Here is a 71,545-nt window from a genome sequence, read left to right as displayed (position 1 = left end):
CCTTTGTGATGTTGTCCCTCTGGTGTGTGGTGGATCCTGCTGGGTGCCTCAAACCCTTGGTGGACCCTATGTTGTGTGGTCACTCCTGCTGGGTTTCTCACTTTTTATGATGTGGGCCCTCTGTTGTGAGATCACTCCTGCCTGATTCCCATCCTGTTTGTGATGTGGGCCCTCTGGTGTTAGATGGATATTGCTTTGTTCCTCATTCCTTTGGTGATATGGGCCCTCTGGAGTGAGTACACTCTCACCTGGTTCCCATACCCTTGGTGATGTGGGCCTTCTGGTGTGAGGTGGATCCTGCTGGGAGATTCCTCCCCTTGGTGATGTGGGCCCTCTCTTGTGAGTTGGATCCTGCTGGGTTCCTCATCACCTTGATGATGTTCACCCTCTGGTGTGAGGTGGTTCCTGCCTGGTTCCCATCCTCTTGATGATGCAGGCTATATACAGTGAGGTCACAACGGATGGGTTCCTCACCTCTTTATGATGTGGGCCCTCTGGTGTGAGGTCACTCCTGCCTGATTCCCATCCCCTTTGTGATGCGGGCCCTCTGATGTGAGGTGGGTCCTACTGGGTGCCTCTTTAACATGGAGATGTGGGCCCTCTGGTGTGAGTTCCCTACTGCTTGGTTTCTCAACTTTTTATGATGTGGGCCCTCTGGTGTGAGGTCACTCCTTCCTGTTTCTCATCCCCATGGTGATGTGCGCCCTGTGGTGAGAGATGGATCCTGCTGGTTGCTTCATCCCTTTGCTGAAGTGGTCCCTCTGCTGTGAGGTGGTCCCTGCTGTGTTCCTCACTTTTTTATGATGTGGGCCTTCTGCTCTGAGGTAGCTCCTGCTTGGTTCCAATTGCCTTGGTGATGTTGGCCTTCTGGTGTGAGCTGGATCCTGCTGGGTACTGATCCCTTGGTGATGTGGTCTCTGTGGTGTGAGCTGGATCCTGCTGAGTGCCTCATCCCCCAGATGATGTGGGCCCTCTAGCGTGAGGTCAGTTCTGCCTGTTTCATATCCCCTTGGTGATGTGGGTCCTCTGGGGTGAGATCAATCTGTCTGGTTCCCATCTCTTTGGTGATGTAGGCCCTGTGGTGTGAGGTGTATCCTGAAGGGTTCCTCATTGTCTTGGTGATGTGTGCCCTCTGGTGTAAGGTCAGAACTGCTGTGTTCCTCACACTTAGAAGATGTGGGCCCTCTGATGTGAGGTAATTCCTACCTGGTTCCCATACCCTTGGTGATGTTGGCCCTCTGGTGTGAGGTGAATACTTCTGGTTGCCTCATCCCCTTGCTGAAGTGGGCCCTCTGCTGTGAGGTGGTCCCTGCTGTTCCTCGCCTTTTCAAGATGTGGGCCTTCTGCTGTGAGGTAGCTCCTGCTTGGTTCCAATTGCCATGGTGATGTTGGCCTTCTGCTGTGAAGTGGATCCTGCTGGGTGCGGATCCGTTTGTGATGTGGTTCCTCTTGTGTGAGGTGGATCCTGCTGAGTGCATCATCCCCTAGATGATGTGGGCCCTCTAGCGTGAGGTCAGTTCTGCCTGTTTCATATCCCCTTGGTGATGTGGGCATTCTGGTGTGAAGTCATTCCTTCTTGATGCACTTTCCCTTGGTGATGTGGGCCCTCTAGGGTAAGATCACTCTTCCTGGTTCCCATCCCCTTGTTGATGAGGGCACTCTGCTGCGAGGTCACTCTTCCTTGGTTTCTCACATTTTATGGTGTGGGCCCTCTGGTGTGAGGTGGTTTCTGCCTGATTACCATCCCCTTTGTGATGTGGGCCCTCTGGTATGAGGTGGATCTTGCTGGGATCCTCATCCCCTTGATGATATTCACCCTCTGGTGTGAGTTCATTCCTGCCTGGTTCCCATCCCCTAGGTTATGTGTGCCCTCTAGTGTGAGGTCACTCCTGCCTGGTTCCCATCCCCTTGGTGATGTGGGCCCTGTGGTGTGAGGTCACTGATGCCTGGTATCCATCTCCTTTGTGATGTTTTCCCTCTGGTGTGAGGTGGATCCTGCTGGGTGCTTCAAGCCCTTGGTGATGTGGGCCGTATATTGTGTGGTCACTCCTGCTGGGTTTCTCCCTTTTTATGACGTGGGCCCTCTGTTGTGAGATCACTCCTGCCTGATTCCCATTCTGTTTGTGATGTGGGCCCTCTGGTGTTTGTTAGATGAATATTGCTTGGTGCCTCATCCTCTTCATGATGTGGGCACTCTGGTGTGAAATCAGTCCTTCCATATGCACATTCCCTTGGTGATGTGTGCCCTCTGCTGTGAGGTCACTCTTCCTTGGTTTCTCACATTTTATGATGTGGGCCCTCTGATATGAGGTGGTTTCTGCCCGATTCCCATCCCGATTGTGATGTGGGCCCTGTGGTATGAAGCGGATATTGCTTGGTACCTCATCCTCTTGGTGATGTTGATCATCTGGTGTGAGGTCACTCTTGCTGGGTTTCTCAACTTTATATAATGTGGGCCCTCTGGTGTGAGTTCACTCCTGATTGCCATTCCTTTGGTGCTATGGGCCTTCTTCTGTGAGGTGTATCCTGCTAGGTGTCTCATCCCCTTGGCGATTTTGGCCCTCTGCTGTAGGTGTTTCCTGCCTGGTTCCCATCCCCTTGCTGATGTTGTCCCTCTGGTGTGAGGTCAGTTCATTCTGTTTCCCATCCCCTTGGTTATGTATGCCCTCTAGTGTGAGGTCACTCCTTCCTGGTTCCCATCTCCTTGGTGATGTGGGCCCTCTGGTGAGAGGTCACTGCTGCCTGGTGTCCATCACCTTTGTGATGCTGTCCCTCTGGTATGAAGTGGATCCTGCTAGGTGCGTCAAACACTTGGTGATGTGGGCCCTCTTGTGTGAGGTCACTCTTTCCTTGTTACCATCCCCTTGGTGATGTGGGCCATCTGGTGTGAGATGGTTCCTGCTGGGTTCCTCACGTTTTATGATGTGGTCCTTGTACTGTAAGGTAGCTCCTGCCTGGTTCCCAACCCCTTTGTGATGAGGGCCCTCTGGTGTGAGGTGGATCTTGGTGGTTTCCCATCCACTGGGTGACATTGCCCTCTGGTGAGTGGTCACATCTGATGGGTTCCTCACTTTTTTATGTTGTGGGCCCTCATGTGTTAGGTCATTCCTTCCTGGTTCCCATGCCCTTGGTGATGGGCGCCCTCTGGTGTGAGGTGGAATCTGCTGGGAGACTCATCCCTGTGGTGATGTGGGCCCTCTGGTGTGAGTTGGATCCTGCTGGGTTCTTCATCCCCTTCATCATGTTCGCCCTCTGGTGTGAGGTGGCTCCAGCCTGGTTCCCATCCTCTTGATGATGTGGGCTATCTAGTGTGAGGTCAAAACTGATGGGTTCCTCACCATTTTATGATGTGGGCCATCTGGTGGGAGGTGGTCCCTGCCAGGATTCCATCCCCTTAGAGATGTGGACCCTCTGGTGTGAGTTCACTCCTGCATGGTCCCCATCTTTGTGATATGTGCACCCTCTGGTGTGAGTTGGATCCTACTGGGGGCCTCTTTACCATGGTGATGTGGGCCCTCTGGTGTGAGTTCCCTCCTTCTTGGATTCTCAACTTTTTATGATGTGGGTGCTCTGGTGTGAGGTCACTGCTGCCTCGTTCCCATGCCCTTGGTGATGTGGGCCCTGTGGTGTGAGGTCGATCCTAAAGAGTTCCTCATCGCCTCGGTGATGTGTGCCCTCTGTTGTAAGGTCAGAACTGCTGGGTTCCTCGTATTTTTATGATGTGGGCCCTCTGCTGTGAGGTCATTCCTACCTTGTTCCCATCCCCTTGGTGATATTGGCCCTCTTCTGTGAGGTAGTCCCTGCTGTGTTCCTCGCCTTTTATGATGTGGGCCTTCTGCTGTCAGGTAGCACCTGTTGGATCCAATTGGCATGGTGATGTTGGCCCGCAGGTGTGAGGTGGATCCTGCTGGGTACCAATCCTCTTGCTGATCTGGTCCCTCTGGTGTGAGGTGGAACCTCATGGCTTCCTCACATTTTTATAATATGGGCCCACTGGTGTAAGGTGGATATAGCTTGGTGTCGCATCCCCTTTATGATGTGGCACTCTTCTGTGATGTCATTCTTACCTGGTTCCCATCCCCTTGGTGATTTAGGCCCTCTGGTGTGAAGTGGATCCTGCTTGGTGCTTCATCATCTTGGTGATATGGGCCCTCTGGTGTGAGGTGGTTCCTTCCTGTTTTCCATCCCCTTGGTGATGTGTGCACTCTGGCACAGTCACAGTCTAACCAAGTTTCATTCCACAAGCATTTATTTACAATTCTGAAAGCTTCCACATAATTACAAATGGGACAATGGTAGTAAACTACTATTTGGATAAAGAAAAGATACAAGTGAGAACAACATAGTTTACAAACTTACAATTACACACATTCAATTTGGTCCTAAGTCATAAAATATTCTTTTGCAATTTATGAAAAATATCCAACAGGCATGTAATGGCCAAAAAGTACAACTGATAGAAATATCTATAGACATGACAATGTACAAATTGTGATATAAATCTATCAGAAACTAGAAAATCTATGTTGGCCTTATAGTTCCAGCTTGCTAAAAGATACAGGCTTTGGGTGGGAACACAAAAAAATCCAGACCTGGCCATAACAGGGTTTCCAGAAAGTATGGGAAGTAGCAAAGAGTAGGCCTCTCGATGGGAGTGGGTGCAACATGAGATGAAACAATGCCTTAATGGGTATGTAGTATGCTGGCATGGAAAATATAGGAGAAAGGGATATTTGGAGAATCAGACAGCTATTTGACACTAACAAAATCGATGAGTATCCCATAGGGCCTCAGGTACCATGCAAGGGTTTGAGGGATTCCAGTATTTAATTAAATCACAATGTGACAATGGGAAGAATTAAGGAGAGCCTCAGGGGTAGATGAACTGGGGATGTTACACCAAGACATGTCTCAGTTAACCTGATGGTTTCAAAATGCAGGAAGTGGGTATACGGGACAAGACAATACCCTAACTCTAAGAATAAAGGTTTAGGTCAGGGTAGGGCCTGATGTTCCTAAGTGTTGAAATAGAGCTCTTTAGTTTCTTCCCCCTACATGTAAGATTCTTTTAGAGGTTAAGATGAAGCTGAGCCTGCAAGCAACAGTTAAATGCCTGGAACTAAGGAGAGAAAATAAGTTACATAGGATCAGAACCAGGAAAAGCCTAACTAAGGGTTTGCCTCAATAGAATTGAATGTTGGAACTGAATATTTTAATATGTAAACATTTTACTGATACCAAATTGTGCATTACCACACTTCCCCCAATCTCACACTACCCACCGTAACCTGCAGTAGCTATGGGTCCCTTGATTTCCATGGAAATATAGAGAAAAGAGACACTGATCTGGCTTGATGGTATTTAGTAAGTTGTTAGCCTCACATCACATATTAGTATCATGTAAGTAGGCCATCTGAAGTAGGAAGATTAGGGGAAAAACCCTGCAAAAAACTTAAAAGCTTAAGCCACATCTCTATACAACAACACCTTTCACAATTTCTTCTCAGATAAGCATCATCCCCATCAGTGAAACAACTCATATCTCATAATAGGAAAAACAGGCCTAAAAATTAAATGTGTGTCTTTGGAGGTCCCATCTATGGAATATCTTCATGGTACTAGAAAAGTCCCCAGGAAGATCAATCGTTGCACCCCTCCCTGAAAGCTTACCACTAAGGAAAATAACTGGATCCATAGATTTCCTCCCTCAAACCAGCTAACCTCACATATAAATCAACAGCAACTCAGCCCTTACTCACAGTATCACAGTCACAAGAGTGGTTAGGGAGAAAAGCACTAACCGCGGGAACTAAAACAGAGGCAATCCAGGCCACGTTGGGCTGATGGGAGATATCTGCTCCTTACGCTTGGGTGCATTATGCGACTCATCACAATGCCTTTTTCACAGACACTTTTTAAACTTTCTCCACAAAATCCAACAGGTCAAGTTCGTTCATGATGCTTCAAGATAAACAATCGTCACGAGAAAAACATGCAATATGTCTTACAATGTTGGAGTCCTTAAAAATATGAGAAGGAAATGACCATGTAGACAAAACCAGAGCATTAAAAAAATCTGTATTCTACAAATATACCAGTGAATTCTATTAAGAATGTAATATGACATAAAACACAATAAGAAATACATGTAAGACTGTTCTCTTTAGTGTACAGAATTCATGGCAGTTGCTGCACTACTGAGCTACTTATATCTATGACTGTCTTTTCTGGTCATACAAAATGCGGCCAAAGTGTGTCTACTTGTTTCCCACAGAAACCAACAAATCTACATGAATCTCTTTTCTCCTGGGCCCTTTCACCTTATCTGCTCCCAGTTCTCCAGCAACGTCCTCTTCCTTCTCTAATTATTCTCCTCTTCATTTTGCTTGGCCTTGCCCCCAAGCATACAAGACAGAGAATCCTAGAGGTCCAAGATTCTAGAGTGGCTGTTTGCAAGGGGGAGGAGATTACAGTAACTGCCACACTGTACATACTTTTGTGCAAAGAAAAAGGGGCAGTATTCAGAATATCTCTCACATATAAAAGAGCTGCATGGCAGGATGCCAGTGTGGCCCAAGGAACCGGATGTAGCAAATTATGGGCAAAAAAATTGCAACCAAAGGCTGGAAGAGGGAAGGTCTGCAACCAGCTCTGTCTCCTAGCTCTCTGCTATTTGCTTCCAATGGGCAGAGTCTATTCTGTGAAGCATCAGGCACTGAAAAGAAGGCTCCTGCTGCTGGAAGTTGACAGCAAGTAACATCCATGAGGGTAAGAATGCAAGATCAAGGCTTGTCAGAGAAACAATGCCGAAAACGGGGGAAAAAAAGAAAGAAAGCAGAAGAGAAACGTAAGTCAAACCTGGCTAAGCCTAGCCCAGCCCAAGGAAGGCAGGAGTCAAGGAGAAGAAACTAAAAGAGAAGAGCCTTGGACCACAACATTCTCCACAAGGTACACTCAACAAACTTCACCCTGCTCTTTAACCAAGTTACAAAAAGAGCTTCTGAATCCCTACTTTTGCTCCTTAAAAGCTGCTATAAGTTCATGAATTAGACAGACATGAATTCAGAACAACTGTTAAGAGTTCAAACTAGATGGCTCTTTCCTTCCTAAGGATATTAATAAGATATATAAATAGCTCTAAGTATATGATACATTAAATATAATACTCTGTAGAATATAAGTAACTGTTTGTTAATTATATTAATGAACGTAAGAAATGTTGCAATGTTTTCCCTAACGTAAGAGCCTGGGGGAAGAAAATCTGTCTTCTAGGATTTCCTCCCAAGGGCTCAGAAATTTAGGTGGTGTTTTAGCTCTCCTACACCCTCTCCACCCATCCCCACCTTCCTCTTGGGGATTGGACCTCCCCATTGGCTATCTCATACCTTTCAACTGCCTGCTTTCTGACATCATTCTTCTACCAAACCTACTACTACTTGGTAGGGTCTTGGAGTTTCCGTGGAGTTGTCTGTAAATAAATTTGGATAACCACAAGTGACCAGTGACCTTTGTACTGGACACTTGCACCGTTCAGCTGCAGCCAATCAGACATCCATTGGTGTTTTCTCTTCATCCCTTGCATGTGCATTTGATGTTTCCTCTTCTTCTCTGACCATGTCAGGTAAGAAAAGAGACAGTTTAGAGTTTTTCGTTAGATTTATTTTGCCCCTAAATTTAGTACTAGATTCAAAATAGCATGGAATAATGAGGGAAAGTATTGAAGTACAAGTCTGGAGACCTAATTTCACTTTTGACTTTGGCATTTACTATCTGTGTGACTTTGGACAAATCATTGACTGTCTCACAACGCCTGATTTTTTCCTTCTCTGTTATGTTAGGATACTATATTGGTTGATCACTCTGATCCCTTTCTGTTCTAATATTGAGTCTTAAAGGGTACCCATGTAGAAAATGAAATCAGAGCCTTTTCAAGAGTGTTTCAACAGAAACACAGAAAAGCCAGGTGACATAGAAAATGAGCAATATATACCAAGATGTTTCATCTCTAATGGTCTCCCTCCACTAATATTTCGACTAGTTGAAAAGAGAAAATAGGGAGAGAGGATGGAGAGTACTGGGCTATAGGGAGGCCCAGAGTCAAACATAAGGAAGTTTAGCATTGTTTTCATCAGCCCACACCGACAGGAACCAAGTGATAGGAAAACATATAAGAATGAAGAGGGAAAGCATAGAGGAGCTCTCAAGTAAAACGGAGTTTGCAATGGAATGTTGAGGGGAACCAAAGATTTTAAATTAAAGGAGAAACAGCATAGAGTGAATTCTGCTCAGAGCAGGGCAAAACAAAGTTGATTTTAGCAAATCCTTATTTTAATTCCACCCTGGGCACCCATGCCAGCACCCAGCTGGGTTTTGGGAGCAGAGTGGCTGCCCAAGACATGAGCTGCATCTTTCCAGCTCTCAGCATTACAGCAGGAACCAGGGGGCCCCCGAGCACCACACACAGCAATGGGGGAAGCGTGGGCCTGAACTCTGGGGCCCTCCTCACCAGAGCTACCCCCATGGTGACCACGGGACCCAGCAATAAGCATCGGTTTGAGGACATTACTGCTCCCATCTTAAGTCACATCCCTGGGGGCACACCCAGGCAGGGCCCCCCTACTTGAAGCAGAGGGTGCAGCCCATGCCCAGCCAAGGCTGCCTTTAGGGGCGTGTTGGTTCCGGCCTCTACTCCTAGCAGCCTCACCTCCACAGTGGGCACAGCAAGCTGCCACCTTGCTGTTACGGCAAGGTGCTTGGCTGGACATAAAACCACTGGGACATCAACCAAGTCATTCTCCTCCAGGCCGAGATTCATTACCTTGGGGTGTAAGAGGAGAAAGTTGGCCTGAGTCAATAAGTTTGGGTAGGGTCCTCCCAGGCTGGGGCTCGTCTGGAACCTGTTTCGATGTGAAATGGATGACTTAGCCCTAACCTCTGTAATGCTGGAGCAAACTGGGCATGCAGAGATACAGCATTCCGTTCCCACCCCCGGCCTGCAGTCTTCCCCCCAAAGGTGGATGGTTTGAGGCTGTTGCCCCATCCCAGCGCTCAGAGTCCTCAGGACAGTAAACAAGAGGCCCTGGCCTCGTCCCCTTCAGTCCTGAAACAAGGGGATGCCCCCTGTTGCCTGTAGCTGACTCCTCCCCTCTCCCTGTTTTCCTTCCAGAACCCTTGTGTTGTCTTCATAACTTGTAAGAAAGCTTTGTTCTTGTTCTTTTGCATAACACTCACATGTCTGTGATCTGCAGATCAAGTGTGGAAAAGCACTGGCTTGTGTGAGTGGTGACATGGAAAGCCAGACCTGTTTACAGTTTCCTGTGGACCCACTCATAGGGTGTGGAGAATAGCACAATGTGATGGCTACAAGGACTGACCCCTGAATATTAAAAGTGTGTTTTCAGTTTAAGTGATGCAGCCCAGGATAAAATGAGCCCAAGGTAGGGATAAATAGGGAGGATCATCCTTGTCTGTTGGAATTGCTACTTCTCACCCACCTCTGACTTGGAGGGGGCTAGGTCATCCCGAGTGTACAACAGGAGCCCACACTCTACACACTAGTCTTTTCTAATGCAGCAAATCTCTTTTCTATTTTCTACTTTTTTACTTTTAGAGTCCTAGGCAAATCACCTACATACATATCTCCCCTAAAGAGTATGGGCTTGGCATCAAAGTTTCTGGAATGGGTCAAACAAGGAAAGCTTTAATTCTAGGATGTGACATCTCCTGGAGTAATCTGTGACATTCTGCTTTAAAGAAAGCAGAAGGACTCCATGAATGCATCTCTTCCCTTTTCCAACAAATCAAGATGAAAGGGAGCTATCTGCAGAGGAAAGAAGTAAACATTAATTTTAATTATAAGAGATTAAAAGACTTCCAGTTTGTGGTCCAATATGTTTGGAGCTTAGAGATCATGAGTTCTGTCATCACATTAAGAGAAAAGCTGAACAAACTGAAAATCAACCATTCTTAAATCCGTCAGAGAACTGAGATCACATGGCAAGTTATCACCCCCACAAGAACTAGATAAGTGAATACAGAGAATCTCATTTTCACAAATCACAGGACTCTGCTAGAGCCTAGATCTGGGGAGCAAAACTAAAACTGCAATTGATGAATTTCTGGAGGCTCATTGTGGACATGCTTAAAAACTCCAGCAGAGGGGGCAGTTTTACAAGGCCCTCCATCCTTTCATGGATTATGCCACCAGGAGTCCCACCATGATCTCAGGGTGAAGATCAAAGAAGAGCAACAGCCCCCCCGCAGTCTGTTCTCCATAAGGAAGCCTTCCCTCAAGGGAGACTGTTTTACCAGAGCACCCACCCTAGTTTCTATCAGATCGTAACTAGCCTGGAGAAAGGAAGTCCCCATATCTAGTGCTCTTGAGCTTTCCATGTGGAGGAAAGGAAGTACCCAACACCAGCTCCCTCTAGCATTCTCTTACCTAATGGGAAATATAGTTTGAAAAACACCTGTAAAGGTTAAATCCCAGGGACACAGGCTGAGATCTAATCACAGAACTGTAGACAATTCCCCTTCCCCTACATTCCCCCTCCACTGCATTAATAGGGCTCCTGTATCAAAATGGGATTTCAACGGAAAGAACTTCAAGTCTCAGATCTTAATGAAGAAGTCTCAAGGAAACCCCAAAGAGAGCAGGGAACACAAAATAAACTGAAAAAAAGAAACCCCTGAAGAAAACAAAGGACCCCGGAAGAAATGATAGCTTCTGGCACCTATGACTAGCAACAAATGGTAAACAGTTTAATTCCTAAAACATAAAAACTCACATTAAAGGCCTATTTACCTCAGTTGTTTTTACCGAGTATGTTATGTCTAGCTTTCAACCAAAACTTAGAAGTCATACTCAAAGGCAAAAAAGGGCAAAAAATATTTGAAGAGCAAGCATCAGAACCACTAGGTGCAATGGGTAAAACCGTGGCTAAACAGATAATTTTGGCCCTCTTGGGATTTAACTGTTCATGGAAAAGACATATATTAAACAGATAATGACATAAACATTTAATAACATTTAAATAAGTGCTCCAAAAGAGAAATGAAAGGTTTCATTAAAAGACAAAACAGGATGATTCTAACCAAAGTGGCTCAGAGAAATGCTAAATCCTTAGGGAGAATAACGGTACAAAGGCCAGCTGAGAAGCATGTTAACTGGAGTGTGAAGGGAAGAAAGAGGTTAAGCCTCCAGCCTTGGAGGCTCTTTGAGGGTTTTGCATTGAGCAGCCATAAGAGGGTTAAGCAAGGGAGTGACATGATTAGATGTGCCTTTGGCAGCTGCATAAAGAATGAGTTGACAGGGTGAGAAACTGGAGGCAAGGAGGAATCCAAGCAGGAAATAATGGTCACTGGAACAAGGCGGATCCTCATTTTAACCATTATTTTTATTGGATGCATTGTATTACACTGTAAGGAATTTCATAACTTTTATTCATCTAAAACCCTCTACAGATGGACATTAAGGTTGTTTACAAATTTTCGTATTGAAAATTACAAACGTTATAATAAACATCCGCATGCAGTTACTTCCCTGTTGGAGCAGTGGTTAAGAATCCGTCTGCCAGTGCAAGGGACATGGTCTTGAGCCCTGGTCCGGGAAGATCCCACATGCCACGGAGCAACTAAGCCCATGCGCCACAACTACTGAGCCTGCACTCTAGAGCCCGCGAACCACAACTACTGAGCCCACGAGCCACAACTACTGAAGCCCGTGCGCCTAGAGCCCATGCTCTGCAACAAGAGAAGCCACCTCAATGAGAAGCCCACACACCGCAACTAGAGAAAGCCCGTGCATAGCAATGAAGACCCAACGCAGCCATAAATAAATAAATAAATAAATGAACTAAAAAAGAAAAACAAAAAAATCCTCATGCATATATCCTTGACTACCTTTTTCTTTTCTTAGACTAAGTTCCTAAAATCACTTCATCAATCTGCCAAATTGCCCTCTAGGAAGGATGTATCAGTTTTCACTCCCTTTATTATGTATTTCCTAAACTCTTACCAAACTTGGGCATTTAGTTTATTGTGAAGAAAAATTATATGATTTTTATTTTAATTTGCATTGCTTTGGTTATTTACTATTTTGAACAATTGTTTTTCTTCTTCATGAACTGCTCCCTATGTATTTTTGTCCGTTCTTCTATTGTTTTCATTATTCTTTTCTTATTGATTTATAATAATCTTTGCATAGTACTAATATAAGCACAGCAAAGCACCGTGCTAGATGCCCTACATATGTTATCTTGTTTTATCTTCTCAGCAACTCTATGAAGTAAGTACTATTATTGTGCCCATTTCCAGATGAGAAACCTACTGCAAAGATTAATTAGTAACTTGCCCAGGGTCACGTAAGTAGTAAGTGATGAAGCTACAATTTGGATTGTTGTCTGCCAGTTCCAAAGCCTGCTGACATGTTAACTAAGGCACTATGTCCTGTATATTGACCCCCTTGTTGTGTCAGGTGTTATAAATATGTTTTTCCAGTCTGTACTTTGCCAATTAATTTCATATATGTTCTTTCCTAATATACAAAATTTTAATTTTTTATGAATTAAAATTCATTTTCTTTATAGAAGAAACCATATATTGGATACCTACCACAGGAAGGCAATATAGTATACTAGTTAGGAGCACATTCTCTAGAGTTAGCTTGCCTATATTCATATCCTGGCTTAACCACATGTTGACCATGGACAGCAGACAACAGCCACAGGTTTTCTAAATCCTTTGACAGTTTCCCCACCTTCCTTTTTTTATAACAGTAATTTTTATAAAAAAAATGTTTATTTATTTAGGCTGCACCGGGTGTTAGTTGTGGCATGTGGGATCTTTGTTGTGGCATGCACACTTCTCACTGTGGCATGCAAAATCTTCACTGTCACATGCATGCGGATTCTAGTTCCCTGACCAAGGATCAAACACAGGCCCCCTGCATTGGGAGCGCAGAGTCTTACCCATTGGACCACCAGGGAAGTCCCTCAGCTTCCTTTTGTGAAGTACCTATCCTTTAGCATTGCTTTGAAATGCTGCTTTTTCACGTGCTTATCATCACAGTATGCTAAATTTTAATATATAAGAAATCTTCACTTTGCACAGTAGTGCCAGGCTGTAAACATGATCCTGCACTTTGAAACCATGCAAAGAGATCTTAATAATCAAGTGAGGGGAGGGGCTTCCCTGATGGCACAGTGGTTAAGAATCCACCTGTCAACGCAGGGGGCACAGGTTTGATCCCTGGTCAGGAAGATCCCACATGCCGTGGAGCAACAATGCCCCTGCGCTCCAACTGCTGAGCCTGCGTTCTAGAGTCTGTGAGCCACAACTACCGAGCCCACATGCTCTAACTACTGAAGCCCGCGCACCTAAAGCCTGTGCTTTGCAAGAAGAGAAGCCACATCAATGAGAAGCCCGCACACTGCAACAAAGCGTAGCCCCCACTCACCGCAACTAGAGAAAGCCCATGCACAGCAACGAAGACCCAACGCAGCCAAAAGTAAATAAACAAATAAATAAATAACTTTAAAAAATAATAATAATCAATGGGGGAAATTACCACTCTTCCATGACAAATGTTTTAACATTAAAAACTCTCCTACAATTATAAATGCACAATGAAATGAAAAACTAGTAAAACTAATATTTATTTAGTACATTGAAATCCAAAGCATTTAGAAGATTTAAGAATTAAATTTCTTTCTTTGTAAAATGCTTATCAAGAGTAGTTTGACTAGTGCTTGCCTCTCTCTTCTTGTCTTGTAACATGGAGCAAGCATCTACTCTAAGTCTTGGTGAATGGTCATACTCCTTTCTAAGTTTGGAACACCTTCCAACATTTTATTCTTTGAACTTTCAATCTCACGAAATCTGAGAATTCCTTTTATGTGAAGTTGTTGCTGACAGCCACTTTCCTCATTTATGTGGATAAGCTTGCCCTCACTAAGTCCTTCTGGCTGCATATCTATACTCTTTGAAGAAAGAAGTGTTAACTTCCTCATGATACAACTCCATGTATGCTCAATTTGAATTTCACTTCCAGCATTATCACTTCTCATTTATTTGCTGCACTTTCATTTTGTGGGCCAATTCTCAATTATCTTTTTTTTAAATGTCACATGGGTTTATCACTGGAAGACAAGGAAGCAACACAGCTACATTCTTTGCTGTCGATGAATGAACTGAATAAGAGATGTGCAGTGACTAATTACCAACAGACTTTAAAAAGTGACATGATTGTTCATTCATGGATGCATATCCAACATGATCCAAGTTGATTCTGACAGTTTGCGTTTATGGAGGAGAGAATTTTTGGAGGAACTTCACCATTTTTACTTATGTCACCTGTTCCTTTTGTAACTATTTCTAAATTTATTAGATAGAAAGTTGTGGAAAGGGATTTCCCTGATGGCGCAGTGGTTAAGATTCTGTGCTCCCAATGCAGAGGGCCTGGGTTTGATCCCTGGTCGGGGAACAAGATCCCACATGCATGTCGCAACTAAGAGTTTGCATGCTACAACTAAGCTGGTGAGCCGCAACAAAGGAGCCCTCAAGCCACAACTAAGACCTGGCACAACCAAATAAATAAAACAATAAAATATATTTTTTAAGTTGTGGAAAGAAGCATCCAGTACTGTAAACAAGACTCCTGCTGCTGGAAGTTGAGAGCAAGTAACATCCATGAGGGTAAGAATGCAAGATCAAGGCTTGTCCTAGAAACAATTCCCATAATAAAAAAAAGAAAGCAAAAGAGAAATGTAAGTCACAAGTCCAACCTGGCCCAACCTAGCCCAGCCCAAGGAAGGTAGGAGTCAAGAAGAAACTAAAAGAGAAGAGCCTTGGACCACAACATTCTCCACAAGGTACACCCAACAAACTTCACCCTACTCTTTAAGCAAGTTACAAAAAGAGCTTCTGAATTCCTACTTTTGCTCCTTAAAAGCTGCTATAAGTTAGTAGTTAGACAGATATGATTTCAGAACAACTGTAATAGTTCAAACTAGATGGCTCTTTCCTTCCTAAGGATACTAATTAAATAAGATATTTATAGCTCTAAGTATATGATACATAAAATATAATACTCTGTAGAATATAAGTAACTGTTTGTTAATTATATTAATGAACGTCTGTAAGAAATGTTGCAATGATTTCCCTAATGTAAGAGCCTGGGGGAGGTAAATCTGTCTTCTAGGATTTCCTCCCCAGAGCTAAGAAATTTAGGTGTTGTTTTAGCTCTCCTACACCCTCTCCACCCATCCCCACCGTCCTGTTGGGGATCGGACCTCCCCATTGGCTATCTCATATCTTTCAACTGCCTGCTTTCTGACATCATTCTCCTACCAAACCTACTACCACTTGGTAGAGTCTTGGGGTTTATGTGGAGTTGTCATAAATAAAGTCGGATCATCACAATGGACCAGGAACCAGTCACCAGTCACCAGTGTCCAGTGACATTTGTACTGTTCAGCTGCAGCCACTCAGACATCTTCTGGTGTTGTCTCCTCATCCCTTCTATCTTCAGGTGATGTTTCCTCTTCTTCTCTGGCCATGTAACGTAAGAAAAGAAACTTTTTAAAGTATTTCGTCAGATTAATTTTGGCCCTAAATTTAGTAGTAGATTCAAAATAGCATGGAATAATGTGGGAAAGTATTGAACTACAAGTCTGGAGACCTAACTTCACTTTTGACTTTGGCATTTACTACCTGTGTGACTTTGGACAAATCATTGACTGTCTCACAACGACTGATTTTTTTCTTGTCTGTTATGTTAGGATACTACATTGGTTGATCACTCTGATCCCTTTCTGTTCTAATATTGAGCCTTAAAGGGTACCCATGGAGAAAATGATATCAGAGACTTCTCAAGAGTGTTTCAACAGAAACACAGAAAAGCCAGGTAACATAGAAAACTAGCAATATATAGCAAGATGTTTCATCTCTAATGGTCTCCCTCCACTAATATTTCGAATAGATCAGAAAAGAAAATAGGGAGAGAGGATGGAGAGTACTGGGCTGTAGGGAGGCCCAGAGTCAAACGTAAGGAAGTTTAGGATTGTTTTCATCAGCCCAGACTGATAGGAACCAAGTGATAGGAAAAAATATAAGAATGAAGAGGGAAAGCATAGAGGAGCTCTCAAGTAAAACGGAGTTTGCAATGGAATGTTGATGGGAACCAAAGATTTTAAATTAAAGGAGAAACAGCATAGAGTGAATTCTGCTCAAAGCAGCGCAAAACAAAGTGGATTGTAGCAAATCCTTATTTTAACAGACTAAGGAGGAAAGTAAGCCCAGAACAGGGTAGCACCAGGAAAGACAGATTATCAGAAAAGTCATACTCAGTGTTTTTTTCTTTTATTGCCTCTCTGAATACAGTTGGCACTTGATACTTTTAAATATAAACATTTTAGAAATATATTTTAGTAATGATGCTTCCTATATACAAGAAACCAAAGTGGTTATCTAGGGGTCTGCTTTTCAATGTTTTATTCGTTCAAATTTTTAAACTATGTAGACATATTACCAATTAAAAATTTTAAATGATATCTTCTAAATTGAATCAGAAGGACTATTTCCTTTGTGCGATATGTAGGTTCTACGGCAAGGTTGCTTTTCATCTTCACAGTAATTTCCCTAACACAGAGAGCACATTGATCAACAGCCACTGTTCGTTTTTAGATCTTAGCTACCTAAGAAGGAATAGAAAAAGTAGAGCCCCACATCTCTAATCCCACATTGAGGGAATGTCCAGTGGTTAGGACTCAGTGATTTCACTGCCAGCACGACGTGGCGCGGCAAAGAAAAAAAATCTGCATTTATCTAAAACAATATTGTGGAGTCCTTTGGATTTTCCTACATTTGAAAATCTTTTTTAATTGGATTCAAGTGATGATGGTTTTTTTAGGTTTTGGGATGTCATCTTCTTGGATGCTGAAGATGATTATAATCTAAGTTCTAGGATACATACAAAAACCTTCTTGATACTTTTTAAGCTTCCTTTCTGCTTATGACATAATTCTATATTTCTATATAGAAATTTCTATATTTCTATTCTTTGAAATATATATTTCTACCAGGCTTAATACCTGTTACTTGTTGGGTAAAAATACGAATGAGCACAATAATAAAATTCTTTTATACTTATTATTTGGCTGTCTGCTTTGTACCAGTTTCAATTGAAATACTTGTCTATATGTAATTTGCCTACCTATACATTCACATTGATTGAATTTTGTTGCTTGTTATGCATTTTTACTAATATATCTTTAATTCTTTGAAAGGTCTTGATCAAACCAAAGGTCCCGACATGATGAAAGCCAAAGACACCAGAGCCATTCATCTTAAGATGAATCAGGTACAGGAAAAGCCAAGTGTCCTAAAGGTTCCCTCTGATCAACCCAGGAAGAACAAACATAAAGCCTCTGAGCCTATCAGTGGTGCTCCCAAGGCCAAAATCCAGCCAAAGAATCCTGAGTGCCTGTTAGGGGGAGAAGTGGTTCCATGCAATGCTGCAGTCAGTGACAGGGCTCCTCTGAACACGGCCAAGCATTCCAAAGGCAAACCTCAGAAAACTGCATCCAGAAAGATCAGCAAAACTAAGAGCCATGGGCAGGAAAAGACCACAAGGGCCAGGGGAAGAAAGAAGGCTGAAGAGAATAAGCAGTCAGGGAACAAAGTCAAGGCAGAAGAGAAGCCAAGAATTCCCCAGATGAAGCGGAAGGAACACCAAACTGAGCTTATCCAAGAGAACTTCAAAAAGCCTCGAACCTCCCTAGGCATGTGCATGCTGGAGTCTGTGAAGGTTTTTCATGCACTGGGGGAGAAGAATGACAAGAAAACTGGGCTCTCTTCCTGTCGGGTCTTGGGAAATTCAAGCAACCCTAAAGACCCCCAGTCACCCCCACCTAGCCAGCCATGGCAGCGTACCCCACGTGAGGGTAAGAGCCCTGAGAAACCTCAAGTCAAAACCCAGAAGCCAGACAGCAGTGCTGAAACAGAGTTTCCATCTCCATCCCAGGATCACTTGCCTCCTCGTGGGAAGGTCAAGTTGATACCTCTGCCTTTTTCTGCCTGGGACAAGCCTCAAGCTCGACCTGCTCCTCGGAGGCCACAGTCTCTGGTCTCACATCTGCCTACTGTGGCAGACCGTGCCCAGACTGCCTCTACTAACTCAGCTCAACCTGCTGCAGCCACTTCATCCCAGCCAGCTCCTGCCTCTTTGCCAGGTCCTGCCAAACCAGCTCAGCCAACTGTGACCAACCCAACCCGTCCGGGTTGGACCGACCATACCCAGCCTAGTGTCCCTCAGTCTGTTGCTCCTAGGCCTGCACCCTACAAAACTTCATCTGGCGCTTCGCTCCAGCGGGAGCCTGTTCCCCCTGCTGTGACTAAGCGCCACTCCCCACCCAAGCTCCAAACCGCATTTCTACTCCAAGACTTCAGCAAGCAACGAAGACCATGGAGGGAACCCAACGTTTCTGAGCCAGTCATGTCAAAGCCCATCGAACAAGAGCACAGACCAGAGCGGGAGGCCATGAAGAGGCGGGCTCAAGAAGAACGTGTGAATGCTGCCAAATACACCTCTTTGGGGAAACTGCAGTTTTTCACTGAGAGGCAAAAAGAAATGGAAATTGCTTACTACTACGGATATTTATAGTAAGAGCTGCTGGGATTGTTGGTGCCACCTTGGGTACCAGCTGTTCTTCATTATATAAATAAGATAGGTATAAATTTCTCTATTTATTTTGATATATTTAAAAAAATAAAACTGAATAAGTAAATATAAAAGAATTAATAGATGAGTAATAAAGCTTTTGAATTTTGAGATGCTGATAACTCTGGCGTGCTTTAATTTTTTTGGTTTAGTTTTGTTTTTGATGGGGTTGGAATCAAAGTCTGCATGAGAAAGGAAGGACTGAAAGTCGGATGGGAGAATGAAGGAAAGGGGAGGAAAGGGGTAAAAACTGAGGAAAGAGGAAGGAACGTGGCCCAGGGCCAGGAAGGTCGAAAGAGATTCATGGATTTAAGAAAGGATGCAGGAGTGAGGGTGAAAGGGCAGAAGTGAAAAGCAGGGTCAGAGGTCAGGGTTGAAAGAACAAAATGTGAGTAGAGCTGAAGATGACGGAAGGTGAGTCTAGGTTTACTAGAAGAAATAGAAAAAGTCTATTGGGGAGGTTGGCCTTAAGTCTCACAACCACCACAGAGGTATTTAAGAAAACAAGAGGTTCAGGACACATGTCTGAAAGGTTTGAGTTGCCTTATGCAGGTGTGATTATAGTGGGGGTATAGGGAAATCTCCCAGAGAGGTGGCTAGGGCTCAGAGTTATCCTAGGGGCAGCTGACGATAGGGGCAGGGCCAAGGGAAGTGCTGCATCAGGAGGGAAACGAATAGGGCCTGGAATGCAAGTCACCATGTACTCAACACCTAAGCACCAGGGCAGCTAATGCACTATTCAGTTAAGCCTGGCAACGACAGGCAAGGCCAGTATTCCTGTGCCACTTCACTTAGGTGAGGTGCAGCAAAGGGCTGAGGTCACATTGCATGTGGAGGTATAAGGCCTCAATTTGAGGCCCAAATGCCTCTGAAGTACTCAGTATTTGCAAGTGCCTGCAGGCGTCCAACGTGGCTTTCAGAGCACAGCATGCTGAGGTTACTGGTGGACGAGATCAAGCTTCTGGACAGGCCTAAGTATTAACTTGAGGGGCTTCCTTCATTGACGGGGGCGTGCCACCTTCTGTAAACATCACCATCAAGTGAAACGCTCAAGAAAAATCCTACGGACGCGTCCACTGTCATGGGTGAGAGCTGTGGGGCACGGGCACTGGGCAATGGCTCTAACAGCCACAGGACACAGGCACCCAGCGGTTCAGGGGCTCCCTGGGAGGCCTCGTGGGGCAGCTCGAGGGAGTGAGGCTGGGAGATAGTGGCAGGGGTGGGCGTCAAAAGGAATGACGTGGGGAGAAAGGAGAGATGGAGGCAGTGAATAGTGGATAGTGGATAGTGAAAATGGGAAAACTGGCAATTTTCATTTTCAAAATTATTTTTTTGAGATGTCATTCACATGCCATAAAATTCGCCTCCTGAGACTGCAAATTCAGTGTCATTTCGTACATTCTCAAGCCTATGCAACCATCACCGTCATCTAACCCATCACGTATTCATCACTCCAAAAAGAAGCCCCTGTAACCATCAGCTGGCTCTCTTCATCCCCTCCTCCTTCAGTCCCTGCAACCATTCATTTCCTTTCTGTCACTATGGTTTGGCCTTTTCTGGACATTTCATGAAATAATACAAATGTGGCCACTCTGTGGGGCTTCTTTCACTTAGCATAATGTTTTCAAGTTCGTCCATGTCGTAGCATGTGTCACTACTTCATTCATTTTTACGACTGTATAATATTTCACATATACACCACATTTAAAATTTCCATTCTCCCATTGATCGGCATTTCGGTTGTTTACACTAATAATCTCCATTTATTGACAGTTGATTCTGTGCCAGGCAGCACCAGGTTAAGTTACTGACCTTATTTCACAGATAAAGAGGCTTGGAGAGTGTGAAGAGTTTGCCCAAGATTAAGAGCTAGTAATTGGGGGAACTGGGGTTTGAACTCAGACGACCTTCAGAGGTACGAAATTCACATGACAGAACATTAGAAAAGGTACACAGGGGTATTCAATGAAAAGTCACCCTTTTCCCCATGTTCCTCAGCCACACATTTCCCCCCTCAGAGGCATCTGCTTTTGCCATGTTGTGGATCCTTCCAGAGAACTATTTATACCTCAACATGGATGTATCACAATTTATTGACTCATCTGTCCCACGGATTTGATATGTCACTTTTATGGTATAATTGATTCTTATACGTACTTATATTACTCTTTTCAGAGCTGTCCTGACTCCTTTTTGCCTATCTTTTATGTTTTCCATTTCTCTAAAATTCTTTTTATGTTCTATTTGATTTAAAAAACATTTTTCCTTGTCTTGTTTGTTTCTCTTAAGGCACTATCCATTATGCTCATTCACCTGTATTGTTTTATTTAATTTATTTCTTTTTGGAGGTGTCGGGTATTAGTTGCAGCATGTGGGCTCTTTGTTGCAGTGCATGGGCTCTTCCTTGCTACTCGTGGGCTCTCTAATTGTGGCGTTTGTGCTCCACAGCATGTGGGCTCAGTAGTTGTGGTGTCGGGCTTAGTTGCCCTGCGGCATGCGGGATCTCAGTTCCTCAAACAGGCATCGAACCTGCATCTCCTGCATTGGAAGGCAGATTCTTAACCACTGGACAACCAGGGAAGTCCCCACTCTTTTATTATTTTAAATTTAGTCGGCTTTTCTAAATTTTTTTCTTTTATTTTGAATTCTGTCCTGAGTTCTATCATCTTACCTAGTTCTGGTTTATGCTGTTCATTCATCTGTTTATTTTATTATGGTAAAATATACAGAAAACAAAATTTAGTAGTTCAACCATTTTCAAGTATACAATTCAGTAACGTTAAAGACACTCACAGTGCTGTGCAGCCATCAGCACTATCCAAATTCAAAATAATTATGTCAAGGTCTTCCCTGCTGGTGCAGTGGTTGAGAGTCCACCTGCCGAGGCAAGGGAAACGGGTGCATGTACCAGTCCGGGAGGATCCCACGTGCCGTGGGGTGGCTAGGCCCGTAAGCCATGGCCACTGAGCCTGTGCGTCTGGAGCCTGTGCTCTGTAACGGGAGAGGCCATATCAGTGAGAGGCCCGTGTAACACAAATAATAATAATAAAAATAATTATGTCAAAATATTGAGCAGGACCTCAGAAAGATAGAGGCAGGAGCATAGTTTCTGAATCTCTCCAAACCCTTTCATGGAAGAAGATCAAGTAAAACCAAACACCCATAGGTGGCATTTATCAGCATTTACCATCTCCGGAACTTTTTCACCATCACAAACAGAGACTCTATAGCCATTAAAAAGTAACTTCCCATTCCCTCCTCGACACACGTTCTTTCATCTTTTCCATTGTTTTTCCTAACATCTTTTAGCCAACTATGAAATAATAGGTTACAGTTTTGATCTGTTTTTCGGACCTGTTTTTTCCAACTTGATTTTATTGTCTGAAGAGATGCTATGCTGCTCCTTATTCTCTTTTTTTTTTTCTTACACTACCTCGGTATGGGACTTGATCCCAATCCTTTTCTTTTATTGATTTTTGAATGAAAAAGGTTTTAAAGCGCTTTGAAAAGGATGTGAGAGGCCAAGTGGAAACATGTTCTTCATGGCTGTTTCATCAATGCTTCACTTATACTCTTTTGAAATAACTGTTTTCCAGGTGGCATAAACCAGTGGGCTTTATCATTGGACAGAGTGCAGGGAAAGGACCCCACGAAAGCTGATCACTGTAGCAAAAATGATTTAGTTATGATTTCACCCAAGATTAGTCACAACCCAGACTGGGAAACTCAATGAACCAGAGAGGAGGTCTAATGCCATCTTTCCTTCTCTCTGCCTCAGCTCTCAAGGGTTGGTCACCTACATGTTATTAGTAATTATTAGTTGGTTTCTGTTCATAATTACTATCAGAAGACACAGCACTTATGGTCCTAATTACACTGCCCAGCTATGCACCATTCTTCTTCGTTTTGGCTTCCCGTCCACCAGCAGGAACCTCATTTATTTTTGTTCTCCCTTCACCACAGCCCAGTAATGTTTGTGAATGACTCTCAGTCTCACCAGAATCTGTATCTCTCACTCTGCCCCAACATCCCACTGCATCATTCGCTCCCTGAAGTGTACTCTAGAAATTTAGGTAACCTGGATATTTTACCACTGTTCACCATCTCTTATGAAACCAGAAGAAGAGCAGCTTTCTTATGGAATGACAGAGCCCTTGTAAAGAGAAAACACCAGTCTGCAGGAGAAAGGGAAGAAGACAATGATGGAAATAGTTTCTGGAAAACTATTTTTACATTAGGTTTTGTTTGTTCCTGGTAAATAAATGGAAATCTTCTAAACATTAAAAGAAAATCTAGGGCTTCCCTGGTGGCGCAGTGCTTGAGAGTCTGCCTGCCGATGCAGGGAACACGGGTTCGGGCCCCGGTCTGGGAGGATCCCACATGCCGCAGAGTGGCTGGACCCGTGAGCCATGGCTGCTGAGCCTGTGTGTCCGGAGACTGTGCTCCACAACGGGAGAGGCCACAACAGTGACAGGCCCACCAACAGCAAAAGAAAAAAAAATCTAAACAACTAAATTCAATAATATAGGAATATAACATTTTAAAAATTATTCTTTGGCTGTGCAGCATGTGGGATCGTAGCTCCCCAGCTAGGGATTGAACCCACGCCTGCTGCATTGGAATGGCAGAGTCTTAACCACTGGAGCACCAGTGAAGTCCCAGGAATATAACTTTTAGAGGAGAAGTTATAAACCCCTTGGTTATATGAACTGCAGATTTTTTAAACTATGAAGTCATGTATTTTAAATCAGTTGGAGCTTTAAAGAAAGGAAAAAAGGAAAGAAGAAAGGAAGGAAGGAAGAAAGAAAAACGGACTTCCTTTGTTGTGCAGTGGATATAATATCAAAAATAAATTAATTAATTAAATAAATTTAAAAAAGAAAAAAAATGCTGAAATCCACTGACTAATTTTAAGGCTGTCATATCTATTTCCAGATACATCCCTGTATAAACTTTTAGTAAAAGGTTATCTTATGTCAGAAGAAATGAATTACAAACTTTTCTCGTTTTCCAAAATTTGAGAAATTCCCGTACACTTCTAACTTCAAATTTTATAAAAACGGAAAAGTAGTGAAAAGCCTTATACTTACATCCAATTGCAGCATCTGGCCTCATGCCTTCTGTATCAATCAAATATCTACAAAACAACAAAATTTGAGTCATTTGTAAATAAAAAGAAAAGAAAATCAAGTCTTTGCAAAAAAGGTCCAATTTTGCTTTACAAATATATATATAAAAATCCTAAGAAAATATCAGCACATCTAATCAATAATTATTAAAGAATGATATACACCATGACTACAAAAAGGCGTTACTCCAAGGACGCAAGGATAACGCAACTTTAGAAGAGCTATTAATATAATTATTTACAATAATACAAAAATTTAATTAATAAATGAAAGAGAATAATATACAGGACCAAACTGGCAGATGTTAAAAAGTTATCTGATAACATGCAACAGTCAGTTTCGGTGAAAATGCTCTGTACGCTAAAAACAGGAGACTTAATATGACAGAGTATTCATCAAGAACCAACAAATAACAAAAGGCAAATCAGGATAAATATGAAGATCATATCTACAAAACCCTATCTAACCAACCATCGGAGCCAGAAACTTAGGAATCACCATCACTGATGGCTATTTCTCCCTCGCCCTCATCCTCAACCCACCACCAGTGCTAACAATGATACTGCTACATACCTCTAGAATCTGTGCACAGCTTTCCACCAAAATGACCACCATACCCTGCTCCAAGCCACCATTATCCCCAATTTCTACAACAGTCTCCTAACTTGTTTCCTCTCTTCCACTCTTTCTCCCTGCAGTGCATTCTCCTCTCGGTAGCAAAATGATAGGTTGAAAGGGCAGTTGGGTATGTTCCACACACTCACCTTCAACAAAAAAAGTTCAATTGTTTTCTATTACTCTTAAAGTCTGAAACCTTAAACATAAGCCCGAACAATTGAGCTCCTACCCCACACTTGTAGCTCCATTATAATCACATGCTCCCCCAACAGCCCCACTTTCCAGGCCAGTTCCTCCAACACAGCATATGCTTTCCTCTTATAGGGTCTTTTGCTATTCCTTATGCTCAGAAATCTCTCCACAATGTCCTTATCTGGTTAATTCCTACTCATCCTTCAGATATCAGCTGAAACATCTGTAAATAAACCTTCTCTAATCTCCATGATGAGATCAAGTCCTCCCTAAAATATGATCTCATGGTACCATGTTCTTCTCCTTGGCACCTGTCAGAGTTGTAATTTTACATGCAGAGTATGATTCTTGAATATCTATTCCCTCTCTGGACTGTTAGAATTCACAAAGCGCAGGTCAAGTCTCTTCACTCACAAAATTTCACAAGTCTTTTTGCTAGCACCCAGCACAGTGCTTAAACATAACACATGCTCAATAAGTATTTCCTGCATGAACAACCATAAACTGCTACAGTGTAGCAACATCCACCAAAAGCATAAGGACATAAACTCTGTGATGCAGAAGTTCCATTCTGAATGAAGTAAACTGAGACAAAGCATATATATTGAATGGTGCTCACACAGGAATGTTCATTACTTTCACGTTTTATAATATCAACAACTTCTGGCTTTTATATGTTCATCAGTGAGCAAAGGAACGATGCAGCATTAAAAATAAATAAGTAAACAAATGGGACCTAATGAAACTTAAAAGCTTTTACACAACAAAGGAAAGTGTAAAGAAGATGAAAATACAACCCTCAGAATGGGAGAAGATATTTGCAAGCGAATCAACAAAGGATTAATGTCCAAAATATATAAATAGGACATGCAGCTCACTATCAAAAAATCAAAAAACCCAATCAAAAAAATGGGCAGAAGACCTAAATAGATATTTCTCCAAAGAAGACATAGAGACGGCCTCCAAGATGGCCAAGAGGCACATGAAAAGTTGCTCAACATCACTAATTATTAAGGAAATGCAAATCAAAACTACAATGAGGTATCACCTCACACCGGTTAGAATGGGCATCATCAGAAAATCTACAAAGAACAAATGCTGGAGAGGCTGTGAGGAAAGGGAACCCTCTTGCACTGCTGGTAGGAATGTAAACTGATACAGCCACTACGGAGAACAGTATGGAGGTTCCTTTAAAACTAAAAATAGAATTACCACATGATCCAGCAATCCAACTACTGGGCATATACCCAGAGAAAACCATAATTCAAAAAGACATATGTACCCCAATGTTCAAGGCAGCACTATTCACAATAGGTAGGCCATGGAAGCAACCTAAATGCCCATCGACAGATAATAGGCTAAAGAAGAAGTGGTACGTATATACAATGGAATATTACTCAGAGATAAAAAAGAACGAAATTGGGTCATTTGTAGAGACGTGGACAGACCTAGAGACTGTCATACAGAGTGAAGTAAGTCAGAAAGAGAAAAACAAATATTGTATATGAATGCATATATGTGGAATCTAGAAAAATGGTACAGAAGAACCGGTTTGCAAGGCAGAAATAGAGACACAGATGTAGAGAACAAACGTATGGACACCAAAGGGGGAAAGTGGGGCAGGGCGGTGGTCGGTGGTGGTGAGATGGATTGGAAGATTGGGATTGACATATATACACGAATATGTAAAAAATAGATAACTGGTAAGAACCTGCTGCATAAAAAATAAATAAATGTTTAAAATTCAAATATAAATTTTAAATAATTAATTAATTAGTTAATTAAAAAAAAAGAATGAGGTTGGAAGACTGTCAAAACAGCACACGGAACACACACTCAAGCCCTGGAAGATGAGGAAGTGCCTTAAGACCCCACTTCGGATGACATCTCCCTGCCTCACAAGTCTCAGTCCGACTGGGCTAGCTTTGGCAAGGGGACGGAGCTGGGTCAGGAGCTGCTGCTGCCATATCTGGATCAAGTTCCAGTTTTGGTCTATCATTCAACACCTAGCCAGACTCGCCTAGCAACTCAGCTGAGAGGAACCAAATAGGATAGCTCAAAGAATAGGCTCACACAGCATCAGCCTAAAGGTGTTTATGACCCTGGAAGAAATGGATCAGAAGAAAGGATCCGGGGGACTTCCCTGGTGGTGCACTGGCTAAACACTCCACACTCCCAATGCAGGGGGCCTGGGTTCATTCCCTGTTCATGGAACTAGATCCCACACGCATGACGCAACTATGAGTTTGCATGCCACAACTAAGGAGCCCAGCGGCTGCAACTAAGACCCGGCACAAACAAACAAGAAAAAATCAATCAATAAAATAAAACCAATATTAAAAACAAGATCCGGGAGTGTGTGATCTGTATGATGGACTTTGCTTATGAGAACCCAGTTTGATTTCTGCTGTGTATGCAGATCACCTGGGCTGTACAGATGACTGGCTGATGAGATCCCTTACGTGCCCCTCCTGCATGGAGACAGTTGATGCAGCACTGCTTTTGTCCTACGAGTCTAACTGAGCCAGTGTCTCTCATCTGACTTCAAGAGAACCATCATTTTTGGTGGTTTTGATCTTTTGTCTTTGAGCCCAAAGAGCCGGGGATTAGGAATTAAGATCATGCATGAAAGTTTCCTAAAAATTCCTTAACAGCTGCAGATGTTGGGGCAAAGTATGTGATAGTTTAGAAATCTAGCGGGAAACGTAGGATGCTATTTTTATGGAAAGCCTTCACCCAGGGTTTAAAAATACAATTGTATTTAGATCTTGTTATTGCTCCAGTACATAGGATTTGTGTAAAGTGTTACAGCACCTATATATGTTTTAATTCTGTGTCAAGGATTAGCATAAAGACAGTGGTTGTTTTTCCTAAGTGAGATAACATTCTGCTTCCCCCTATCCAAATTCTTTTCTGAAGTTGCTGGCATCTCGGTCAAGGTTTTACTTAATAGCTACATTTTATAACACTGGCACACAAAAAAAGTAGTTTTAAGCTTGGTTGCATAGTTCTTGTTTTTAAGAATAAACATAGAGCATTTATTTTTTACTTTATAGGAACTCCACAAGTTAAGGTCCCATTATTCTTTTGCTGTGATTGTTGTTACTATTGATGGTGCTCTTTTCTGTCTTTGCTGGTTCTTTCTAATCTATCATTTGTCCTTATTGGCATACGATCATCTCAGGGTCACAACATGGCTGCTGTAAAACCAAGTATCATATTCTAACAAAACAAGGAGGAAGCAAAAAAAGAGTCCAAATGGTCATTTTCCTAATGCATATTTATCTTTTTCAGAGAAAAATATCATTCTCATAAGCACAATAACAGCCTTGCCCTCATTACTCATTTGCCAAAACAGACTGATATGACCATTCATAAGACAATTTATGGCAAAGAGGGGTATGATAATGATTGCCTCAGCCTAACAAGGATTTATCCACTAAAGCTGAATGCTTCACTCCTCAAAGAAATCAACACTTTTCTACATACAAAACACAAGTCTCTTGAAGGGTTCTTCATAAGTGCATTATTGAAGAATTTGGTATGTCATAAGCACTTAAGGATTTGACATTCAACTGTAGTAGTGTCCATGTTGGTTAATTTTCTTACAAGCCCCATGATGAGTTTGAGAAAAACTCAAAGAATCAGAGTATCAGGTTCTATTAAATTCTTACATGTATCTTGCTTAAGTTTTTGTTCATTAATTTATATCCAACTACCTAAAGCAAATTTGGAGGAAAAAAATAATAAATAAATAAATAAGTAAATAAATAAGATTGAGGTCTCCAAATATTTTCATAGAAATATGTCCACCATATATTAAATTATAAACCAGAATGTCTAAATACTATACCATTAAATCACATGTACATACAGTTCTGTATATCCAACGGTTTCATATCCTACAGATATGGAAGGCCGACAATACTACACCATTTTACATTACGGGACTTGAGCATCCGAGGATTTTGGTATCCATGGGGAGTACTAAAATCAATCTTCTGCAGATACCAAGGGACCATTGTATATGCTTATATCTGGATTTTTTATGTCTCAAAATATATGTGCTAAATTGTTACTGGTCATAAACTCTGAGTACGGGGCAAAATTGCCTTCCACTTCATACATTTCTCTGACTGCATTTTTTGCATTCAGCTTACATTAACTTACATTACTACTGTAAACAGAACAATTTAAACATGGTCTGCCTCTTGGGGTTGGCCACTCACCTGCAGATGAGGTAGCCAGTCCTGTTTAAATCAGGGGTACAGTGGACACCAATAAGTCTGTATATAAAAAGGGAATATGGAATTAAGTAAGCAAAGTAGAAACACTAAAAACAAGTTATACAATTTTCTGAAGAGTAGCCTTTATTAGTTACCACAACACGACCACTATCCTGAAAAGGAAAAACTCTGAAGAAAAGAGTGTCTTTGCAGGAACATACTATAAAGAATTAAGTAGTATAAAGTCAAAATTCATTGTGTTTGGGAATTTTTGCATAGTCTCCAATCAGATGCAATTGTATGGATGGAGAATGTCCATCAGGAACTGATTTGACTATAGTAAAATTGAGTGGAAAAAAAACAGGCTATCAGAAGAATGGAATTTGTTTTTGAGTGAAAGAAATGGAATGCCTTCACTTTTAATGCTCAATATTAAAAAGGACAAACAGATTCTGAAGGGCTCTTGGGGTCCCAAAGCACCTCCATTCCTTCTCTCATTCACTGCTCCTCACATGCGACGGGTCTACGTGCCTGAGCAGGTCTCAGGTGGGTAGCACCGTGCTTATTTCACAATGAAAAAGTAAGGCTTCAGACGTAAGCCTAAGCTGCACAGCAGGCAAACAGAAAAGAGACTAGAATCGAGTCTCACATTTTTGCAATTATGCCACAGTATTTCGTGGACCAGTACTTAATAAAATTATATGAGGAAGTAAATAAAAACAACAACATGTAGCTGATCTCTGCAAAAGGTATGTATGTGACTACGTGGTGTCTGGCATTCGTCATCTCCTGCCTGGATTACTACCGCCCTACAATTCTAACAATCACTCCTATTTCAACTGATCTTCCACATGGAAGATGTTACCTTTCTAAAATAGGAACTTGGCTGGATTGCTCTGTTCCTTAAATATCTTCACTTAGCACAGAATAAAGCCCAAGATTTTAGCACAGCATTGAGTACTCTTTATAAACAAATACCAGTCTGTCTCTCCAACTGAATGACAAGTTCAAACTAAATTACAAGGACCTACATCATCCACCTCCCTCCTTTCCCCTGCCAGCCTCCCTGATCCCATTCTCTACTGCTCTGCCCTCACTCACTTTCCCCTGTCCAGCCACACTGCCCTCCATACTATTCCTCAAATATGCCAAGCACAGTCGTGCCTCAGGGACATTGCACCTACTTTTCCTTCTGCTTCAGAACACACCCTCCCAACACATCTCCGCTCTCCCAGATATCTAATGGCTTTTTTCTCACTTCAAGTCTCTGCTCAATTGACATCGTAATAGAGGGGACTTCCCTGATCACCTACCACATTCCCTCACCTCTTCATCTTGTGTTTTTCTATTCTCCAAAGCATTTACCACCACTTGACACTCCACATATTTTCTTATTTACTCATCTCTCTCCCGCACTAGAATGTAAAATACATAAGGGCACGAACTTGGTTCTGTTCCTACTGCCTCGAACAGTGCCTTCAACTTAGAAGGTGTTTTATAAATATTTGCTGAAAAGGAATGTATGAGTTCCTTGCCCTTTCACACTACACTCTAGTCACACAAGAGGCTGCCCCTCCAGAGCACAAGTTCAAGCCCTGTGCCTTCGGTACCTGTTCGCAATAGCTCAGCTGTCCTTTCCTCATTCCAGCAAAATCCTCTTCCACGAAGCTCAGCTCAAACGCTGTCTCCTCAGTCAGGCCTTCCTCAGTTTCTCCTCTATATTCCTGCTGCACTTGATTCTTTTATTATAATTAACCCACTTAGAGTCACTACATGTTTATCTTCCAAGATAACTGTAAGTTGCTACTGAACAAACACTTCTAGTCACCTCTGTATCCCCGTGCCCGAACAACAAACCTCTAAGGCTCTCGGCGTTTACTGAAACAATTTATTTTCTGAGTCTCTTCGAATTCTAGGGAGTGGATAGTATCGTCTCCTCCTCATTACCAGTGAGCCTGGCATCTGTGGGAGGGGCTTATAGCAGAGGAAGCCACCAATGGATCATAACTAAGGTCCTGAGACTGCAATGGCAGAGAGCATGGTGAAGTTAGCCCACTGCATGCAGAAGACCCACAGAGGAGTCAGCATATGCAATGGACTACACTTGGTATAACCTGTGAACAATCAAGGCTGACAAACGTGCTCTCATGCACTTGTAAGGATCTTCTAGCCCACGCGGATCACACAGAACACACACAAAGGAGCCTGGAGGAAGTGAGGAGGCCGGCAGCTGCACCCTAACATCTTAAGAGGTAACATTTCTGTGACTACAGTTTACACAAATCAGAAAATTTGCCTCCTTTCTAGACACCCTGGATATCACAGGCAAGGCCAAGCCTCTCAAGTTTTAAAGCTAAAGTACAGGGAAGATCTGTGAATAGGGCTTAAGATATTTAAGAGCTAGGACCTGCATTAAGCAACCAGCTTATAGAATGAAAATTTATCTTGAAATTCCAGTCTCTCCCTCTCTTTCTCACCTCCTAGCCCCTATCTTCCCACCTCCATCTCTATTCCTTCTTGCTACTCCCTGTTTTATGTATATGTCTTTATCATTGTTTATATATATGGAATATGTACTGTCTGTTAGGTTTATTTAATAAAGTGAACACTCCTCAGGCTAAATTTAGAAAGGAAAAAACGAACACTTTCTCATGTGGTTCAGTGGTGATCCAAAGACAAAAGATACCTCAGTCTTAAAACATGGCAAATACCATGTTCCTTCTGATAGTTAGATGGTAGAAAAAGGCAAGTGGATCCTTAAAATTCAGACGCTATTAAGACCTAGTATCAAGAGAGTACATCTTAAAGCAGAAACAAGAAAACACCAGCCTTTTAAGTTCTTCCTGTCTGTCAAGATAAGAATAAGAGGTGGCAGTGTTCTTCTTCACTTGCACCCAAAGTATAAAAGCAGCAAAAATATCTTAAACACATATGATGAGGAAGACACTCTTCTGGTCCACTCTGCTTTGTTTGGCTTCTAGGGATCTGTCCCACTCCGAAATTTTGCTTTATGTTTTCTCTTTTATATACACTAAGAACCTGAGAGTCTTAACCTTTTCTTCCACCTCTCAACCAATAAATAGGACCAAACAACATTTTTATTTTTTTATGTCTTTTCCATTCAAATGTTTAAAAAAGAGATAAGTAAGCTAGTTCAGTTCATATTTCTCACAAAATTCACTTTCCAAACTAAACTAAATTGTTTGTGACCGTAAACAGGAAAAACACCATATTGTATCAGCACCAAATGACATTTCCACCTTCATGTTACCAAACACAACAGGCCTAATGTCACAACTATTAAAAATGTTAAAAATCCCAACCCCACTCAAAATGCATACCAAAGTTCAGGTAAAGGGAAAAAAAACAAAACAAAAAGAACTCGCCATTATCTTTATTTTCTTTCAGAAATCCACTAACAGCACATTGAAATTTAATAATAGTATCATCATCTGGCACCGGATGCCCAATTGTACAAATGTTTAAATAAGGAATAATTTCTGGTAAGTCCTATAAGGCAAAACCATGAAAATATGTATTATTTCCTTTGTAGGGAAAGAATAAAAAATTAATTAGAGAAGGCGGAATATAAACCAAGAGAGGACATTAAACTTAGTATGTCAGTCATTCTGATAAGAGCCATTTTCTCCAAAGCTGCTTTAACCAGTAAGTATCACTTGATTTTCATTAAAACTGCAGAATGGACAGTTACTAGGCATGCAAAACGAAAAGCAAATCTATGTGAATGAATGCACATGTAACTCAAAATGATATAAACAGTTCTACCTATATTTATGTTCTATCTTACATTTCAGGGGCCATACAGAGGCTGTGATCTAAGTAGAATAGTAGAACAGAATCAGAAGAACTTGGATTCGAATTAGAAAATAGAGCAAATTTCAGACAGTGTTGAGAACTGGTATTCTTGGGGTGGGAGAAAGTAGACTATCAATAGAAGACAGAAAAGGATAAGTGAAAATTCTCTAGTTCTGAATTTAAATGGAAAGTAGCAGTATGAACCTATGACATATTTTAGAAATAGTAGCAACAAACATACATATTTCCTAGCTCTGCCTACTGAAAAAGTCTAGAAACAACTGATGTCATGTCAAAAGGACTCAGGAGTCACTGAGAAGCTCCAACTGGCCCAAGATAGGGCCTAAGTTACAATAATAACTATAGCGGAGTCCACAGTGATATGAATAAATAAATTTTAAAAAATTGATCACCACTGGAGGATATTTGTGAATCAACTCATTATTTTGAAAACTGTTAAATTAAAGAAGAGAATCATGCCTCTACAACTGGGCAACCAAATAGTTGATGAGGGGAATCTTCTCCTTATAGAAATATATCCAGCTTATAAGTGAAAAAAAGAAAAACAGAATTCACCATTTTATTTATTTATTTATTTAATTTTCAGATACGTGGGCCTCTCACTGTTGTGGCCTCTCCCATTGCGGAGCACAGGCTTTGGACACGCAGGCTCAGCAGCCAAGGCTCATGGGCCCAGGCACTCTGCGGCATGTGGGATCTTCCCGGACCGGGACACGAACCCGTGTCCCTTGCTTTGTCAAGAGGACTCTCAGCCACTGTCCCACCAGGGAAGCCCCCACCATTTTTGGAAGCCTTAACTGAATTAATGGATGTAGGTATGAATCATCAGTGACTGCTAATATCACAGAAAGAGAAAATTATACGTCTCCATGGAAGAACACATCATCACCTATGACACTGTCTTGCCAAAACAAAACACGCAAGCTTCATTCTGATCAACTACCAATTTACAGGAAATAAAAGGATTGAAGAATATGTTAAGAACACATGGAATGTAACCATCAAAATCTACATGGGACAAATTACCTGCTTTCTTTAAAAATAAAATTCAAGGAGGAAAAAAAAGTGAGAAAGACATGGAGGGAGAACCTATAGATTAAATAAGACTTCAGAGATCTAACAATCAACGGCAAAGTGTGGACCTTATCTGGATCTAATGTAAAATTCTTAAAAACAATTTTTTTATGACATTTAGGAGACAACTGCAAATTTGAGCACTCACTGGGTATTTACTATTAAAAAATGATATTAAGGAATAAATGTCCTATATTTTAAATATACATACCAAATATGTATAGGTGGGGCTTTCCTGGTGGCACAGTGGTTGAGAATCTGCCTGCCAATGCAGAGGACACGGGTTCGACCGCTGGTCTGGGAAGATCCCACATGCCGCGGAGCAACTAGGTCCGAGAACCACAACTACTGAGCCTGCACGTCCAGAGCCTGTGCTCCACAGCAAGGTAGGCCGCGATAGTGAGAGGTCCATGCACCGTGATGAAGAGTGGTCCCTGCTTGCCACAACTACAGAAAGCCCTCGCACAGATACGAAGACCCAACCCAGCCCAAAGATAAATAAATAAGTAAATAAATAAATAAATAATTTTTTTAATGTATAGGTATAATTACATGTTGTCTCGGAGCTGCTTCAAGATAACATGGAATGGGGTGAAACAGGTGGGGGTATAGATAAAACATGACAGCCATCAGTTGGTAAATATTAAAGCTGGATGAGTTCATGGGTATACAGGGAAAATTTACAGTATTTTGTATACTTTTGTATATGTTTAAAATTTCTGATAATTGTTTAAAAACAAGACGACACTGTAGAAAACCATTTGGCAGTTTCTCAAATGTTAAACGTAGAGCTACCATACGATCCAACAACTCTGCTACTACCTACACTGCACAGCTAAAAGGACAGAAAGCAGGGATTGGAACAAATATTTGTACACCAATGATCATAGCAGCATGATTCACAATAGCTACAAGGTGGAAACAACCCAAGTGTCAATCAACCGATGAATAACAAAATATGGTATATACACACAGTGGGATTTATTAAGGCAAAAAAGGAATGGCATTTTGTTACATGCTATAACATGGATGAACCTTGAAAACACTAGGCTTAGTGAAATAACCCAGACATAGAAGGATAAATATTGTAGATTCCACTTACACGAGGTACCTAGAAGAGGCAAATTCATAGACACAGAAAATAGAATAGAGGTTACTAAGGGCTAGTGGGAGGGAAAATGGGGTTGTAACTGTTGGACGGTTACAGAGTTTATGTTGAGGATGATGAACAAGTTTGAGTTATAGACAGTGGTGATAGTTACACAACACTGTGACTGTATTTAATGCCACTGAACTGCATATTTATAAATGGTTAAAATAAATATGATTTATGTATATTTTACCACAGTAAAAAAAAGAGGAATAACTGAGTTGAAATTTCAGTTCTTCCTTGTCCGAGTATCAGTTTCATCGTCTGTAAAATTAGTAATTGTAGTTGTCTATCCTCTGAGCTTAGTGCAGAGTAAGCACTCAGAAGGAGATCTCAGTACTACTTCCACTTCAACAGCAAAGCATTGTTGTGAAGATTAACTAAGTCAATGGATATGAAAGAACTTTCTAAATGGCTATACAAATATTAACAAACTTTAGGTGTTACTGTCTCCCAAGGCCATGGGACAGGTCAGAAGAAGGATAATTCTTTTGCACTGGTATGTCCTACATGGGCCAAGAGAATATATGGGTTTCTGTACTCTCTCAGAAGGTATTAGGAAAAGAAAGCATAAAACTTAGAGAACGATTGTCTTTTACCCTGATGCTTAAACATGCTCAGGCAGCTGCTTCAAATAAGTGCTAAAGACATAATGGACATACCTTTCTTTCCTTTTAGGCTACTAATATTCTTGCTAAAAGTTTACTTCGTTTTCAAAACATAGAACATGGAAGCTTATAGAATTTATTCAGCATATCTACAGCCTACTGCCAAATACTATAGTTCAATTCATATCTTTCATCTCATTTTGAAACAGCAATTACAAATGTGTATTTAAGGAAACCACTAGCTTCCCTTTCTGAACCCATGAAAAGAAGGCCAGGATTCACCTTAGCATAAGATGATAACTACTGAATTACTATGAATTATGACAGTAACAGAAAGAAGGTCGTTTTCAACTACGGGTTCCATTTACCTCTGGCTTATAATAGCGGCACGTGTACGGTAGGTCAATTATCAGCCCGAGTTCTTCATTCTGTTCTTGGATTATGTTAAAAAAGATGCAAGGGGGAAAAACATTCTTCTGGAGCAAGATTCTTTTCAAAACTCTGTCAGAAAGTATAAAATAAGAAGGAACATGTGTTTAAAATCCTTTACTATATTATCCATTTATTCAAACCCTGTAATGCTAACATATGAGATTCAAAGTAAAGCTTCCTCCTCTGGAATTTAAAAGCGATATTATAATCCTTTCTTCCAGAGAGATTAGACAGAAGAAATAAGCTCCCTTCTATATATTTATTTCTATGTGTGTTTATTTCATGTTGGTCTCCTAACTGGGCTGTAAATTCCCAGAAGGCAGGGACCACATCAATTTTGCCTACCACTGGATTGCCAGCTCCAAGCAGAGTGCCTGTAAGTAGACACATAAATAAATACTTCTTCAATACCTACCTATATGAAGGATGGCTTGCACTGCTAAATATTCTTTTATGTATTTGGCTTATTTATGTTCTCTGTTCCATTGATCTGTTTGGTTATTCAAGTGCCAGCAACACACTTTTCTTTTTAAATTAGTAGACTAGTTTTAGAGCAGTTTGACATTCACAGCAAAACTGAGCAAAAAGTACACAGTTCCCACTTATACCCTCTCTCCTTCACCCACACAGCCTTCCCCATTATCAACATGCCATACCAGTGTGCTTCATTGGTGAGAATTCATGAACCAACACTGACACATCATTATCAATCAAAGTCCATAGTTTATTGCATTCATAGTACAAGTAACTGACCATTTCTTTATTTCTAGTATAGTCAACCCCAAACATTTACATACTGAGATACATATTGCTGTCTTAATCATTACTTTATTCTTTATTTATAGTTAGGGCATTCCATTGGGATTTTTTTAATTAAGTACAAAACTAGGTTGTATTTATCTATAAATTCCATTTCTGGATAGTAAAGGAGGTATTAAAAAGTATTTGCTATAAAAAGGCAAAATGGAGTATGACGGTGTTGAGAGCCAGGGCTCTATATGGTGAATTCAGATTTCTGGAAGAATACGGTAATAACTTTTGCTTACCTTTTTTAAAGGAACTTTGAAAGCAATGAAACGAGTCCCAGGCATCCGCTGTCCAACTGGGAGATAGTCCTTCCAACTATTAATACATTTTTGTTAGGCAAATTTTATGTTATGCTGTTTCCCTGCATAGGATGAGTGTGCCCTGAAAATGGAAAGCATATCCCTCTATAGTAGGTCCCTCTTCTTTCTGCTTTGCATTTTGCTGCTCCACTTATTCAACCCCACCTTGTAATAAGCTATACTTCCCTTGTTCCTGTTTCCCCATCTTGAAAACAGATAAAAGGCAACAAAACAATGCAAAGCTCTCAACAAATAAGGGATATCTAAACCCAGAGATGGCCAGAACTTCTGTATCCCTGATACAACCTAGCCCAGTGTTGACTACAATGGTATCATTAATACATGCATGTTGACTGAAAGTGTTTGAACTCAATTCTTCCACTTCACAGTTTTGTTTTAGTCCTCATACAAAACCTGATAATAAAATTCGTAATGCTAGGAATCACAGTGAACAATAATATCTGAACTGATTGCTGTAAGATGAGTGAGAACTAAGGTTAATTCAGTGTATCTGAAGCAAAGAAAGTGGGGGCAATAGTGGCACAAGATGGGGCTAGAGAAGCAGAGAGGATTCTAGACCAAGAAGAGTCTTAAAGGCCAACGGTGTCTTTTCTATTCTCAAAACAATGGTTTTGAGCGCTGTCTATGAGCAGTGTTCCAACTTGCTTTTAAGGTTTCTTGTGTGAAGAATGGATTGGAAGGAAACAAGAAATATGGACACGAGTTAGGACCTAATTGCAACAGACAGGACAGTTCAGTATTAGCATGTTGAGGAAGAATTGACAGATTCAAAAGAAACTCAGGAGATAAACTGAAGCGGGCTTAATGGGCTATGAGATGGAGGAAAGGAAGGTCTTAGGGAATTAAAGGGTTTACTGCACACATGAGCAAAGTCCCACATCAATCATTTGAACGTACAGAGGTAGATCTCTCAAATGACACCGGTTAGCAAGCAACAGTATGACCTTTATAATTCACAGACACAACACAAATCAACTGTTTCGATGAAAAATTCGGCAGTACCCGTGCGTTTTTTCACTCAACTTAGTTGCAGTTCCACTTACTCACATTTTCTCTGCCAAAACAACACAGCTTGTGGAATAGAAGGGGACTCCATATTGGTAATTAAGGAGTGTCCACAACACTCACAGTCCCATCTTAAAAAGCAGTCCCTCTGCATTTTACCCGAGGAGAAATGGCCAGAGCCTCCCTTTTAAAACGGTGGGGGGAAATCAGAACATCTCACACTGTCCCTTTCAACCACTGTGAACTGAGCCGCCAGACGACCAATACCCCCTATAACACAGCGCGGACGGGGCAGCGGCCGGGGGCAACAGTGACAGGAGACAGCAAGACACGAAGCCCAGGCCCAGGGGCTCTGAGCTCCACCGGCAACGCCCAGGGGCCGAGGCGTATTACCTTTCCGGGATGTGCTTTCCGCCCTTGCTCCTGGCCGACGAACGTCCGGAAAAGCCGCGACGATGACCCCAGCGCATACGGGCATGATGCCACTGGCTCATGTCACACCCAACATGCCAACCACCCAACGCCAAGAGTGCCAAAGTCGCCAACCTGGCGGCCCTGGTGCCAGCACCCGGCCCCGAGCCACAAACGCCCAGGCACAAGCCCACGCAGCAGCCCACGCAGCTCGCACACCCCTTTCTACTGCGCATGAGCCACGGCCCGTCCAGATGACGTCATCACGCCGGCGGACTGAGTCGCTTCATTTGGGGAGAGGACTCTGACGGCTGCAATTTCCTCCTTAGCCGGAGGCTGGCAGCAGACGTTCATTAGTTCGTGTGTGTACCCTTCAGAATTCCACTCGTATGGGACATGGAAAGTTGTCCCACTCTCCCAGTTTCTTGTGTGGTTTTTTCAGATATTTCCCAAATGCTTACATTCACACTTGTTCTATCTTGTACGTATTTCTACGTAATGGATATCCTGTATTTTATAGAAGAGCAGTAAAGTATACACAGTCTACAATCTGTCTTGGATACTGATGTTCCCAGTCAATTTTTGCATACATCTCTTCTATTCTCTTTAATAGCTGCGTCACATTACATAATTTACATGGCCAGTCCAATATTCAAGGACTTTTAGTTGTTTTCAGTTTGGGAATATTTTATTTGCTTTTTGTTTTTGACCTCTGTTACAGATAGGCTGCAATGTGAACCTCTTTATACATGTGTAGAGCTATATATAAATTTCTAGACGTAGAATTTCTGGAATGAAAGAGATGCAAACTTAAAATATTGAAAGATTTTCAATCAATCTAATCTGCCTCATCAACCTTCAAAAATATTCTATCAACTTATACTCCACTCATAGTGAAACATTTATTGGGTTTCTATTATGTGGCTGGTATCATGCTGGAGGTTGGTTGACAGTATGTATTTACATTTTAGTCAATACCACAAAAAGCCTGAGAGAGATAAGAGTGGAGCTCAAGTATAACATTTCCTCACAGTAGCAGGCATAGGGATGTGTGCCTGTTAGAAAGACTGTGAATCCTGCCACAAGTGGAACAGTAAAGAACAGCATGTCCTACAGTACGTCTGAAGGTATAATGGCATACTAAATACCATTGTTATTTATAATAACAAGTGTTGTTTGTTAGTTTTACTTTTTAGTTTCTAATTTCTGAAAGTATCTTACATGCACTGTTAGTAATCTTCACAACCATTTGAGGTGGGTAAAGTGAGTCAGGAAGCTCAGAATTATTGAATGAATGAATGAATGAATGAATGAGTAAAAAGATCACTACCTTTAACGTATGTGGGACAGTCATAGTCTAACCAAGTTTCAATCCACAAGCATTTATTTACAATTCTAAAAACTTCCACATAATTACAAATGGGACAATACTAGTAAAGTACTATTTGAATAAAGAAAAGATACAAGTGAGCACAACGTACACAACATACAAACTTACAATTAGGCACAGTCGATTTGGTGCTAAGTCATAAAATATTCTTTTGCAATTTATGAAAATTATCCAATAGGCTTGTAATGGCCAAAAAGTACAACTGATAGAAATATCTATAGACATGACAATGTACAAATTGTGACATAAATCTATCAGGAACTAGAAAATCTATGTTGGCCTTATAGCTCCAGTTTGCTAAAAGACACAGGCTTTGGCTGGGTAAACAAAACAATCCAGACCTGGCCATAACAGGGTTTCCAGAAAGTATGGGAAGTAGCAAAGAGTAGGCCTCTCAATGGGAGTGCGTGCAACATAAGATGAAACAATGCCTTAATGGGTATGTAGTATGCTGGCATGGAAAATATAGGAGCAAGGGATATTTGGAGAATCACACAGCTAAGTACTTGACACTAACAAAATCGACCAGTATCCCATAGGCCCTCAGGTACCATGCAAGGATTTGAGGGATTCCAGTACTTAATTAAATCACAATGTGACAATGGGAAGAATTAAGGAGAGCCTCAGGGGTAGACGAACTGGGGGTGTTACACCAAGACATGTCTCAGTTAACCTGATGGTTTCAAAATGCAGGAAGTGGGTATAGGGGACAAGACAATACCCTAACTCTAAGAATAAAGGTTTAGGTCAGGTTAGGGCTTGATGTGCCTAAGTGTTGAAAGAGAGGTCTTTAGTTTCTTTCCCCTACATGTAAGATTCTTTTAGAGGTCAGGATGATGCTGAGCCTGCAAGCTAAAATAAAATGGCTGGATCTAGGGAGAGAAAATAAGTTACATAGGCTAGGAACCAGGAAAAGCCTACTAAGGGTTTGCCTCAATAGAACTGAATGTTGGAACGGAATATTTTAATATGTAAATAATTTACTGATACCAAAATATCTTACCACACTTCCCCCAATCTCACACCACCCACCCTAACCTGCAGTAGCTATGGGTCCCTTACTTTCCTTGGATTCCATATAGAGAAAAGAGACTGATCTGGCTTGCAGGTATTTAGTAAGTTGTTAGCCTCACATCACATACTAGTATCATGTAAGTAGGCCATCTGAAGTAGGAAGCTGAGGGGAAAAACCCTGAGAAAAACTTAAATCTTCAGCCACATCTCTATAATACAACACCTTTCACAATTTCTTCTCAGATAAGCATCATCCCCATCAGTGAAACAACTCATATCTCATAAGAGGAAAAACAGGCCTAAAAATTACACGTGTGTCTTTCGAGGTCCCCTCTACGGGATATCTTCCTGGTACTAGAAAAGTCCCCAGAAAGATCAATCTTTGCACCCCTCCCTGAAAGCTTACCACCAAGGAAAATGACTAGGTCCATAGATTTCCTCCCTCAAACCAGCTAACCTCACATATAAATCAACAGCAATCAGCCCTTACTCACATTATCACCGTCACAAGAGCAGTTAGGGAGAAAAGCACTAACCACGGAAACTAAAACAGAGGCAATCCAGGCCAAATTGGGCTGATGGCAGATATCTGCTCCTTATGCTTGGGTGCATAATGCGACTCACCACAGTGTCTTTTTCACAGACCCTTTTTACACTTTCTCCACAAAATACAACAGGTCAAGTTCGTTCATGATGTTTCAAGATAAAAAAATCATCACGAGAAAAACATGCAATATGCCTTACAATGTTGGAGTCCTTAAAAATATGGCAAGGAAATAACCATTTTAAAAAATTTTAAAAAAATTAAATAACCATTTAAACCATTTAAATAACCATTTAAAAAAATCTGTATTCTACAAACATACCAGTGAATTCTATTAAGAAGGTAATATGACATAAAACAAAATGAGAAATACATGTAAGACTGTTCTCTTTAGTGTTCAGAATTCATGGCAGTTGCTGCACTATCGAGCTACTTATATCTATGACTGTCTGTTGTGGTCATACAAAATGCGGCCAAAGTGTGTCAACTTGTTTCCCACAGAAACCAACAAATCTACATGAATCTCTTTTCTCCTGGGCCCTTTCACCTTATCTGCTCCCAGTTTTCCAGCAACGTCCTCTTCCTTCTCTAATTATTCTCCTCTTCATCTTGCTTGGCCTTTCCCCCAAACATGCAAGACAGAGAATCCTAGAGGTCCAAGATTCTAGAGTGGCTGTTTGCAAGGGGGAGGAGATTACAGTAATTACCAAACTGTATATACTTCTGTGCAAAGAAAAAGGGACAGTATTCAGAATGTCTCTCACATATAAAAGAGCTGGATGGCAGGATACCAGTGTGGCCCAAGGAAACATAGGTAGCAAATTATGGGCAAAAGAATTGCAACCAAAGGCTGGAAGAGGGAAGGTCTGCAACCAGCTCTGTCTCCTAGCTCTCTGCTCTTTGCTTCCAATGGGCAGAGTCTATTCTGTGAAGCATCAGGCACTGAAAAGAAGAATGGGATTCTCAACCTTATATGATGTGGGCCCTCTGGTGTGAGTTCACTCCTGCCGGGTTCCCATCTGCTTGGTACTCTGGACCTTCTTGTGTGAGGTGGATCCACCTGGGTGCCTCATCCCCTTGATGATTTTGGCCCTCTGCTGTGAATTCACTGCTGCCTGTTTCCCATTGAATTAGTGATGACGGCCGCTCGTGTTAGGTCAGTTCTGCCTGCTTCCCATCTCAATGTTATTTTTGCCCTCTAGTGTGAGGTCACTCCTGCCTCTTTCCCATCACCTTACGGATGTGGGCCCTCTTGTGTGAGGAGGAACTTACTGGGTTCCTCACATTTTCATGATGTGGGCCGTGTGGTGTGAGGTCACTCCGACCTGGTTCCCATCCCCTTTGTGATGTGGGCCCTCTGTTGTGAGGTCACTCATGCCTGGTAACCAGACCCTTTGTGATGTGGTCCTTCTGGTGTGATTTGAATCCTCCTGGGTGTCTTAAACACTTGGTGATGTGGGCCCTATGTTGTGTGGTTCCTCCTGCTGGGTATCTCACCTTTTTATGATTTGGGCCCTCTGTTGTGAGGTCAGTCCTGCTTGATTCACGTCCCGTTTGTGATGTTGGCCCTCTGGCGTAAGGTAGATATTGCTTGGTGCCTCATCTCCTTGATGATGTGGGCCCTCTGGTGTGCGGTGGTCCCTGCCTGTTTTCCATCCGCTTGGTGATGTGGGCCCTCTGGTGTGAGTTCACTCCTGCCTGGTCCCCATCCCCTTTGTGATGGGGGCCCTCTGTTGTAAGGTGGACCCTACTGGGTGCCCCTTTACCATGGTTATATGGGACCACTTGTGTGAGTTCCCTCCTGCTTGGTTTCTCAACTTTTTTTTTTTTTTTCTTTTTGCGGTATGCGGGCCTCTCACTCCTGTGGCCTCTCCCGTTGCGGAGCACAGGCTCCGGATGCGCAGGCCCAGCGGCCATGGCTCACGGGCCCAGCCGCTCCGCGGCATATGGGATCCTCCCAGACCGGGGCACGAACCCGTATCTCCTGCATCGGCAGGCGGACTCTCAACCACTGCGCCACCAGGGAGGCCCTGGTTTCTCAACTTTTAATGATGTGGTCCCTCTGGTGTGAGGTGGATCCAGGTGGGTTCAGATCCCTTGGTGATGTGGTCCTTCTGGTGTGAGGCAGATCCTGCTGAGTGCCTCATCCCCTAGAAGATGTGGGCCCTCTAGCGTGAGGTCAGTTCTGCCTGTTTCATATCGCCTTGGTGATGTGGGCCCTCTGGGATGAGGTCACTCTGCATGGTTCCTATCCCCTTCAGGATGACGGCCCTCTGCTGTGAGGTCACTTTTCCTTGGTTTCTCACATTTTTATGATGTGGGCCCTCTGGTGTAATGTGGTTTCTGCCTGATTCCCATCCCCTTTGTGATGTGCGACCTCTGGTGTGAAGTGGATATTGCTTAGTGCCTCATCCCCTTGGTGATGAGGGCCCTCTGGTATGAGGTGGATCCTCCTGGGTTCCTCATCCCCATGATGATGTTCGCCCACTGGTGTGAGGTGGCCCCTGCCTGGATCCCATCCTCTTGATGATGTGGGCTATCTGATGTGAGGTCAAAACTAATAGGTTCCTCACCTTTTTATGATGTGGGCCTTCTGCTGTGATGTAGCTCCTGCTTGGTTCCAATTGCCATGGTGATGCTGGTACTCGGGTGTGAGGGGGATCCTGCTGGGTACCAATCCCCTAGATGATGTGGGCTCTCCAGCGTGAGGTCAGTTCTGCCTGGTTCATATCCCTTTGGTGATCTGGGCCCCCTGGTGTGAGATGGATATTGCTTGGTGTCTCATCCCCTTTGTGATGTGGGCCTTCTGGTGTGAGGTGGATCCTCCTGGGTTCCTCATCCCCTTGGTGATGTTGGCCCTTTTGTGTGAGGTGGTCCCTGCCTGGTTCCAATCCCCTTGGTGATGTGGGCCCTGTGGTGTGAGGTGGATCCTGAAGGGTTCCTCATCGCCTTGGTGATGTGTGCCCACTGGTGTAAGGTCAGAATTGCTGGGTTCCACACATTTTTATGTTGTGGGACCTCTGCTGTGAGGTGGATCCTGATGGTTGCCTCATCCCCTTGGTGAAGTGTGTCTGTGCCCTCTGCTTTCAGCTGGTCCCTACTGTGTTCCTCGCCTTATTATGATGTGGGCCTTCTCCTCTGAGGTAGCTCCTAGTTGGTTCCAATTGCCATGGTGATATTGGCCTTCTGGTGTGAGGTGGATCTTGCTGGGTACCGATCCCTTGGTGATGTGGTCCCTCTAGTGTGAGGAGGATCCTGCTGAGTGCCTCATCCCCCAGATGATGTGGGCCCTCTAGCGTGAGGTCAGTTCTGCCTGTTTCCTAACCCCTTGGTGATGTGTGCACGCTGGTGTGAAGTCAGTCCTTCTGGATGCACATTCCCTTGGTGATGTGGGCACACTGGGGTGAGGTCACTCTGCCTGGTTCCCATCCGCATGTTGATGAGGGCCCTGTGCTGTGAGGTCCCTCTTCCTTGGTTTCTCACATTTTTCAGATGTGGGACCTCTGGTGTGAGGTGCTTTCTGCCTGATTCCCATCCCCTTTGTGATGTGGGCCCTCTGGTGTGAAGTGGATATTGCTTGGTGTCTCATCCACTGGTGATATGGGTCATCTGGTGTGAGGTCACTCCTGCTGGTTTTCTCAACTTTATATAATGTGGGCCATTTTGTGTGAGTTCATTCCTGCCTGGTTCCCATCCCCTTGGCGCTATGGGCCTTCTTTTATGAGGTGTATCCTGCTAGATGCCTCATCCCCTTGGTGATTTTGGCCCTCTGCTGTAGGTGGTTCCTGCCTGATTCCCATCACCTTGCCGATGTTGGCCCTCTGGTGTGAAGTCAGTCCTGCCTGGTTCCCATCCCCTTGGTTGTGTGCCTTCTTGTGTGAGGTCACTCCTTCCTGGTTCCCATCCCCTTGGTGAGGTGGGCCGTCTGGTGTGAGGTCACTGATGCCTGGTATCCATCCCCTTTGTGATATTGTCCCTCTGGTGTGAGGTGGATCCTGCTGGGTGCTTCAAGCCCTTGGTGATGTGGGCCCTATATTGTGTGGTCACTCCTGCTGGGTTTCTCTTTTTATGATGTGGGCCCTCTGTTGTGAGTTCACTCCTGCTTGATTCTCATCCCCTTGGTGATGTGGGCCCTCTGGTGTTAGCTGTATATTGCTTGGTCCCTCATCCCCTCGGTGATGTGGGCCAACTTGTGTGAGATGATTCCTGCTGGGTTCCTCACCTTTTATGATGTGGGCCTTCTACTGTGAGGTAGCTCCTGCCTGGTCCCCATCCCCTTTGAGATGGGCGCCTGCTGGTGTGAGGTGGAATCTCCTGGATTCCTCATCCCATTGGTAATATGGGCCCTCTGGAGTGAGTACACTCTCACCTGGTTCCCATACCCTTGGTGATGTGGGCCCTCCGGTATGACGTGGGTCCTGGTGGGAGCCTCATCCCCTTGGTGATGTGGGCCCTCTCGTGTGAGGTGGCTCCTGCCTGGTTCCCATCCCTTCTGTGATGTTTGGCCCTCTGTTGTGAGGTGGATCCTGCTGGTTGCCTCATCCCCTTGCTGAAGTATGTCCTCTGCTGTGAGGTGGTTCATGCTGGGATCCTCCCTTTTTATGATGTGAGCCTTCTGCTGTGAGGTAGCTCCTGCCAGTTTCCAATTCCCATGGTGATGTTGGCCCTCTGGTGTGAGGGGGATCCTGCTGGCTACTGATCCCCTTGGTGATGTGGTCCCTTTGGTGTATGGTTGATCCTGCTGGGTGCCTCATCCCCTAGGTGATGTGTTCCCTCTAATGTGAAGTCAGTCCTTCCTGTTTCATATCCCCTTGATGATGTGGGCACTCTGGTGTAAGGTCACACCGGCTGGGTTCCTCACATTTTTATGGTGTGAGTCCTCATATGTGAGGTCATTCCTGCCTAGTTCCCAGGCCCTTAGTGATGTGCGCCTTCTGGTGTGAGGTCACTCTTGCCTGGGTACCATCGCCTTGCTGATTTGGGCCTTCTGGTGCGAGGTGTATCCTGCTGGCTGCCTCACCCCCTTGGTGATGTGGGCCTTCTGGTGTGGGTTGGCTTCTGCTGGGTGACTCATCCCTTTGGTGATGTTGGCCCTCTCGTGTGAGGTGTTTCCTGCTTCATTCCCATTCCCTTGTTTATGGGGGCCCTCTAGTGTGAGGTCACAATGGATGGGTTCCTCACCTTTTTATCATGTGGGCCCTCTGGTGTGTTGTCACTTCTGCCTGGTTCCCATCCACTTTGGGATGTGGGCCCTCTCGTGCGAAGTCACTCCTGCCTGGTTCCCTTTCCCTTTGTGATGTGGGCCTTCTGCTGTGACGTGGATCCTGCTGGGTCCCTCATCCACCTTGTGATGTGGGTCTTCTGGTGTGAGTTCACAACTTATGGGTTCCTCACTTTTTATGATATGGGGTTTCTTGTGTGAAGTCACTTCTTCCTGGATCCCATCTCCATGGTGATGTGAGCCCCCTGTTGTGTGGCCACTCCTGCTGGGTTACTCACCTTTTTATGATGTGGGCCCTCTGGTGTGAGGTCACCCTTCCTGGTTCCCATTCCCTTGGTGATGTGGGCCCTCTGGTGTGAGTACAAAACTGCTGGGTTCCTCAATTTTTATGATATGGGCCCTCATGTGTGAGGTCACTCCTGCCTGGTTCCCATGCCTTGGTTATGTGCGCCCTCTGTTGTGAGGTGGATCCTGCTTGGTTTCTCATTCCCTTGGTGATGTTGGCCCTCTGGTGTGAGGTCACTCCTGCCTGGTTCCAATCCCCTTCGTGATGTGGGTCCTCTGGTGTGAGGTCTATCCGGCTTGGTCTCTCATCTGCTTAGTGATGTGGGCCCTCTTGTATGAGGTCACTCCTGCCTGGTTCCTGTCTCCTTGGTGATTCCTTTGGGAAGAAAAGGAGTTTTCTCTCCTAAAACCTGCTGCTTCCAAGGCCTGGTAGGGAGTTCATGCTGTGATTCTTATACCTAGGTGTAGACACAACGTGAGCCCTTGCCTTGAGATAAATCCCTGAATAGCCTTGCTGAAGCAGAGGCATGCAGCAGTTTCCATGAGATCTTCGTCGCAATTCTGGATTCAAATTACTATTTTTTCGATATGAAGGCTTCACACTGTTGAGGTCTTGCCCCTCGTGGAGCACAGACTATACACGTGCAGGCTCAGCGGCCACGGCTCACGGGCCCAGTCGCTCGGCGGCATGTGGGATCATCCTGGACTGGGGCACGAACCCGTGTCCCCTGCATTGGCAGGTGAACTCTGAATCACTGTGCCACCAGGGAAGCCACAAGTTCTGCATTATTTTAATGTTATTACACCTTTCTGGACACTTAGGACCCTTGCATGGGCACCCTGTTCCCTACAAAAACACTGAGGACCGGCAGGCTCCACTGGCCTGCTCAGAAACATCCAGGCTGGGAAGCCCTTCAGAGTGACTCTGTGTATGCCGAGTGTAGGGCAACACACGGCATTCGTCCTTAGGACAGCGAGATTTCCTCAGCCATCCAACAGCTGCAGGAAATCTGTTTGTTCACGTCCTACGTGCCATGGAAGTCTGCCTCATTGCCCTCATCTGAGCTGTAGTTAGAAAAACAATCTGCTTCGCCTTCCTCTTAAGAACTCACACCCGACGACACCATACCAACAGGAGAATGCCGGCTTGCATTCCTACTGCAATTAAAGCACAGTTCTTCCTTTTACACTGCAGCAATTTAGAACAGGCTAAGGCCCGATAGCCAACCTAGAGTGTTCCTTAGATGAGGGAGTTCGCTACTTGCTGAACAATCTGTGAAGAAAAGATGATTTAGGAAAGGGAACAGTGTGTCGCTAGAGTCTCCTTAGAATTGTTAGAAATCACGAGGATATACGCTGAATGTTCCCTGGAAACGGAGGCCAGATGGCACAAGCTTTGTTGCCCATTTTTTTTGTTTTTTAATCTTTTTTTTTTTTAATAAACACGGGCCCATCACTCTTGTGGTCTCTCCCGTTGTGGAGCACAGGATGCTGATGCTCAGGACCAGCTGCAAGGGAACACGGGCCCAGCCGCTCCACGGCATGTGGGATCGTCCCGAACTGGGGGAGGAACCCATGTCCCCTGCATTGGCCGTCGGACACTCAAACACTGTGCCACCAGGGAAGCACCAACTTCTGCATTATTTTAATGTTATCACACCTTTCCGGACACTTAAAACCCTTGTGTGGGCACGCTATTCCCTGCAAGAACACTGTGCAGTGGGAGGCTCCACTGGCCTGCTCAGAAACACCCAGGCCCGGAAGAGCTACAGAATCACTCTGTGTATGCCGAGTGTAGGGCAACACACTGCACTCTTCCGTGGGACAGCTAGATTTCCTCAGCCATCCAACAGCTGCAGGAAATCTGTTCTCTAAGGTACTACATGCCATGAAAGTCTGCCACATTGCCCTCATCTGAGCTGTACTTAGAAAAACAATCTGCTTCGCCTTCCTCCTAAGAACTCACACCCGATGACACCATACCAACCGGAGAAAGCCGACTTGCATACCTACTGAAAGTAAAGCACAGTTCTTCCTGACATTCTGCAGGATTTTAGAAAAGGTTAAGGCCCGATAGCTTACCTAGAGCGTTCTGTGGACAAGGGAGTTCGCTCCATGCAGAACACCCTGTGAAGAAAAGTTGATTCAGGTAAGTGTGACCAGTGTGTCCCTAGAGTGTCTTATGACTTTTGAGAAATCACAATGATAGAGGTTGCGTGTTCACTGGAAATGGGGGCCTGATGGCACAAGCCTTACTTTCCCATTTTGAAATCTCCATTCATGCTGCCTTGAAGCTGCTGAAAAAAAAAAGTGTTTTTGATGGGCCTGGAGACCCAGTATGCAAGGCTCAGGGAAGGAAAGTAATTTTCTCTAAATAAACCGGGTGCTTCCATATCCTGCTTAGCAGCTCATCCTGTCATGCTCTACAGCAAAAGAGAAATTTGACGTGAGTACTTACCTCAAGTAAGGCCTTGAATAGCCCTGCTGAAGTGGAAGTGTGGAGCAGTTTCCATTAGGTCTTAGTCACAGTTCTGCATCATTTGGAAGTTAGTACACTTTTCCGGACACCTAGGACCCTCGCGTGGGCACCCCGTTCCCTACAAAAACACTGAGGAGTGGCAGGCTCCACTGGGCCTGCTCAGAAACATCCAGGCTAGGAAGCGCTTCACAGTCACTCTGTGTATGTCGAGTGTAGGGCAACACACAGCACTCGTCCTTGGGACAGCTAGATTTCCTCAGCAATCCAACAGCTGCAGGAAATCTGTTTGCTCATGTCCTATGTGCCATGGACATCTGCTTCATTGCCCTCATCTGAGCTGTACTTAGAAAAACAATCTGCTTCTCATTCCTTCTAGGAACTCATACCCGAAGACCCCATAGCGACAGGAGTAAGTCGGCTTGCATTCCTACTGCAACTAAAGCACAGTTCTTCCTGTCATTCTGTAGGATTTTAGAAATGGCCAAGGCCCGATACCTTTCCTAGCATGATCCTTGGACGAGGGAGTTCGCTCCATGCAGAACACCCTTTGAAGAAAAGTTGATTCAGGTAAGTGTGACCAGTGTGTCCCTAGAGTGTCTTATGACTTGCTAGAAATCACAATGATAGAGGCTGCGTGTTCACTGGAAATGGGGGCCTGTTGGCAGAAGCCTTGCTTTCCCATTTTGAAATCTCCATTCATGCTGCCTTGAAGCTTCCGAAGAAACAGTGTTTTTGACGGGCATGTAGATCCGGTATGCAGGGCTCAAGGAAGGAAAGGTATTTTCTCTAAATAAACAGGGTGCTTCCATATCCTGGTTAGGAGCTCATCCTGTCATGCTCTACAGCAAAAGGGAAATTCGACGTGAGTACTTACCTCAAGGTAAGGCCTAGATTAGCCCTGCAGGAATGGAGCATACAGGAGTTCTTTGAGGTCTTAGTCACTGTTGAGCTTTCTTTGAACTGTGGTACCATTTTAAGGAATCCAAGACACTTTGGGGGTGTACCCGTTTCCCTACAACATCACTGAGGACCTCCCCGCCCCGCTGGGCCTGCAGAGCAACACCCAGGCCAGTAGGCCCTTCAGATTCCTTCTGTGTATGCCAAGTGAAGGACAACACACAGCACTTTCCCTTGGGACTGCTATATTTCCTCAGAAATCCAACAGCACCAGGAACACATTTCTGCCACGTACACTGTGCCATGGAAGTTTTCATCTTTGCCCATCTCTGTGCTGCACTGGGGAAATAGTCTGCTTAGAATTCCTTTAACGACCTCCTTCTGAAGTGACTCTATGCAAGGAGAAAGTCCGCTTGTGTTCCAACTGCAAGTATGGCACAGCTCTTCATGTAACACTGCACCCTTCCGGGAGAGGCAAATGCTTATAGGCCTAACTAGAGCCTTCCTTGGTTGAGGCAGTTCGCTCCATGCAGAACACCCTGTGTATAAAAGTTCATTCTGGGAAGGGCCTAAAGTGTAAACTGTGGGAGAAATGCTGCTGGTGTTCCACCTGCAACTAAAGGAGACTTCTTCGGGTAAAACTGCTGTGTTTTGGGAGAGGAAATGCTTAGAGGCCTAACTAGAGCCTGCCTTGGTTGAGGCAATTCGCTCCACGGGGGACACCCTGCGTATAAAAGTTCATTCTGGGAAGGGCCCATTGTGCACATTGTGGGGGAAATGCTGCTGGTGTTCCACCTGCAACTAAAGCAGAATTATTTGGGTAAAACTGCAGTGTATTGGGAGAGGAAATGCTTAGAGGCCTAAGTAGAGCCTGTCTTGTTTGAAGCAGTTTGCTACACGCAAAAGACCCTGCGTAAAGAAGTTGATTCAGGGAAGGGCCCAGTGTGTACCTTCTCTGTCTTTTGCCATGTTACATCTACAGGTAAGCATATCTGCGTGTCTACGTGCAATGCGGGCCTGATGGCACAAGCCGTGTTTCCCGTTTTGAAAGTTCAATTCACGGGGCCTTGAATATCCCGGAGAGGCACACTTTTGGAGGGGCCTGTAGAAACTGTCGGCATGGCTTTGGGAAGAAGAGGAGTTTTCTCTACTAAAACATGGTGCTTCCAAGGCCTGGTAGGGAGCTCGTGCTGTGATTCTGTATACCTAAGTGTAGAGCCAACGTGAGCTCTTGCCTCAAGGTAAGTCCCTGCATGGCCCTGCTGAAGCGGATGCATACAGCATCTTCCATGAGCTCTTCGTGGCAGTTCTGGATTATTTGTATTATTATTATCTTTTTTGGTATGTGGGCCTCTCTCTCTTGTGGTATCCCCCATTGCAGAGCAGAGACTACAGACGCAGAGGCTCAGCGGCCATGGCTCACCGGCCCAGTCACTCGGCGGCATGTGGGATCTTCCCGGACCGGGGCACGAACCCGCGTCCCCTGCATCGGCAGGCGGAGTCTCAAACACTGTACCACCAGGGAAGCTCTGCTTGCCCACTTTGAAAGCTCCTTTCATGCTGCCTTGCAGGTTCCTAAAACACGGTGTTTCTGACGGGCCTGTAGACACTGTAAGCAGCTCCCTGGGAAGAAAAGGACTTTTCACTAAAGAAACAGCGTGCTTCCGTAGCCTGGTTAGGAGCACATCCTGTCATGCTCTAGAGCTAAAGGGAAACTGGACATGGGTACTTACCTCAAGTAAGGCCTTGAATAGCCCTGCTGAAGTGGGAGCGTGGAGCAGTTTCCATGAGGTCTCAGTCGCAGTTCTGCATCATTTGAACATTAGTACACTTTTCCGGACACTTAGGACCCTCGTGTGGGCACCCTGTTCCCTCCATAAACACTGAGGAGCAGCAGGCTCCACTGGCCTGCTCAGAAACACCCAGGCCCGAAAGAGCTTCAGAGTCACTCTGTGTATGCCAAGTGTAGGGCAACACACGGCACTCTTCCTTGGGACAGCTAGATTTCCTCAGCCATCCAACAGCTGCAGGAAATCTGTTCTCTAAGGTACTACATGCCATGGAAGTCTGCCATATTGCCCTCATCTGAGCTGTACTTAGAAAAACAATCTGCTTCTCCTTCCTCCTAAGAACTCACACCCAATGACACCATACCAACCGGAGAAAGCCGACTTGCATACCTACTGAAAGCAAAGCACAGTTCTTCCTGACATTCTGCAGGATTTTAGAAAAGGTTAAGGCCCGATAGCTTACCTAGAGCGTTCCATGGACGAGGGAGTTCGCTATGTGCAGAACACCCTGTGAAGAGAAGTTGATTCAGGTAAGTGTGACCAGTGTGTCCCTAGAGTGTCTTATGACTTTTGAGAAATCACAATGATAGAGGTTGCGTGTTCACTGGAAATGGGGGCCTGATGGCACAAGCCTTACTTTCCCATTTTGAAATCTCCATTCATGCTGCCTTGAAGCTTCTGAAAAAAAAAGTGTTTTTGATGGGCCTGTAGACCCGGTATGCAAGGCTCAGGGAAGGAAAGTAATTTTCTCTAAATAAACCGGGTGCTTCCATATCCTGGTTAGCAGCTCATCCTGTCATGCTCTACAGCAAAAGAGAAATTTGACGTGAGTACTTACCTCAAGAAAGGCCTTGAATAGCCCTGCTGAAGCGGAAGCATGGAGCAGTTTCCATTAGGTCTTAGTCACAGTTCTGCATCATTTGAAAGTTAGTACACTTTTCCGGACACTTAGGACCCTCGCGTGGGCACCCCGTTCCCTACAAAAACACTGAGGAGTGGCAGGCTCCACTGGGCCTGCTCAGAAACATCCAGGCTAGGAAGCCCTTCAGAGTCACTCTGTGTATGTCGAGTGTAGGGCAACACACGGCACTCGTCCTTGGGACAGCTAGATTTCCTCAGCCATCCAACAGCTGCAGGAAATCTGTTTGCTCATGTCCTATGTGCCATGGACATCTGCTTCATTGCCCTCATCTGAGCTGTACTTAGAAAAACAATCTGCTTCTCATTCCTTCTAGGAACTCATACCCGAAGACCCCATAGCGACAGGAGTAAGTCGGCTTGCATTCCTACTGCAACTAAAGCACAGTTCTTCCTGTCATTCTGTAGGATTTTAGAAATGGCCAAGGCCCGATACCTTTCCTAGCACGATCCTTGGACGAGGGTGTTCGCTCCATGCAGAACACCCTGTGAAGAAAAGTTGATTCAGGTAAGTGTGACCAGTGTGTCCCTAGAGTGTCTTATGACTTGCTAGAAATCACAATGATAGAGGCTGCGTGTTCACTGGAAATGGGGGCCTGATGGCACAAGCCTTGCTTTCCCATTTTGAAATCTCCATTCATGCTGCCTTGAAGCTTCCGAAAAAACAGTGCTTTTGACGGGCATGTAGATCCGGTATGCAGGGCTCAAGGAAGGAAAGGTATTTTCTCTAAATAAACAGGGTGCTTCCATATCCTGGTTAGGAGCTCATCCTGTCATGCTCTACAGCAAAAGGGAAATTCGACGTGAGTACTTACCTCAAGGTAAGGCCTAGATTAGCCCTGCAGGAATGGAGCATACAGGAGTTCTTTGAGGTCTTAGTCACTGTTGAGCTTTCTTTGAACTGTGGTACCATTTTAAGGAATCCAAGACCCTTCGGGGGTGCACCCATTTCCCTACAACATCACTGAGGACCTCCCTGCCCCACTGGGCCTGCAGAGCAACACCCAGGCCAGTAGGCCCTTCAGATGCCTTCTGTGTATGCCGAGCAAAGGACAACACACAGCACTTTCCCTTGGGACTGCTATATTTCCTCAGAAATCCAACAGCATCAGGAACACATTTCCGGCACGTACACTGTGCCATGGAAGTTTTCATCTTTGCCCATCTCTGAGCTGCACTGGGGAAATAGTCTGCTTAGAATTCCTTTAACGACCTCCTTCTGAAGTGACTCTATGCAAGGAGAAAGTCCGCTTGTGTTCCAACTGCAAGTATGGCACAGCTCTTCGTGTAACACTGCACCCTTCCGTGAGAGGCAAATGCTTATAGGCCTAACTAGAGCCTTCCTTGGTTGAGGCAGTTCGCTCCATGCAGAACACCCTGTGTATAAAAGTTCATTCTGGGAAGGGCCCAAAGTGTACACTGTGGGAGAAATGCTGCTGGTGTTCCACCTGCAACTAAAGGAGACTTCTTCGGGTAAAACTGCTGTGTTTTGGGAGAGGAAATGCTTAGAGGCCTAAGTAGAGCCTGCCTTGGTTGAGGCAATTCGATCCACGGGGGACACCCTGCGTATAAAAGTTCATTCTGGGGCCTCCCTGGTGGCGCAGTGGTTGAGAGTCCGCCTGCCGATGCAGGGGATACGGGTTCGTGCCCCGGTCTGGGAGGATCCCATATGCCGCGGAGCGGCTGGGCCCGTGAGCCATGGCCGCTGGGCCTGCGCATCCGGAGCCTGTGCTCCGCAACGGGAGAGGCCACAACAGTGAGAGGCCCGCATACTGCAAAAAGAAAAAAAAAAAAAAAAAGTTCATTCTGGGAAGGGCCCATTGTGCACATTGTGGGGGAAATGCTGCTGGTGTTCCACCTGCAACTAAAGCAGAATTCTTTGGGAAAACTGCAGTGTATTGGGAGAGGAAATGCTTAGAGGCCTAAGTAGAGCCTGTCTTGTTTGAAGCAGTTTGCTACACGCAAAAGACCCTGCGTAAAGAAGTTGATTCAGGGAAGGGCCCAGTGTGTACCTTCTCTGTCTTTTGCCATGTTACATCTACAGGTAAGCATATCTGCGTGTCTACGTGCAATGCGGGCCTGATGGCACAAGCCGTGTTTCCCGTTTTGAAAGTTCAATTCACGGGGCCTTGAATATCCCGGAGAGGCACACTTTTGGAGGGGCCTGTAGAAACTGTCGGCATGGCTTTGGGAAGAAGAGGAGTTTTCTCTACTAAAACATGGTGCTTCCAAGGCCTGGTAGGGAGCTCGTGCTGTGATTCTGTATACCTAAGTGTAGAGCCAACGTGAGCTCTTGCCTCAAGGTAAGTCCCTGCATGGCCCTGCTGAAGCGGATGCATACAGCAGTTTCCATGAGCTCTTCGTGGCAGTTCTGGATTATTTGTATTATTATTATCTTTTTTGGTATGTGGGCCTCTCTCTCTTGTGGTATCCCCCATTGCAGAGCAGAGACTACAGACGCAGAGGCTCAGCGGCCATGGCTCACCGGCCCAGTCACTCGGCGGCATGTGGGATCTTCCCGGACCGGGGCACGAACCCGCGTCCCCTGCATCGGCAGGCGGAGTCTCAAACACTGTACCACCAGGGAAGCTCTGCTTGCCCACTTTGAAAGCTCCTTTCATGCTGCCTTGCAGGTTCCTAAAACACGGTGTTTCTGACGGGCCTGTAGACACTGTAAGCAGCTCCCTGGGAAGAAAAGGACTTTTCACTAAAGAAACAGCGTGCTTCCGTAGCCTGGTTAGGAGCACATCCTGTCATGCTCTAGAGCTAAAGGGAAACTGGACATGGGTACTTACCTCAAGTAAGGCCTTGAATAGCCCTGCTGAAGTGGGAGCGTGGAGCAGTTTCCATGAGGTCTCAGTCGCAGTTCTGCATCATTTGAATATTAGTACACTTTTCCGGACACTTAGGACCCTCGTGTGGGCACCCTGTTCCCTCCATAAACACTGAGGAGCAGCAGGCTCCACTGGCCTGCTCAGAAACATCCAGGCCCAAAAGAGCTTCACAGTCACTCTGTGTATGCCAAGTGTAGGGCAACACACTGCACTCTTCCTTGGGACAGCTAGATTTCCTCAGCCATCCAACAGCTGCAGGAAATCTGTTTGCTCATGTCCTATGTGCCATGGACATCTGCTTCATTGCCCTCATCTGAGCTGTACTTAGAAAAACAATCTGCTTCTCATTCCTTCTAGGAACTCATACCCGAAGACCCCATAGCGACAGGAGTAAGTCGGCTTGCATTCCTACTGCAACTAAAGCACAGTTCTTCCTGTCATTCTGTAGGATTTTAGAAATGGCCAAGGCCCGATACCTTTCCTAGCACGATCCTTGGACGAGGGAGTTCGCTCCATGCAGAACACCCTGTGAAGAAAAGTTGATTCAGGTAAGTGTGACCAGTGTGTCCCTAGAGTGTCTTATGACTTGCTAGAAATCACAATGATAGAGGCTGCGTGTTCACTGGAAATGGGGGCCTGTTGGCAGAAGCCTTGCTTTCCCATTTTGAAATCTCCATTCATGCTGCCTTGAAGCTTCCAAAGAAACAGTGTTTTTGACGGGCATGTAGATCCGGTATGCAGGGCTCAAGGAAGGAAAGGTATTTTCTCTAAATAAACAGGGTGCTTCCATATCCTGGTTAGGAGCTCATCCTGTCATGCTCTACAGCAAAAGGGAAATTCGACGTGAGTACTTACCTCAAGGTAAGGCCTAGATTAGCCCTGCAGGAATGGAGCATACAGGAGTTCTTTGAGGTCTTAGTCACTGTTGAGCTTTCTTTGAACTGTGGTACCATTTTAAGGAATCCAAGACCCTTCGGGGGTGCACCCATTTCCCTACAACATCACTGAGGACCTCCCTGCCCCGCTGGGCCTGCAGAGCAACACCCAGGCCAGTAGGCCCTTCAGATGCCTTCTGTGTATGCCGAGCAAAGGACAACACACAGCACTTTCCCTTGGGACTGCTATATTTCCTCAGAAATCCAACAGCATCAGGAACACATTTCCGGCACGTACACTGTGCCATGGAAGTTTTCATCTTTGCCCATCTCTGAGCTGCACTGGGGAAATAGTCTGCTTAGAATTCCTTTAACGACCTCCTTCTGAAGTGACTCTATGCAAGGAGAAAGTCCGCTTGTGTTCCAACTGCAAGTATGGCACAGCTCTTCGTGTAACACTGCACCCTTCCGTGAGAGGCAAATGCTTATAGGCCTAACTAGAGCCTTCCTTGGTTGAGGCAGTTCGCTCCATGCAGAACACCCTGTGTATAAAAGTTCATTCTGGGAAGGGCCCAAAGTGTACACTGTGGGAGAAATGCTGCTGGTGTTCCACCTGCAACTAAAGGAGACTTCTTCGGGTAAAACTGCTGTGTTTTGGGAGAGGAAATGCTTAGAGGCCTAAGTAGAGCCTGCCTTGGTTGAGGCAATTCGATCCACGGGGGACACCCTGCGTATAAAAGTTCATTCTGGGGCCTCCCTGGTGGCGCAGTGGTTGAGAGTCCGCCTGCCGATGCAGGGGATACGGGTTCGTGCCCCGGTCTGGGAGGATCCCATATGCCGCGGAGCGGCTGGGCCCGTGAGCCATGGCCGCTGGGCCTGCGCATCCGGAGCCTGTGCTCCGCAACGGGAGAGGCCACAACAGTGAGAGGCCCGCATACTGCAAAAAGAAAAAAAAAAAAAAAAAAGTTCATTCTGGGAAGGGCCCATTGTGCACATTGTGGGGGAAATGCTGCTGGTGTTCCACCTGCAACTAAAGCAGAATTCTTTGGGAAAACTGCAGTGTATTGGGAGAGGAAATGCTTAGAGGCCTAAGTAGAGCCTGTCTTGTTTGAAGCAGTTTGCTACACGCAAAAGACCCTGCGTAAAGAAGTTGATTCAGGGAAGGGCCCAGTGTGTACCTTCTCTGTCTTTTGCCATGTTACATCTACAGGTAAGCATATCTGCGTGTCTACGTGCAATGCGGGCCTGATGGCACAAGCCGTGTTTCCCGTTTTGAAAGTTCAATTCACGGGGCCTTGAATATCCCGGAGAGGCACACTTTTGGAGGGGCCTGTAGAAACTGTCGGCATGGCTTTGGGAAGAAGAGGAGTTTTCTCTACTAAAACATGGTGCTTCCAAGGCCTGGTAGGGAGCTCGTGCTGTGATTCTGTATACCTAAGTGTAGAGCCAACGTGAGCTCTTGCCTCAAGGTAAGTCCCTGCATGGCCCTGCTGAAGCGGATGCATACAGCAGTTTCCATGAGCTCTTCGTGGCAGTTCTGGATTATTTGTATTATTATTATCTTTTTTGGTATGTGGGCCTCTCTCTCTTGTGGTATCCCCCATTGCAGAGCAGAGACTACAGACGCAGAGGCTCAGCGGCCATGGCTCACCGGCCCAGTCACTCGGCGGCATGTGGGATCTTCCCGGACCGGGGCACGAACCCGCGTCCCCTGCATCGGCAGGCGGAGTCTCAAACACTGTACCACCAGGGAAGCTCTGCTTGCCCACTTTGAAAGCTCCTTTCATGCTGCCTTGCAGGTTCCTAAAACACGGTGTTTCTGACGGGCCTGTAGACACTGTAAGCAGCTCCCTGGGAAGAAAAGGACTTTTCACTAAAGAAACAGCGTGCTTCCGTAGCCTGGTTAGGAGCACATCCTGTCATGCTCTAGAGCTAAAGGGAAACTGGACATGGGTACTTACCTCAAGTAAGGCCTTGAATAGCCCTGCTGAAGTGGGAGCGTGGAGCAGTTTCCATGAGGTCTCAGTCGCAGTTCTGCATCATTTGAATATTAGTACACTTTTCCGGACACTTAGGACCCTCGTGTGGGCACCCTGTTCCCTCCATAAACACTGAGGAGCAGCAGGCTCCACTGGCCTGCTCAGAAACATCCAGGCCCAAAAGAGCTTCACAGTCACTCTGTGTATGCCAAGTGTAGGGCAACACACTGCACTCTTCCTTGGGACAGCTAGATTTCCTCAGCCATCCAACAGCTGCAGGAAATCTGTTTGCTCATGTCCTATGTGCCATGGACATCTGCTTCATTGCCCTCATCTGAGCTGTACTTAGAAAAACAATCTGCTTCTCATTCCTTCTAGGAACTCATACCCGAAGACCCCATAGCGACAGGAGTAAGTCGGCTTGCATTCCTACTGCAACTAAAGCACAGTTCTTCCTGTCATTCTGTAGGATTTTAGAAATGGCCAAGGCCCGATACCTTTCCTAGCACGATCCTTGGACGAGGGAGTTCGCTCCATGCAGAACACCCTGTGAAGAAAAGTTGATTCAGGTAAGTGTGACCAGTGTGTCCCTAGAGTGTCTTATGACTTGCTAGAAATCACAATGATAGAGGCTGCGTGTTCACTGGAAATGGGGGCCTGTTGGCAGAAGCCTTGCTTTCCCATTTTGAAATCTCCATTCATGCTGCCTTGAAGCTTCCAAAGAAACAGTGTTTTTGACGGGCATGTAGATCCGGTATGCAGGGCTCAAGGAAGGAAAGGTATTTTCTCTAAATAAACAGGGTGCTTCCATATCCTGGTTAGGAGCTCATCCTGTCATGCTCTACAGCAAAAGGGAAATTCGACGTGAGTACTTACCTCAAGGTAAGGCCTAGATTAGCCCTGCAGGAATGGAGCATACAGGAGTTCTTTGAGGTCTTAGTCACTGTTGAGCTTTCTTTGAACTGTGGTACCATTTTAAGGAATCCAAGACCCTTCGGGGGTGTACCCGTTTCCCTACAACATCACTGAGGACCTCCCCGCCCCGCTGGGCCTGAAGAGCAACACCCAGGCCAGTAGGCCCTTCAGATGCCTTCTGTGTATGCCGAGCAAAGGACAACACACAGCACTTTCCTTTGGGACTGCTATATTTCCTCAGAAATCCAACAGCATCAGGAACACATTTCCGGCACGTACACTGTGCCATGGAAGTTTTCGTCTTTGCCCATCTCTGAGCTGCACTGGGGAAATAGTCTGCTTAGAATTCCTTTAAAGACCTCCTTTTGAAGTGACTCTATGCAAGGAGAAAGTCCGCTTGTGTTCCAACTGCACGTATGGCACAGCTCTTCATGTAACACTGCACCCTTCCGGGAGAGGCAAATGCTTATAGGCCTAACTAGAGCCTTCCTTGGTTGAGGCAGTTCGCTCCATGCAGAACACCCTGTGTATAAAAGTCCATTCTGGGAAGGGCCCAAAGTGTACACTGTGGGAGAAATGCTGCTGGTGTTCCACCTGCAACTAAAGGAGACTTCTTCGGGTAAAACTGCTGTGTTTTGGGAGAGGAAATGCTTAGAGGCCTAACTAGAGCCTGCCTTGGTTGAGGCAATTCGCTCCACGGGGGACACCCTGCGTATAAAAGTTCATTCTGGGAAGGGCCCATTGTGCACATTGTGGGGGAAATGCTGCTGGTGTTCCACCTGCAACTAAAGCAGAATTCTTTGGGAAAACTGCAGTGTATTGGGAGAGGAAATGCTTAGAGGCCTAAGTAGAGCCTGTCTTGTTTGAAGCAGTTTGCTACACGCAAAAGACCCTGCGTAAAGAAGTTGATTCAGGGAAGGGCCCAGTGTGTACCTTCTCTGTCTTTTGCCATGTTACATCTACAGGTAAGCATATCTGCGTGTCTACGTGCAATGCGGGCCTGATGGCACAAGCCGTGTTTCCCGTTTTGAAAGTTCAATTCACGGGGCCTTGAATATCCCGGAGAGGCACACTTTTGGAGGGGCCTGTAGAAACTGTCGGCATGGCTTTGGGAAGAAGAGGAGTTTTCTCTACTAAAACATGGTGCTTCCAAGGCCTGGTAGGGAGCTCGTGCTGTGATTCTGTATACCTAAGTGTAGAGCCAACGTGAGCTCTTGCCTCAAGGTAAGTCCCTGCATGGCCCTGCTGAAGCGGATGCATACAGCAGTTTCCATGAGCTCTTCGTGGCAGTTCTGGATTATTTGTATTATTATTATCTTTTTTGGTATGTGGGCCTCTCTCTCTTGTGGTATCCCCCATTGCAGAGCAGAGACTACAGACGCAGAGGCTCAGCGGCCATGGCTCACCGGCCCAGTCACTCGGCGGCATGTGGGATCTTCCCGGACCGGGGCACGAACCCGCGTCCCCTGCATCGGCAGGCGGAGTCTCAAACACTGTACCACCAGGGAAGCTCTGCTTGCCCACTTTGAAAGCTCCTTTCATGCTGCCTTGCAGGTTCCTAAAACACGGTGTTTCTGACGGGCCTGTAGACACTGTAAGCAGCTCCCTGGGAAGAAAAGGACTTTTCACTAAAGAAACAGCGTGCTTCCGTAGCCTGGTTAGGAGCACATCCTGTCATGCTCTAGAGCTAAAGGGAAACTGGACATGGGTACTTACCTCAAGTAAGGCCTTGAATAGCCCTGCTGAAGTGGGAGCGTGGAGCAGTTTCCATGAGGTCTCAGTCGCAGTTCTGCATCATTTGAATATTAGTACACTTTTCCGGACACTTAGGACCCTCGTGTGGGCACCCTGTTCCCTCCATAAACACTGAGGAGCAGCAGGCTCCACTGGCCTGCTCAGAAACATCCAGGCCCAAAAGAGCTTCACAGTCACTCTGTGTATGCCAAGTGTAGGGCAACACACTGCACTCTTCCTTGGGACAGCTAGATTTCCTCAGCCATCCAACAGCTGCAGGAAATCTGTTTGCTCATGTCCTATGTGCCATGGACATCTGCTTCATTGCCCTCATCTGAGCTGTACTTAGAAAAACAATCTGCTTCTCATTCCTTCTAGGAACTCATACCCGAAGACCCCATAGCGACAGGAGTAAGTCGGCTTGCATTCCTACTGCAACTAAAGCACAGTTCTTCCTGTCATTCTGTAGGATTTTAGAAATGGCCAAGGCCCGATACCTTTCCTAGCACGATCCTTGGACGAGGGAGTTCGCTCCATGCAGAACACCCTGTGAAGAAAAGTTGATTCAGGTAAGTGTGACCAGTGTGTCCCTAGAGTGTCTTATGACTTGCTAGAAATCACAATGATAGAGGCTGCGTGTTCACTGGAAATGGGGGCCTGTTGGCAGAAGCCTTGCTTTCCCATTTTGAAATCTCCATTCATGCTGCCTTGAAGCTTCCAAAGAAACAGTGTTTTTGACGGGCATGTAGATCCGGTATGCAGGGCTCAAGGAAGGAAAGGTATTTTCTCTAAATAAACAGGGTGCTTCCATATCCTGGTTAGGAGCTCATCCTGTCATGCTCTACAGCAAAAGGGAAATTCGACGTGAGTACTTACCTCAAGGTAAGGCCTAGATTAGCCCTGCAGGAATGGAGCATACAGGAGTTCTTTGAGGTCTTAGTCACTGTTGAGCTTTCTTTGAACTGTGGTACCATTTTAAGGAATCCAAGACCCTTCGGGGGTGTACCCGTTTCCCTACAACATCACTGAGGACCTCCCCGCCCCGCTGGGCCTGAAGAGCAACACCCAGGCCAGTAGGCCCTTCAGATGCCTTCTGTGTATGCCGAGCAAAGGACAACACACAGCACTTTCCTTTGGGACTGCTATATTTCCTCAGAAATCCAACAGCATCAGGAACACATTTCCGGCACGTACACTGTGCCATGGAAGTTTTCGTCTTTGCCCATCTCTGAGCTGCACTGGGGAAATAGTCTGCTTAGAATTCCTTTAAAGACCTCCTTTTGAAGTGACTCTATGCAAGGAGAAAGTCCGCTTGTGTTCCAACTGCACGTATGGCACAGCTCTTCATGTAACACTGCACCCTTCCGGGAGAGGCAAATGCTTATAGGCCTAACTAGAGCCTTCCTTGGTTGAGGCAGTTCGCTCCATGCAGAACACCCTGTGTATAAAAGTCCATTCTGGGAAGGGCCCAAAGTGTACACTGTGGGAGAAATGCTGCTGGTGTTCCACCTGCAACTAAAGGAGACTTCTTCGGGTAAAACTGCTGTGTTTTGGGAGAGGAAATGCTTAGAGGCCTAACTAGAGCCTGCCTTGGTTGAGGCAATTCGCTCCACGGGGGACACCCTGCGTATAAAAGTTCATTCTGGGAAGGGCCCATTGTGCACATTGTGGGGGAAATGCTGCTGGTGTTCCACCTGCAACTAAAGCAGAATTATTTGGGTAAAACTGCAGTGTATTGGGAGAGGAAATGCTTAGAGGCCTAAGTAGAGCCTGTCTTGTTTGAAGCAGTTTGCTACACGCAAAAGACCCTGCGTAAAGAAGTTGATTCAGGGAAGGGCCCAGTGTGTACCTTCTCTGTCTTTTGCCATGTTACATCTACAGGTAAGCATATCTGCGTGTCTACGTGCAATGCGGGCCTGATGGCACAAGCCGTGTTTCCCGTTTTGAAAGTTCAATTCACGGGGCCTTGAATATCCCGGAGAGGCACACTTTTGGAGGGGCCTGTAGAAACTGTCGGCATGGCTTTGGGAAGAAGAGGAGTTTTCTCTACTAAAACATGGTGCTTCCAAGGCCTGGTAGGGAGCTCGTGCTGTGATTCTGTATACCTAAGTGTAGAGCCAACGTGAGCTCTTGCCTCAAGGTAAGTCCCTGCATGGCCCTGCTGAAGCGGATGCATACAGCATCTTCCATGAGCTCTTCGTGGCAGTTCTGGATTATTTGTATTATTATTATCTTTTTTGGTATGTGGGCCTCTCTCTCTTGTGGTATCCCCCATTGCAGAGCAGAGACTACAGACGCAGAGGTTCAGCGGCCATGGCTCACCGGCCCAGTCACTCGGCGGCATGTGGGATCTTCCCGGACCGGGGCACGAACCCGCGTCCCCTGCATCGGCAGGCGGAGTCTCAAACACTGTACCACCAGGGAAGCTCTGCTTGCCCACTTTGAAAGCTCCTTTCATGCTGCCTTGCAGGTTCCTAAAACACGGTGTTTCTGACGGGCCTGTAGACACTGTAAGCAGCTCCCTGGGAAGAAAAGGACTTTTCACTAAAGAAACAGCGTGCTTCCGTAGCCTGGTTAGGAGCACATCCTGTCATGCTCTAGAGCTAAAGGGAAACTGGACATGGGTACTTACCTCAAGTAAGGCCTTGAATAGCCCTGCTGAAGTGGGAGCGTGGAGCAGTTTCCATGAGGTCTCAGTCGCAGTTCTGCATCATTTGAACATTAGTACACTTTTCCGGACACTTAGGACCCTCGTGTGGGCACCCTGTTCCCTCCATAAACACTGAGGAGCAGCAGGCTCCACTGGCCTGCTCAGAAACACCCAGGCCCGAAAGAGCTTCAGAGTCACTCTGTGTATGCCAAGTGTAGGGCAACACACGGCACTCTTCCTTGGGACAGCTAGATTTCCTCAGCCATCCAACAGCTGCAGGAAATCTGTTCTCTAAGGTACTACATGCCATGGAAGTCTGCCATATTGCCCTCATCTGAGCTGTACTTAGAAAAACAATCTGCTTCTCCTTCCTCCTAAGAACTCACACCCAATGACACCATACCAACCGGAGAAAGCCGACTTGCATACCTACTGAAAGCAAAGCACAGTTCTTCCTGACATTCTGCAGGATTTTAGAAAAGGTTAAGGCCCGATAGCTTACCTAGAGCGTTCCATGGACGAGGGAGTTCGCTATGTGCAGAACACCCTGTGAAGAGAAGTTGATTCAGGTAAGTGTGACCAGTGTGTCCCTAGAGTGTCTTATGACTTTTGAGAAATCACAATGATAGAGGTTGCGTGTTCACTGGAAATGGGGGCCTGATGGCACAAGCCTTACTTTCCCATTTTGAAATCTCCATTCATGCTGCCTTGAAGCTTCTGAAAAAAAAAGTGTTTTTGATGGGCCTGTAGACCCGGTATGCAAGGCTCAGGGAAGGAAAGTAATTTTCTCTAAATAAACCGGGTGCTTCCATATCCTGGTTAGCAGCTCATCCTGTCATGCTCTACAGCAAAAGAGAAATTTGACGTGAGTACTTACCTCAAGAAAGGCCTTGAATAGCCCTGCTGAAGCGGAAGCATGGAGCAGTTTCCATTAGGTCTTAGTCACAGTTCTGCATCATTTGAAAGTTAGTACACTTTTCCGGACACTTAGGACCCTCGCGTGGGCACCCCGTTCCCTACAAAAACACTGAGGAGTGGCAGGCTCCACTGGGCCTGCTCAGAAACATCCAGGCTAGGAAGCCCTTCAGAGTCACTCTGTGTATGTCGAGTGTAGGGCAACACACGGCACTCGTCCTTGGGACAGCTAGATTTCCTCAGCCATCCAACAGCTGCAGGAAATCTGTTTGCTCATGTCCTATGTGCCATGGACATCTGCTTCATTGCCCTCATCTGAGCTGTACTTAGAAAAACAATCTGCTTCTCATTCCTTCTAGGAACTCATACCCGAAGACCCCATAGCGACAGGAGTAAGTCGGCTTGCATTCCTACTGCAACTAAAGCACAGTTCTTCCTGTCATTCTGTAGGATTTTAGAAATGGCCAAGGCCCGATACCTTTCCTAGCACGATCCTTGGACGAGGGTGTTCGCTCCATGCAGAACACCCTGTGAAGAAAAGTTGATTCAGGTAAGTGTGACCAGTGTGTCCCTAGAGTGTCTTATGACTTGCTAGAAATCACAATGATAGAGGCTGCGTGTTCACTGGAAATGGGGGCCTGATGGCACAAGCCTTGCTTTCCCATTTTGAAATCTCCATTCATGCTGCCTTGAAGCTTCCGAAAAAACAGTGTTTTTGACGGGCATGTAGATCCGGTATGCAGGGCTCAAGGAAGGAAAGGTATTTTCTCTAAATAAACAGGGTGCTTCCATATCCTGGTTAGGAGCTCATCCTGTCATGCTCTACAGCAAAAGGGAAATTCGACGTGAGTACTTACCTCAAGGTAAGGCCTAGATTAGCCCTGCAGGAATGGAGCATACAGGAGTTCTTTGAGGTCTTAGTCACTGTTGAGCTTTCTTTGAACTGTGGTACCATTTTAAGGAATCCAAGACCCTTCGGGGGTGCACCCGTTTCCCTACAACATCACTGAGGACCTCCCTGCCCCGCTGGGCCTGCAGAGCAACACCCAGGCCAGTAGGCCCTTCAGATGCCTTCTGTGTATGCCGAGCAAAGGACAACACACAGCACTTTCCCTTGGGACTGCTATATTTCCTCAGAAATCCAACAGCATCAGGAACACATTTCCGGCACGTACACTGTGCCATGGAAGTTTTCATCTTTGCCCATCTCTGAGCTGCACTGGGGAAATAGTCTGCTTAGAATTCCTTTAACGACCTCCTTCTGAAGTGACTCTATGCAAGGAGAAAGTCCGCTTGTGTTCCAACTGCAAGTATGGCACAGCTCTTCGTGTAACACTGCACCCTTCCGTGAGAGGCAAATGCTTATAGGCCTAACTAGAGCCTTCCTTGGTTGAGGCAGTTCGCTCCATGCAGAACACCCTGTGTATAAAAGTTCATTCTGGGAAGGGCCCAAAGTGTACACTGTGGGAGAAATGCTGCTGGTGTTCCACCTGCAACTAAAGGAGACTTCTTCGGGTAAAACTGCTGTGTTTTGGGAGAGGAAATGCTTAGAGACCTAACTAGAGCCTGCCTTGTTGGAGGCAGTTCGCTCCACACGGGACACCCTGAGTATATATAGAAGTTCATTCGGGGAAGGGCCCATTGTGTACATTGTGGGAGAAATGATGCTTGTGTTCCACCTGCAACTAAAGCAGAGTTCTTCAGGTAAAACTGTAGTGTTTTGGGAGAGGAAATGCTTAGAGGCCTAACTAGAGCCTGCCTTATTGGAGGCAGTTCACTCCACGTGGGATACCCTGAGTATATAATGAAGTTCATTTGGGGAAGGGCCCATTGTGTACACTGTGGGAGAAATGCTGCTGGTGTTCCACCTGCAACTAAAGCAGAGTTCTTCGGGTCAAACTGCCCTGTTTTGGGAGAGGACATGCTTAGAGGCCTAACTAGAGCCTGCCTTGTTTGAGGCAGTTTGCTCCACGTGGGACACCCTGTGTATAGAAATTCATTCTGGGAAGGGCCCATTGTGTACATTGTGGGAGAAATGCTGCTTGCGTTCCACCTGCAACTAAAGCAGAGTTCTTCGGGTAAAACTGCTGTCCTAAATCATTCACACACTAGGAAGCCCCTTCACGGGCGGAGACTGCGGGTGGTGGAGAGGGGGAAGTTTCAGAGCCACAGAGGAGAGCTCAGCAACAGGGGTGCAGAGGGCAAAGCGGAGAGATTCCCGCACAGAGGATTGGTGCTGACCAGCACTCACCAGCCCGAGAGGCTTGTCTGCTCAACCGCTGGGGCAGGAGGGGCTGGGAGATGAGGATCGGGCTTTGGTCAGAGCGCAGAGAGAGGACTGGGGTTGGCAGCATGAACACAGCCTGAAGTGGGCTAGTGAGCCATGGCTGGCCGGGAGGGAGTCCAGGGAAAAGTCTGGAGCTGCCGAAGAGGCAAGATACTTTTTCTTCCCTATTTGTTTCCTGGTGCGCAAGGAGAGGGGATTTAGAGCACCGCTTAAAGGAGCTCCAGAGACGGGAGCGAGCCGTGGCTATCACCGCGGACCACAGAGACGGGCATGAGACACTAAGGCTGCTGCTGCCGTCACCAAGAGGCCTTTGTGCTAGCACAGGTCACTCTTCACACTTCCCCTCCCAGGAGCCTGTGCAGCCCACCACTGCCAGGTTCCCGAGATCCAGGGACAACCTCCCAGGGGAACACATGGGGCGCCTCAGGCTGGTGCAACATCACGCTGGCCTCTGCTGCCTGAAGGATCGCCCCGCATTCCGTACACATCTCTCCCCCCAGCCTGAGTGAGCCAGAGCCCCCTCATCAGCTGATCCTTTAACCTGGTCCAGTCTGAGTGAAGAACAGATGCCCTCAGGCGACCTACACGCAAAGGCGAGGCCGAATCCAAAGCTGAACCTCAGGAGCTGTGCGAACAAAAGAGAAAGGGAAATTTCTCCCAGCAGCCTCAGAAGTAGCAGATTAAATCTCCACAATCAACTTGATGTACCCTGCATCTGTGGAATACCTGAAGAGACAAAGAATCACCCCAAAATTGAGACGGTGAAGTTTGGGAGCAACTGTAGACTTGGGGTTTGTTTCTGCATCTAATTTGTTTCTGGTTTTATGTTTATCTTAGTTTAGTATATAGAGTTTATTATCATTGGTAGATTTATTATGGATTTGGTTGCTCTCTTCCTTTATATATATATATATATATATATATATATATATATATATATATATATATATATATATATATATATATATATATAATTTTCCTTTTTCTCCTTTTGTTAGTGTGTATGTGTATGCTTATTTGTGTGATTTTATCTCTACAGCTTTGCTTTTACCATTTGTCCTAGGGTTCAATCTGTTTTTGTTTTTTTATTAGTATAGTTTTTAGCACTTGTTATCATTGGTGGATTTGTTTTTTGGTTTGGTTGCTCTCTTCTTTCTTTCTTTCTTTCTTTTTCTTTATTTTTTACTTTTAATTATTTTATTTTTAATATTTTTAATAACTGTTTTATTTTAATTTATATTATTTTTCTTTCTTTCTTTTTTTCTCCCTTTTCTTCTGAGCCATGTGGCTGACAGGATGTTGGTGCTCTGGCCAAGTGTCAGGCCTGTGCCTCGGAGGTGGGAGAGCCACGTTCAGGACACTGGTACACCAGAGACCTCCAGGCTCCACGTAATATCAAACAGCGAAAGCAATCCCAGAGATCTTCATCTCAATGCTAAGACCCAGCACCACTCAACAACCAGCAAGCTACAGTGCCCGACACCCTATGCCAAACAACTAGCAAGAGAGGAACACAAACACACCCATTACCAGAGAGGCTGCCTAAAATCATAATAAGGTCACAGACACCCCAAAACACACCACTGGACGTGGTCTTGCCCACCAGAAAGACAAGATCCAGCCTCATTCACCAGAGCACAGGCACCAGTCCCCTCCACCAGGAAGCATACACAACCCACTGAACCAACCTTAGCCATGGGGGCAGACACCAAAAACAAGAGGAACTACGGACCTTCAGCCTGCCAAAAGGAGACCCCCAAACACAGTAAGTTAAGCAAAATGAGAAGACAGAGAAACACACAGCAGATGAAGGAGCAAGCTAAAAACCCACCAGACCAAACAAATGAAAAGGAAATAGGCAATATACCTGAAAAAGGATTCAGAGTATTGATAGTAAAGATGATCCAAAATCTCTGAAATAGAATGGAGAAAATACAAGAAATATTTAACAAGGCACCTAGAAGAAGTAAAGGGCAAACAAACAATGATGAACAGCACAATAACTGAAATTAAAAATACCCTAGAAGGAATCAATAGCAGAATAACTGAGGCAAAAGAATGGATAAGTGAGCTAGAAGATAAGATGGTGGAAATAACTGCAACAGAGCACAAAAAAAAGAAAAAAGAATGAAAAGAATTGAGGACAGTCTCAGAGACCTCTGAGACAACATTAAACGCATCAACATTCAAAGTATAGGGGTCCCAGAAGAAAAAGAGAAAAAGAAAGGACTCAAAATATTTGAAGAGATTATAGTTGAAAACTTCCCTAATATGGGAAAGGAAATAGTCAATCAAGGCCAGGAAGAGCAGAGAGTCCCATACAGGAAAAATCCAAGGAGAAACACGCCAAGACACATATTAATCAAACTATCAAAAATTAAATGCAAAGAAAAAATACTAAAAGCATCAAAGGAAAAACAACAAATAACATACAAGCGAATCCCCATAAGGTTAACAGCTGATCCTTCAGCAGAAACTCTGCAAGCCAGAAGGGAGTGGCAGGACATATTTAAACTGATGAAAGGGAAAAACCTATAACAAAGATTACCCTACTCAGGAAGGATCTCATTCAGAGTCGATGGAGAAATTAAAACCTTTACAGACAAGCAAAAGCTAAGAGAATTCAGCACCACCAAACCAGCTTTGCACCAAATGCTAAAGGAACTTCCCTAGGCAGGATACACAAGAGAAGGAAAAGACCTACAGTAATAAACCCAAAACAATTAAGAAAATGGGAATAGAAACATACATATCGATAATTACCTTAAAGGTAAATGGATTAAATGCTCCAACCAAAAGACATAGACTGGCTGAATGGATACAGAAACCAGACCTGTATATATGCTGTCTACAAAAGACCCACTTCAGACCTAGGGACACATACAGACTGAAAGTGAGGGGATGGAAAAGATATTCCATGCAAATGGAAATCAAAAGAAAGCTAGAGTAGCAATTCTCATATCAGACAAAATAGACTTTAAAATCAAGACTATTACAAGAGAAAAAGAAGGAAACTACATAATGAGCAAGAGATCAATCCAAGAAGGAGATATAACAATTGTAAATATTTATGCACCCAACATAGGAGCACCTCAATACATAAGGCAAATGCTAACAGTCATAAAAGGGGAAATCAACAGCAACACAATCACAGTAGGGGACTTTAACACCCCACTTTCACCAACGGACAGATCATCCAAAATGAAAATAAATAAGGAAATACAAGCTTCAAATGATACATTTAACAAGATGGATTTAACTGATATTTACAGGACATTCCAACCAAAAACAATAGAATACACTTTCTTCTCAAGTGCTCATGGAACATCCTCAGAATAGATCATATCTTGGGTCAAAAATCAAACCTTGGTAAATTTCAGAAAATCGAAATCATATCAAGTATCTTTTCTGACCACAACGCTATAAGACTAGATATCAATTACAGGAAAAAATCTGTAAGAAATACAAATACATGGAGGATAAACAATACACAACTAAATAACCAAGAGATCACTGAAGAAATCAAAGAGGAAATAAAAAAACACCCAGAAACAAATGACAAAAAAGGATGACCCAAAATCTATGGAATGCAGCAAAAGCAGTTCTAAGAGTGAAGTTTATAGCAATACAATCCTACCTGAAGAAGCAAGAAACATCCCAAATAAACAATGTAACCTTACACTGAAAGCAATTAGAAGAGGAAGAACAAAATAACCCCATAGTTAGTGGAAGGAAAGAAATCATAAAGAGAAGATCAGAAATAAGTGAAAAAGAAATGATGGAAACAATAGCAAAGATCAATAAAATTAAAAGCTAGTTTCTGCTCAATGTTATGAAACAACCTAAATGGGAAAAGAATTTGAAAAAGAATAGATACATGTGTATGTATAACTGAATCACTTTGCTGTACACATGAAACTAACACAACATTGTTAATCAACTATACTCCAATATAAAATTAAAAGTTTTAAAAAAAGATAATGGAAAACAAAGAGTATACGAGTGTCTTGCTTTTTATTTCAACTTTTTTACAATTAGTAATTTTTGAAAAGTTAAAGGTTGAGGGAAAAAGACAAGTTTTTTAATTTAAACATTCATTAATATTTTTTATTCCCTCTAAGTCTTATTTTCTCCATAAAAGCTTATGTTCCTCAACCTCTTCATGCCCCTTACTGCAGAAATTTCCAGTATAAACGTCCCTTTGGAGACTGGTAGCAATTACAGTTATCTCTAAACTATGCAGTCAATATTCCAAATGTATACAGATCATAATAAAATGTATATTTAAAAA

At 44.6% G+C, this 71,545-nt stretch overlaps 2 protein-coding genes and 1 pseudogene across 6 annotated transcripts; 2 read left to right on the top strand and 1 right to left on the bottom strand.

The window, feature by feature from the left end:
- Positions 1-15,441: 15,441 nt before the first annotated feature.
- LOC308608205 (uncharacterized protein) lies at positions 15,442-39,076 on the bottom strand. Of its 4 annotated transcripts, XR_014014108.1 has the most exons (6): positions 38,510-39,067; positions 37,031-37,106; positions 35,921-36,053; positions 28,887-28,943; positions 23,809-23,855; positions 21,421-22,893 (listed from the first exon to the last, which is right to left on the bottom strand). XR_014014108.1 is itself a non-coding variant. In XM_081220930.1 (5 exons), the coding sequence occupies exons 1-4, from the start codon at positions 38,761-38,763 to the stop codon at positions 22,826-22,828; spliced, it is 426 nt and encodes a 141-aa protein (XP_081077056.1). In that variant the 5' UTR covers positions 38,764-39,076; the 3' UTR covers positions 15,442-15,549; positions 22,810-22,825. The 4 variants fall into 4 exon arrangements, 3 of the variants coding, with proteins under 3 accessions (XP_081077056.1, XP_081077055.1, XP_081077054.1); XM_081220930.1 differs by lacking the exons at positions 35,921-36,053; positions 37,031-37,106 and adding an exon at positions 15,442-15,549 and having other exon boundaries at positions 22,810-22,893; positions 38,510-39,076; XM_081220929.1 differs by lacking the exons at positions 35,921-36,053; positions 37,031-37,106 and having other exon boundaries at positions 38,510-39,073.
- Positions 17,167-23,606, top strand: LOC308608204 (uncharacterized protein C2orf78-like). Its single transcript, XM_081220927.1, has one exon. The coding sequence runs from the start codon at positions 17,312-17,314 to the stop codon at positions 18,659-18,661; it is 1,350 nt and encodes a 449-aa protein (XP_081077053.1). The 5' UTR covers positions 17,167-17,311; the 3' UTR covers positions 18,662-23,606.
- Positions 23,895-27,231, top strand: LOC308608189 (RING finger protein 11-like; annotated as a pseudogene). The gene is made up of 2 exons: positions 23,895-26,785; positions 27,005-27,231. The product of its transcript is annotated as an RING finger protein 11-like (transcript).
- Positions 39,077-71,545: the final 32,469 nt, after the last annotated feature.

Source organism: Mesoplodon bidens, assembly GCF_964165515.1.
Source record: "Mesoplodon bidens genome assembly, chromosome: 20".
Lineage (NCBI taxonomy): Eukaryota > Metazoa > Chordata > Mammalia > Artiodactyla > Ziphiidae > Mesoplodon > Mesoplodon bidens.
The sequence above is the reverse complement of the archived record's forward strand: the minus strand, read 5'-3'. Positions and strand labels throughout refer to the sequence as shown.

What these genes read in the sequence shown, in the direction of transcription:
- LOC308608204 (XM_081220927.1), top strand. Translation starts at nt 17,312, where the DNA reads ATGATGAAAGCCAAAGACACCAGAGCCATTCATCTTAAGATGAATCAG.
- LOC308608205 (XM_081220928.1), bottom strand. Translation starts at nt 38,763, where the DNA reads ATGCGCAGTAGAAAGGGGTGTGCGAGCTGCGTGGGCTGCTGCGTGGGC. An exon ending in GGAAAGCACATCCCGGAAAG is followed by an intron (nt 28,944 to 38,509) that starts GTAATACGCCTC and finishes TTTTATATACAG; the next exon opens with ACTTATTGGTGTCCACTGTA. An exon ending in ACTGGCTACCTCATCTGCAG is followed by an intron (nt 23,856 to 28,886) that starts GTGAGTGGCCAA and finishes GTTGTTTTGTAG; the next exon opens with ATATTTGATTGATACAGAAG.